The sequence below is a fragment of the Vanellus vanellus genome (genome assembly GCF_965231255.1).
Source record: "Vanellus vanellus genome assembly, chromosome: 1".
Taxonomy (NCBI): domain Eukaryota; kingdom Metazoa; phylum Chordata; class Aves; order Charadriiformes; family Charadriidae; genus Vanellus; species Vanellus vanellus.
Window position 1 is genome coordinate 191,706,321 of NC_138905.1, and position 52,706 is coordinate 191,759,026.

At 41.9% G+C, this 52,706-nt stretch overlaps 2 protein-coding genes across 2 annotated transcripts; one reads left to right on the plus strand and one right to left on the minus strand.

The window, feature by feature from the left end:
- Positions 1-6,733: 6,733 nt before the first annotated feature.
- Positions 6,734-27,424, minus strand: RCBTB1 (RCC1 and BTB domain containing protein 1). Its single transcript, XM_082491779.1, has 11 exons — positions 27,275-27,424; positions 26,563-26,713; positions 25,908-26,074; positions 23,404-23,562; positions 22,223-22,330; positions 21,149-21,291; positions 18,127-18,317; positions 12,674-12,800; positions 12,040-12,191; positions 11,225-11,355; positions 6,734-8,121 (listed from the first exon to the last, which is right to left on the minus strand). The coding sequence occupies exons 1-11, from the start codon at positions 27,416-27,418 to the stop codon at positions 7,981-7,983; spliced, it is 1,614 nt and encodes a 537-aa protein (XP_082347905.1). The 5' UTR covers positions 27,419-27,424; the 3' UTR covers positions 6,734-7,980.
- Positions 27,425-45,422: 17,998 nt separating this feature from the next.
- On the plus strand, positions 45,423-46,028 carry ARL11 (ARF like GTPase 11; the record flags this gene model as incomplete). The annotated part of the gene is made up of 1 exon (XM_082498794.1): positions 45,423-46,028. One exon carries the CDS (start codon positions 45,423-45,425, stop codon positions 46,026-46,028), a length of 606 nt encoding a protein of 201 aa, XP_082354920.1.
- Between the last annotated feature and the right edge of the window lie 6,678 nt (positions 46,029-52,706).

Here is a 52,706-nt window from a genome sequence, read left to right on the forward strand (position 1 = left end):
CAAAATTAGACCTGTAGTCAACCTGAACTTCAAAGCTAAGGTTCCAGGTTCTCCGCTCTACCCTGTATTTGGGTGGGGCTCTAACACCTTAAAAGCACACAATAAAAATAGTAGGTGTGTACATTCATGCTGTAAGGTAACAGTCACATATGGACTTCTTAGTGGAAAAAAAAAAAAAAAACCAAAACAACTATGGATCTGATTATAACCCCTGAGGTCTATATTAGTGCCTGCAAATAAAATTGCTGTTTTCTGAAATTGGGATCACGGGTATTTATCAAGCACAGTGAAATCAGTAAGATTCAGTAAATACACAGTCTGTGGGGTGGGTTTGGCTTTGGTTTTTTGGGATTTTTTTGTTTTGGTTTTGTGTTTTTTTTTTTAAATGAAGCAACTTACATGCTGTATGTTACACAAAAAGCTTATGATTTTCTTCAAAGTCCAAAGAAGTTTACTAGTGAACAGCTACAAAAAAAGTGAATTTTATTACACGTAGTTTAAATTTATACAACACTTATATGCAAACCCCCCACTTTCAGAACACTGTATCCCTTCCCCTCTGTGGCAGTGTGTGCAAATATGCAAATACAACTTTATCTTTTCAAATAGTGAGTAGCCCAAGGCCTGGTGGGCTCTCCTGCAGGGCAGCAGGCTGCATGCCAGGATCTCCTCTTGAGTAGAGACGCCTCTCAAGGCTACACTGAGGTTGAGAATCCTTATCGCATCAGATACTCGGTAAGTGAATTGGGAATAAGCACTCTGAAACTTTGAAATCTTAGCTAAGTGATATAAAGGACGGATTGCACATATATAATCACAGACTGGTCAGGGTTGGAAGGGACCTCTGGAGATCATTGAGTCCAACCCCCCTGCCTGAGCAGGGTCACCTACAGCAGGTTGCACAGGACCGGTGTCCAGGCAGGTTTTGAATGTCTCGAGAGTGGGAGACTCCACAACCTCTCTAGGCAGCCTGTGCCAGTGCTCTGCCACCCTCAAAGTAAAGAAGTTCCTCCTCATGTTAAGATGGAACTTCCTATGTGCCCGTTACCTCTTGTCCTGTCACTGGGCACCACTGAAAAAAGACTGTTCCCAGCCCCCTGGCACCCTCCCTTAAAGTATTGATAAGTATTGATAAGATCCCCCTTCAGTCATCTTTTCTCCAGACTAGAAAGACCTAAGTCCCTCACTCTTTCCTCATAAGAGAGGTGTTCCAATTCCCTGATCATCTTTGTAGCCCTCCACTGGACCCTCTCCAGCAGTTCCCTGTCTTTCTTGAACTGGGGAGCCCAGAACTGGACACAATACTCCAGATGCAGTCTCACCAGGGCAGAGTAGAGGGGGAGGATGACCTCCCTCGACCTGCTGGCCACACTCTTCTTGATGCACCCCAGGACACCATTGGCCTTCTTGACCACCAGGGCACATTGCTGGCTCATGGTCATCCTGTTGTCCACCAGGACTCCCAGGTCCCTTCCCACAGAGCTGCTCTCCAGTGAGGTCACCCCCCAACCTGTACCGATGCATGGGGTTATTCCTCCCCAGATACATTACCCTGCATTTGCCCTTGTTAAATTTCATAAGATTTCTCTCTGCCCAGTTCTCCAGCCTGTCCAGGTCATGCTGAACAGGGGCACAGCCTTCCAGCGTGTCAGCCACTCCTCCCAGTTTTGTGCCATCGGCAAACTTGCTGATAGTACACTCTATCCCTTCATCCAGGTCATTGATGAATATATCCGTTAGACAAACTATTGACCAAGTCTGGGATGAGGACTGGATCCAGATGCACCTAGACTCCTCTCTGAGAAGGAGTTTAGAAACCAAGGGAGTCCTTTCTGAACCTCATGATTTAACGGGAGGCGTTCCCTGACAGACTGTCTGACCCTGTCCTCTATGCAATAAATAACCAAGCGTACCTTGTCATCGAATCTTGTTCAACCACTTACCATGGAACTTTATTGATATAAAACAGTGAGTTAACAAAGTACATTGGTGCTTCTGTCTTATGAGTGAAGTGCATGACTCCATCCATGACAAATAGTCAGCAGGATGGCAAGTAGTATCACTGATTATTTACAGATGCATGGAGTGAAGAGTCCCAACTTCTCAGAAGCATGGGCTCATGAGAGTTGGCATAGTTGGAAAGCTCCACATGAGCTCTCTACAGCCATCCCAAAAGCCACTTGCTTACAAGCCATGCACAAATGAGGTCCCCATAATGGGCCCCATAGTGTTCCGCTATCTGCTACATTCAATTTCACCATGTTAAACCCAGAGATTAGAGGAGCCCCAGAAATTCTAAAAGCCCATCTAGTTGCAAAATGGGATGAGATCAAGAAAGACACAAGACACAACTAGGGACGAGGTGATAATGTTCAAAATGCCCAGAAGCAACTCCCTACATAGGCAGAATCAATGGACGGCACTGCTGACAACAGCCCTGAAATGGGCTGGGATATGCACCAGTTGGAAAACAAAACATGAAGCCCCAGGAAGGGGATCACAAAGTTCAGCTCCTTTGGTGTCTGTCCGCAGAAAGGGAGACAACCCCTTCCTCCCCCCGCAGGGAGGAACCGCGGGGCATGAAGCAAAAAATATAACCCAAGTAACATCCAGTTGGGGCTGCCTGTCCAGAAAGTGGAGGCTTATCAGCGCGTGATGACAGCCATACATCTTAAAGTTTTTTGGGGAGTGCAAATTTCAATACTAACACAATATGATGCCGAGAAGCTGGGCATAAGAGCTGGATGGCAGAGGGTTAAGATCACCGGTGTGACTGGCGCGAGTATTGTGTGCCAAACTGCCAAGGTCAACATATGGCTCTTAGGCAAGAAGCGCATGTTGACTACTCGCTTTGCAATTAAAGATCATCATGAAAATATTTTAGGTTTCGACGTTTTAAACAGATGAACCTGGCACCTGCCAAATGGCAGCGTGTGGTCCTTCGGCTCAAACATCGATCCCAGCCCCAGCAGAAATCGGGAGGCTGCAGTGCGGGTGCTTCACGCAGCCCCTGCACTCCTCGATTCAAAAATTACTAACATACCGCAATATCCCATTTCTACTGCAGCACAAAATGGAATTTCTGAAGTCGTAGCCAATTTGGAGGAACAACAAATTATCTCCAGAACCCACTCCCCATATAACTCACCTGTCTGGCCAGTCCAGAAACCTGATGGGAGGCGGCATTTAACAGGTGCCTGAATGCCAATGCGGCCCCGCTGACAGCTGCTGTACCAAACACTGCAAACTTCACAGCTTCTTTGCAAGCAGCTGCACACCCATGGATGGCGGCACTCAATCTAAAAGGTATGTTCTTTATGGTTTCCTTGAAGAAAGAGGATAAAGAGAAGTATGCTTTCACTTGGGAGGGAATACAATGTACCTTTATCAGACTCCCACAGGGGTATAAACGTTCACCCACAACTGTTCATGCCGCACTTGCTGAACTTTTACAGTTTCACTCCCCCAAGATGTGAAACTGTACCAATGATGTCGAAAAGAGCAAAAAATCCACACAACTGAGTCACCATGATGGCCTGCTCTGAAACCATGGCAATGGGAATAGAAAGTGCCTAAAACAAAAAGCCCATGAACATAAATAATCCAATTTTGAAGTTAGCCATTGTTCCAACTGGAACCTCAAAAGAATAGGTTAAAGAGTAACTTAGTGGTAGCTGATAGGATGAAGGTATAACCTCTAGTTATTTTAGACAATTTTAATACTAAAAGTCACACCTCTAAGAGATTTTATATGTAAATGTAAGACCACTTTGGTATAATGAGCCAGACAGAAATCAGGACATGCGCGAATGAGGTTTTGTTATATAATTACAAGTGACCAATCAGCTCTTTTAGTGATTTTTTCCCTCGTTACCTTTTTGTATAAAAGGCCCTATGTGTTTCCTAAGAGGTGTGCTGGCTGCTTTAGATGCTGAAAACCCTATGCTGCAGAATTGAAATAAAGACAAGTATTTCTCAATTGGCTCTTGCACACCAGATGAAGAACCCTTATTTTTAGGAACACCACCAATATATAGATATTCTGACTGGAGGAACTTCACCTAAGAAGGGGAAGTGGCAGCAGCAGTATGGCACGCACTAAATAAAGCGGAAAATGAGATTGCACCCGGAAAATGTCAGTGAGCAAGTAAAGAAGTAAAAGTTTTAGGTACTTGGTGGATAGCAGGCAGTGCAGTGATTGCTCCACATACCTTACAGAAAAACTGAGCTTAGCACTCCACCTACTAGGAAAAGAGAATATCCTATGACGTTACAGCCAGGACAGCCTGTGATGGTCAAAATACCATCCATGTGTACTGTGCCTATGACTTCAACTAAACCTCATGGCCCACTTGCCTAGGAAGTTACCAATAGCAGTGGTGCAAAACAGAGAATTAGTGCACAATGGATTTTTCCTTATTTTTAACGGGGTAACCTGTTTGGACTCTCCCCACCAAAACAAGTCTCTTGTTTTCTCTTAGAGCATCCTGCAGGAAGGCAAATGGAAATGCTGTGTTCATGTTACTACTCCAAACCCTAACAATACTGCTCCTCTTAACCTGTGGTCAAAGAGCCCTAGAGTGTCCATGGTCTCAAGCTTGTGTTAAGTACACTGGGAGCATGGGAATCCACTCGAGTAAGGGAGATTTAAATCTCTCCACCATGGTCATACACGGAACTGAAATAGACTTAGAAAATGAATGGAGCTGGGATAAAGACTAAGCTGATAAAAAAGTTCCCCGATTTCAAGGAACAGCAGCAAAATAAATTAAAATAGGATGCCGAATAATCAATAGGTCTACCCATGAGAAGGCATCTCAGATTTCAGTGTACAACATTACATCAAATCCAACCGCCAAAGATACAAAACTTTGTGCTTCTGACAAGTTGGACTGTTGGTACAATTTTACTTTAGTACAACCTGTTTGTGTAGTCTGCCTCTGGGCTCACCACAGTGGGGGACTATCATTTAAATTCAAAATAGACATTACTGAGCCTAGCACAACAACATCCACCCTGATTGTAAAGGATAAGAAAACTACCCCCCCAAATTTCTGAAGTTGGACTGTATGTAATATACAGACCAACAATGAGTGTTACTTCATGGTCTCTTAACCAAGTAGAACTATTGATGCAAATTAATATCTCTACCATCAAACTGACCTATTCACCATTCCAAAGTATGTCCTATGCAGAATGGTTAGCATTGTTACATGGGTGAACCCTCACCTCTCCAAGACAAACAAGGGAGATGCAACTGGTATTATAAGGACAGGATTGGGAGTCTTAAATGGTATAGATGCTGAAGTACTGGTAAATTAACTGAGCACAACAAGTAAATTAGAACACCCATTGCAGCCTTCTCTATCAGCAATGGGAACTAACCAATGGCTCTTATCTGATATATTGCTCCAATAGGAAAGAATTCATTAAAGGAACCACCGCTTGATTGTGGATGCACTTGGTGCAGTCCAAAATAATGTTTCTCTAGCTCTTAGTCGTATCCAAGCTCAGCTGTGGATGCAATCTATGGTAACAGCAATCGGAAGAGAAGCTGAAGAGGGCACCTTACTCATTGAAATCTGAAAGGCAAATTGGGATAATACTATTAAATTTGAGAAAGAATTCCAGTCCTGATGGTATTTAGTCAATTTCACTTATGACCCCATCAACAATAAGACCACAGCTTTTGTCTTAACCACATGTAATGCTTTGGTATGTACAACATTCCCAATCATTATGCTAGGATTAAATCACAATGGAACTATATCCATTAGAACATACAGTGTGGGCCCAACAAAATGGAAACAAACGGCAAACTGTTGATGTTAACATGTGTTGTATAGAAACAACAAAGATTTATTTGTGAGAGTAACACCATCAAAGCCCAAGACATTTGTCTTGGCACTGAACAAAATGTTTGTCATTTTGAAATACATCCCAATGAAACCCCTAAAACTGTACTTGTATATCTTGGAAAAGGATGTGTTTGTATGAGAACCCTTTGTGATTCTATATTCACAGATAACTTTGCTGTAGATACAAGCAATCACTCAAATATTTGTGTTTGTAACTTCACTAAAATTATGGGATGCAACTTTAAATATTCAGCTCCTGTTACATCTTATCAATTGTTACAATCAAGTTATACATTGAGTCAAGATTTATTGCCTACCCCCTTTGGAATGAATCTTACATTGGTGAAGAAACTACAACGTGATGACCTGTGTCAACTGCTGGAATGCATCCAAAACAATGGACACAAAACTAACCACCATTCATCAAGATACAGAAGAGATACATCACGTCTGGGAATGAGTGAAGAAGGATGAATACCATTGGTGAGAAACTCTTCTTGGATGGTCACCAAAAGCAATGGGAGCATTTAACCTTATGCTTCACCCAGTTGTGATTTTACTAACTCTAACTTTAGTATGTTTATTGCTTATAATCATATTGTATATAAAGGCTTGGTACATGATAAAACAAATAACCCAACTCCAACCGCCCCAAACATACAAACTAATACAGAGCAAACAGCAATACTTCACTATCTACTTGCCATGGATCTGTAAGCGCATAAATCATCAATACACATTTATGGCACAGAGGCAAGAGGTGATCATACCACCACTCTGAGAATAAGATGAATTGACTATAGTCACAGTGTGGAGTGTGATTGTGTCCTCCCCCGCCCTGCCCCCAACCTGACCTTTTCCCATAATCCTGCTCAAACAATAACCACCAGTGGCAGTTGTGATGGATGCCTCTGGTTGTGATGGATGCGTCTGGCTCAAAGTAGATTCAAGGGAGACAGTATGCAAATATGACTATGAGTCAATCATCTTACCCCATAACTAGTGAGTAACCCAAGAGCCCTTTGAGCTCTCCTGCAGGGCAGCAGGCTGCACACCAGGATCTCCCCTTGAGCAGGGACACCTCTCAAGGTTACTCCTCGAGGTTGAGAGGTTTGGTGATTAATAGCATGCTAAACTTTGAAATCTTAGCTAAAGGACTGATTGCACGTATATAATCCTTTAGACATAAACCGTTGACTAAGTGTGGGACGAGGACTGGATCCAGATGCACCTAGACTCCTCTCTGACAAGGAATTTAGAAACTAAGGGGATCCTTTCTGAACCTCATGACTCAACAGGAGGGTCTCCCTGACAGACTGTGTGACCCTGTCCGCTATGTAATAAATAACCAAGTGTACCTTGCCATCAGATTTTGTTCAACCACTTACCACGGAACTTTATTGATATAAAACAGCGTGTTAACAAACTATATTGTTGCTTCTGTCTTATGAGTGAAGTGCATGACTCCATCCATGACAACGTTACAACTTATATTAAGGTATACCCAAATACAGAGATTTACTTGGAATTAGATTTGCTAGTTACCCCTTTCTTCAAAGTCACTTGTGTAGGCTTTGAAGACATATTATTTTTGCACACTTTTCTAAGCACCAGATACACTTGGTAAATTACACACAGCAAATGGCAAATTCATTCACAATCATGCAAATGCAGTTAGAGATATCCATGCCATTTGCTTCTTCATAATCACCGGGAGTTAATGATTTAAGTGACATCATTCAGTGGCTCAGGTCAGACTATTCTCCAACCCCAAAAAGTAAATTGAAAATATTAATAGGTGGTGCTAGAACTGAAATTTCCTAGGCTAAAAAGGTAAGTCCTTAATACCAGCTGGTGTCCTTTGCACGCTGCAGTGTTTCGTCTCTCTGTCTGAAATCTTGAGCTGGTTCCACCACCCAGGTTTGCTAAATGCAAGTGAATATTTTGCTTGACGTTTTTACAACAGTTCACTCTTGAGCACAGAAAACATTTGTTTTTACTGTGGCTTTTCACATCTTCTGGTACAAGAGATCAGACAACACTTGCTTTTACCTGTACAGTTATGACATCCTGTTATAACTGCAAAAACTCCCTACAAACACCCGTAACTTACAGCCTCATTTCAGTTCTTAAAGGCTCCACATTTACTGGCTTTAGCAATGAATTCCTTTAGCAGGGGTCCATCCATTTGCCAAAATGCTGTTGTTTGTGTCACTTCTGTCAAATGATTGACACAAAACTTAAAGCAGAATTCCTCTAAGTCCTAAAAAGAAAAAAAAAAAAACTTATTATTTTTGCTTCCATCACAGAAAATTACATTCAGGCACAAATGCCTGTATATGCTTTATTTTTCCAGAGAATTAGACACACACATTAACCCAGTGGCTTTCAGTGTTTTTCCCCACAGTCACTATGCAAATGCAACAGAAAATAGTAATTCTACCCAAATAACATGGTTACAAAGGGAAAAGGAACTATAATTGTGTTCTCACTATATAGCTGCAGTCACAAAAATCAGCTGTTCTGAGGAATATATATCGTGAAAGTCTTCCCACTTGAAGAGTTCCATCTGCATTCATTGACAACTATTAAAACCAAACGCAAATAGGATGTCTTGGGGTAATGATATACAACCAAGACTGTGGATTAAGAAAATTCAGCTCTGTCGTCCCATAATATAAACTCAAATCTATATGTAAGGTTGCTTGGCTTCCTGCTTAGTTAAGGGCTTAACTAAAGCCTTGAAATTGCATGTCACCAGGTTCAATGCAAGTATACACTAAGTAGTCTTAAAGCAGTTTAGGCAGGAGGCCTTTCTGTGCATTAGAAACAGACAAAGTATCTCACAGATGTCCCAAAACTGATTCAAAAGAAGTACAGTAACACAATACGGCATAAGAATTCTCGCAGAAAGTGGGCTCTGGATATTTGAGTCTACTTGGAAGTGCCTTCCATTTAAGGGTTAGAAAAGCCTCACAACCATCATTGCACCCGCATGATGTCAGAGAGAAAGGATGTCTAAAAAAAACAAGAGACAGTCATTGTCAATATAAGGTTGACCACAGAATGCTTCCCACTCAGATTGTTTCCAACTCCTCTTTTGAGGAGGAAATCTACTCTTCATGGTGCAGATCTAAGATGCTATAAGGAGCATGCTGCAGCCCTTACAAAATAGCAACTCCCCACCCTGTACTAATTTCTTCCTTATATTATAAGTGTGTAGAACTAGTACTTTTACATGAGAACACACCCTTCCTTAGCTGCTTAGCAGACTGGGCGCTGCAGTAAGGCATAACAAGCTCTTTGAGCCATATGAGGTATGGAAGACTGATTCGTATTCATGTTTTCACTTAAGGTCAATACTGAAAGCTACGGCAACTGTGTGCCAGTGAGAGTTCTTGACACAACAATAATATAAAAATACATCCTGGCCTAAAACCAGGCATTCTGAAGCTGCAGATCTTGACTTGTGTGGCATCTGTGCAACGAAAAAAGACAAGCTTATTAGAACTGAACACTGAGGGTTTTCTTTTTTTAAATAACAGAATGAACTAGCATTTTAAACAAAATTACATCATACACATTACAATATTTTGCACTGCTTTATTAAAAAAATTCATATTTCAAGTCAATGCAACAGAAGCATACAATAAACAAATATTGTAGTATTAGTAAGTAACTTTGGAAAATTCAAAGTTCTGTATAAAAAAATGGCTGAATTTCATTTACAGATGGATGCACTCCCAGCAAACTGTACTTAATATAGACTTAAGTGAATAAAGGCACAAGGTACATCCAATGATTATTTTAAAAGCTACAATAAGAAGCCAGACCTGACCTAATTCTAACCACTTCAATTCAGTCAGTCACCAAAAGAAAGTATAGAAGAGTTTAATGTCATGGAGGTATTTTAAATTAGTGAAGCAGCTTCTTTTAACTGTTGTCTTCTAGACGCACAGTCCCTTGAAGGAACTACATCACCCAATTTCAAGACCCCCACCTAGCATTACTGCATGTAAAAATCACTTTCTACTAAAACTCAACCCCCTCAGTGTCACCCATTCTTTCCCTGATGTAGCACTTAAGCTGACTGTTCTAACTTTAAACTTCATTTAGCTAGTGAGGTACAGCCAAGGCATAGTAACTGGATTCCTTCTAACCTTTACAAGCAGAATCAATCACACTGAAGACCTATCCTGCAAACAACTTTTCAAGGCTAAAATATGCAAATCTTCCTATCTCCTGTGAACTCCCACCAAAGAAATAGTTATTCACAGTAGAGCTGAAGCTGCAATTCAGACACTAACACAGCCCTTTGGGTAAGGTATATCAAACAAGCAACACACTACAAGGTTCTGAAACAGGTTAGGGCATCTGCATGCCAATTGCTGGATATTAAGTACAAGAAAGAGCAATGAGTTGATTTACTGAGTACCAAAACTGCTTTATAAGCATAAGTAGCAAGTTAAAAACTAACCAGTCGCGAAAGTTGCAAACAAGATGTACAGATACTATGCTGAACACAAATAGTTGAAGCCAGCCCAGGAATACTTCCTGATTAGTTCACGAAGCAACATGTTAGTGACCTAGTAGTGAAATCGGACATTATGCAGCAGGGAAGTTTCGCTATCCTTCCCCCCTTTTCACATAGCGTTTCTCTGTCTTCAAATTTTATTAGGCCCATAAAGCAGTTCTTATCCTGCCATTTCATTAGCATACCACGGAGACTGAAAGACTGACTGTAGCTAAACAAAATAAACAACAAAAAAGCCAACAAAAAAAAAACCACGCTGCCAATCAAAAAAACCCAAATGCAATCAATCCCCAAACCTACCACCATATGACATCACACACACCACACAACCTTACAAATAAGTAACTTAAAGCTTACAAGACTCATTTTCATAATGTCGTATCTTTTGCTTTGTATTTAAACCCTTCCCTTGTTTCAGTTAGTGGTTTTATCCTCAGAATTTTTTTTGTTACAGTTTCCCCCCTGCCCCAAAATAGTAATTCATGAAGCATGGCACAGTGTCATAACCTTTTACGATGAAATTAAGCAATGCAAGGATTTACAGATACGGAGTCTCAGTCTGGGACTTCTGGGACTTAAGTAATCTTTAGATATCTGTGTACTAGTTCACCTTACCAGTACTGGTTTACCAAAAAAAAAAAAAAGATACATCTCTCATCATTGCAAATACAGTTTTTACAAGTCCAGAGATCTCAAATTCTGAAAATGTCAAATAGTATTATCTGATAGTAAGTCAGATAGAGTTTATATGAAAATATAACTGGCTGCTTTGCTCCATAGTTTAAATCAGAAAGCAGCCACCTATTTAAGAGATTGTAGTTTAGAAGTTTACCTCTGCATCATATCTGACAGCAGCAGAAAGCAATGAAAACGCATTTTCCACAGTAATTCCTCTCTTGATAATGTGTTGACACAGTTTTTTCAGCCTATTTTCACAGTATGAAGTAGCCAAGTCCAAAAGCCCTGCAATTAAAATGCCATCGTGTTAGTCAGTTGTAATGATCTCTGCTCTTTCAACAACAGTTTATGCTCCTGGGGTACAGTTGCATATGTAATCTGCACGCAATGTCTATAACACGCTTTTTGCAAGTAGGTCACTATTCAGAAGAATGTATTTTACTATTACACAGGAAGAAAGGCCTTTTATAACCTCAAGCCACAATCCTGTTAATCTCTGTAAATATGCAAGCTGTTGCACTGATTTGCATACCTAACTGCTTGCAAGTGGACCTGTCACAAAACAGGCACCACAACACAAGTAAAAAGGTACTGTTATAAAAATCTGTGCTTGAATTACAACTTGCTCTTTGCTCTGCTGTCCAACTTTCCCCTGTTAGATCTACTGAGATTCTTTCATATTATCCTAAACAATAATTCACTCAATTTAGTAAAATATGCAAGTATTTTAACCCAGAGAAACAGTTTCTCTCCCAACCTTGAAAAAACTACTCATAATTTATTTCTAAATATGCAACACTTTTGCTGTTGTAAATTTGCTACAACAGTATTTTAAAAACAGCTTAATTAATCACCAGTAAAATGCATTGTAGGCTAGACTAGAAGCCTATGTTAATACATTTATTCTGCATCCCCTATCTCAGTTTTTCTGGATGCTCATTTCTAACATAATTGGACAATAAGCAATACCTATTGCATCTTCAGGCGGAAGGTCAACACTGTCTGTATACAAGTACTCAAGAAAGGCACGATACACAGGATAAGAAAACTGGTCTATTTCTATCACTTCCTTCATATCCTCATTCCAGTATGACTGGAACATGGTTCTGAAGTGTTCACACCTAAGAGACAAAGACATCATCTGGAACACTATTATATGTACACATGAATGTTACATTACAGTCCCCCTGAAATATGTATTTGGTATGCTCTGCAATGTTCACAAATATTTTGCCATACCCCATCACAGCATGTGGTCCATATTTTCGTTCCTAATGTTATATTTGTGCATCAAGATAAAACTCATATTTGATCTATGCTACAGACCGTCTGTGTGTACATTGCAATCAGACTAACTTAACAGAATTAATTTTCCTGGAAACAACAAATAGGCTTAGTGAAAACCGAATATGGACCATTTTAAGACAGAGTTTTGATTGAATTCCTTTTACAATGACTTCCTTTAAAGTGATTGTGGATACATAGGTGCTATATATTACAGGTCTAGGGGTCTGTCCTTACCCCTTACTCCCCGCCCCCAGTATCAGATGCAATAACAAGAAGTTATTCTACATAAACAAGAGCTGTGAAATGTGACCACTACCTGATTTTCAGAACAGCTTTGTGGACATGGATGTATTTTCCATCCACACGGAACTTTAGGTCTGAGGTTTCTAGGCTGTCAAACTCTTTCTTCAGAGATTCTGCTACTGTTAAAAAGTCTTCATGCTCTACAGAAACAATTTTAAAACAAAAACAAACATGTTAAGCATCTTAAACAGAACATACACACCACTAACTAAAACTAGTAGCTCAACTAAGAGTATGTCAAGTAAAGTAGGTCAGTATCAGGGCTCCATTGGCTTAAGCTGTGAAATGGGAAGAATGAATTAATCCAATACCATTTCCTGTTGGCAAGGACTGCTCCACAGTCCAGCTACTGGCAGCAGCAGTCAGCAGTTCGCATTCCAGCTCATTACACAGAGGTAGCACCGCACCAAGCAAAGTACCTGGAGAACTTCCTCTCTCATTCTCCGCCTGGGCGCCACCCGTGAAATTGCCAGCCTCTTGGCAGCTCAGTGCTAGTGCTGGGTCAGCTCAGTTCTGCAACCTGCAAACTGCTGGTAGTGGGATTCTACAGCATCACCTGCAACTCACTTGAGACACGGTGTACAGTATTTCAGCAGCACTGACACAGTGTAATCTGAGCCTAAATAGTAAGAAAACATGTCACCAGTTGGCCACTTTTTTGTGCTGGCAGATTGGATATAGCCTGCAGGTTGTCTGTTAAGGTCTTTGCCGGGGTCCACTAACACAAACTATCACTGACACCATTATACTCAGTTTATTAGTCAGTTATGACAACAGAAAAATCCAAAAGCAGAGCTGTTGAAGAAAAGACACGGTAGATACTGTGTTCTTGGTACAACAAAGGACACAGGACTTCAGCAATTTGGAAGTGGATTAAAGCTCTTTGACAGTTCTTTATATTAAGGCCAATGGCACTGGTCCCACAGAGGTCCCGTTCTCTGCCTCTAGAAGTCATACAAAAGTCGCAGCGCAAGCTGGCTTAGGCATGTGGTAAAGAAAGAACTCTTAGTTTTAGAAAACCTAATTTAACCCATGATTTGAAGTTTCTGTTGATGCATCTTAAAAGTGTGTTTCAAAACACATGGTTTATAAGAAACAAAGTATGGAAAAGAAAAAATAAGTGGATTTCCACTATAATGGGATGTGGTCTGTCTCCTGCATCCCACAGGACTGACTACTGTTTATCCATATATGTGGGAAAATAATGGAAGACTGGTGAGGAGGATTGTAAACATGCTCAAGTGACTTGCAGCTGGGGTGTCGAAAACCACATATCTCATACTAATTGTTGTTTAGCCTTGTGAGTTGAACAAGTAGAACATCTGTGTTCAGCTAACATAGGCCTGTGATAGACTTAGAGGCACCCTACTGAACATGCTTGAGATTCCTGCCCTGCTGTAGGAAAGATCAAAGCACAGTGGTAAACAACGTCTGCACAAATCCTTGATAAACAGGCAAAACCAGCAGGTTCGGTGATCCTCTATCATGGATTGAGCTCTGTGGTGCCTGCATCTCTGCTTGTGTGAGTCTGCCTGGGTGCTGCCTCAGGGATCCCTGTGTTGGCAAGGCAATGAAAATAAATTTATTCTTTGCATTTCATCCATGGTTTTGTGGCTGTTCCTGCGTCCTGCCTGTGCCAGCTCACACAATGTACAATCCACGAATTACTCTTCACCATCAGGGACAGCTAAATTAGTTGGTATTTAAAAAGAAATACTGCTATAACAAACTGCTGTAAGTCATGTTTATGCCACAAGAGAGCATACACTTCTCCAGTTTACATGGATCATTCACAGAACCTGCATCTCATCAGGGTTAACTAAACCATGCTCCAATCCCTCTCCATTTGCTCATGTGATTCTTTTCTAGGTCATCAGCTTAGCTTAAGCTATGCAGTAGATCAATTTTCACTCCAAATACCTTAAGTTCATTCCTCAATAAAGGCTGCAGGTTTGTGCTTCACCACAGCCAATCCTGAGTGACTGAATCATTTTTCTGGCAGAGCCATCATAACTGGAAGTAAAACAATAACCTTTATGCAGAGCTAGCTCCCACTAAAGAAAAAAAAAGAAAACCACAGCACCATAAAAAGAAAAAAAAGGCATTTTTTTAAACCTATATTAATAAAAAGAAAAGTGGGGAAGGAAGAAAATGCATATGGAAAATTGAGATTAAACGTGCCCCCCAGATTAATGCTTTTGATTTAAATATTCAGTAAGTGGATTATCAGAATAAAGGAGGAAGAACCCCCAAAGGCTAAGAGAAATTAAAATACAGGAACAAAATTCAAATACCTTGTTATACTCAGTCTGGGAATACTTCATAAAAATCAGTAACTTGAAAGGTACTGAAACTGGGGAGATAGTCATCACTATTAGCAAAAGGCAACAGACCTGGACAACCATCAGACCTCTACAGAGGGCAAGACTAACACATATCACAGAGGATTAGAGAATGGAGAAAGTGAGAAGTGGGATAAAACAAGAGTTGGATTTACCCAGAAGCAGATAACTCCAAGCTAATCTTCTCTCTCTTTACTAAAACTATTCTGTTTTCCTCTATAGACGAGACGCTGTTTTCTGGACCTTCATAAATGTGATAACATGCTAAATGAGAAATTGTGATGGAAAAGTTGGGTTAGGACAAGCCACATGCAAAGATAAAGTCTGAGTCTGGAGAAAGGTTATGTAGGATGTGATCCCTCCACAAACCCAATTTTGTACAGCAACTAACAAAATTAGGATCTGTTGTCAATATGAAAACACATTAGATCTAAACAATCTTGAGAACCAAAGTGGCAGACTTAAGATGAAAACATCTTCATGTTTTGAACAAGAAAACACCATTTTTTCAAGGAAGTGCAAGCTAACAGCAAGCTAAGCACTTCATAGCACATTCAGGGTCAAATAAAAATTAGCAGCAGGTGAATCAAAGATAATCAAGAAGGCAGCTTGGGCTTATTTGTTGGTCACAGAGACCACATCCCAAAGCATAATCCAAGGCAGCATAAGAAGAGAGTTCCAACAGAGAAAACAATCATATTAGAGTCTTGTTATACTGGGACTATTATTTACAAGTCCGCCTGTCTTTGGGGAAAGTCAAAATAAATTGAGCAGAGAGATATGGATGAGGAGAAGGCTGAGGTACTCAACAACTTTTTTGCCTTAGTCTTCACTGTCAATCTCTCTCCCTATGCCTCTTGAGTGGATGCACCACAAGACAGGGACTGAAGAGCAAAGTCCCTCCCACTGTAAGAGAAGATCAGGTTTGTGACCACCCAAGGAACCTGAACATCCATAAATCTATGGGACCTGACAAGATGCATCCCAGAGTCCTGAGGGAATTGGCTGATGTTATTGCCAAGACACTCTCCGTGATATTTGAAAAGTCATGGCAGTCAGGTGAAGTCCCCGGTGACCAGAAAAAGGGAAACACCGCACCCATTTTTAAAAAGGGTAGAAAGGAGAACCCTGGCAATGACTGACCTGTCAGCCTCACCTCTGCGCCTCGTAAGATCATGGAACAGATCCTCCTAGAAGCTATGGTAAGGTACATGGAGGACAGGGAGGTGATTTGAGACAGCCAGCATGGCTTCACCAAGGGCAAGTCCTGCCTGACCAACCTAGTGGCCTTCTATGATGCAGTGGCTACATCAGTGGACAAGGGAAGAGCTACAGATGTCCTCTTATCTGGACTTTTGTAAGGCCTTTGACACAGTCCCCCACAACATCCTGCTCTCTAAATGGAAGAGATATGGAATTGATGAGTCGACTATTCAGTTGATGAGGAATTGGTTGGATGGTCACATCCAGAGGGTAGTGGTCAACAGCTCGATGTCCAGACAGGTATCAGTGACAAGTGGTGTCCCTCAGGGGTCCGTATTGTGACCAGTACTGTTCAATATCTTCATCAATGACATAGACAGTGGGATTTGAGTGCACCCTCAGCAAATGCGTGGACGACACCAACCTGAGTGGTGCAGTTGACATGCCTGAAGGACAGGATGCCATCCAGAGGGACCTGGACAGGCTCCAGAAGTGGGCCCACGTGAACCTCATGAGGTTCAACAAGGCCAAGCGCAGAGTCCTGCGTCTAGGTTGGGGCAACTCCCAGTATCAATACAGGCTAGGGATGAAGGAAGGGGTTGAGAGCAGCCCTGCTGGGAATGACTGTGGGTACTGGTGGATGAAGAGCTGGACATGAGCTGACGCGTGCTTGCAGACCGGAAGGTTAACCGTATCCTGGGCTGCATCAGAAGAAGTGTGGCCAGCAGGTTGATAGAGGCAATTCTGCCCCTCTACTCTGCTCTTGTGAGACCCCACCTGGAGTACTGTGTCCATCTCTGGAGCCCTCAGCACAGGAAAGACATGGACCTGTTGAATTGGGTCCAGAGGAGGGCCACAAAAATGGTCAAAGGGCTGGAGCACCTCTGCTATGAGGACAGGCTAAGAGAGTTGGGGTTGTTCAGCCTGGATTAGAGAAGGCTCTGGGGAGACCTTACTATGGCCTTTCAGTACTTAAAGGGGACCTACAGGAAAGATGGGGACAAAGTTTTTAGCAGAGCCTGTTGTGATAGGACAAGGGGTAATGGTTTTAAACTAAAAGAGGGAAGTTTCAGACTAGATATAAGGAAGAATTTTTTTTTTTTTTTTTTTTTTTTTTTTTTTACAATAAGAGTAGTGAAACACTGGAACAGGTTGCCCAGAGAGGTAGATGGTAGATGCCCTATCCCTGGAAACATTCAAGGTCAGGTTGGATGGGGCTCTGATCAACCTGATCTAGTTGAAAATGTCCCTGCTTACTGCAGGGGGGTTAGACTAGATGACCTTCAAAGGTCCCTTCCAACACAAACTATTCTATGATATCATCTCACAAAATGAAAATTCTGTTACTTTACTTTCTTCACACAAAACATGAGAGAGAGATTCACTCATTCATATTCATATCAGAAGGGTAAATACTAAGGAGGGAAAGCTAGAGACGACACTTATAGTTCAAAGTTGTTAGATACCAAAGTAACAAGCGTCAGAAGCAGCCTTCCAAGCAGGAGTAGTTTTAAGAGAAAAAAAGTTGTTGAACAATCCAGGAGTCCTTCTGAGTCCTGAGTTGGAGCTTAAACACTACAAATATAGGAAATACACAATATTCACAGTGAAATGGTAAAACAGGGTTCTCTCCAGATGTATGCTGGCAAAGAAACAATCTTGTTAACCCTATTCTGAATGCTTACCTGCTGAAGTAGACTGCCTTCTTCAGGAAAAAACAAACAAACAAACAACCCACCCCCAAAAAACTAGCTAAAAGAGCTACTTTTAATTGCTGGTTCTCCTTAAAGCAGGAACCAGCCTGTCACGGAAGTGTTATCCTGTACTATGGAAGTGGTATCCTGTACTAATCGCTACAAATATACACAGAGATTATTGCACTGTACACAGCACTGGCTGACATATCAGAGCTTGTTCTCACCTACTGATAGAAGACGCCACATAACGGCAGGGGTAGCAAAGCAAGCAAACACATCGTCAGTGCAGGCAAAGTGAGTGAGGTGAGGAAAGATCACTGACTGCCCACGGCATTGGCCCCACATGTACACCTGGCCACTCTGGGTCTTGGCAGCCGACGTGTGAGCAGAGTGGCAGGCTGCAATCTCCACAACCCTGCAAACAGAAGAAACCTTGTAAGATACTTACAGGTATGGAATCTTTCCGAAGTACAGGACTTTCCAAATGCCCCAGCAAAATGGCAACCAACCAAACTATGCATCCATACTCCTACTCCATACTCCATACTGTTTGAACAGATCAATATTTAAAAACTGCAATGACATTTTCAGATTGCTTGTAGATTTTATTGTAATCGGGTATTGCTTTAATTATGTCATTTTCATCAGTTGACATTCCTCCTTTTCTCCCACCACCATGGGAAAGGGATGAAGCAAAACAAAGTTTTGTTTTTCCCCTTTAAAACCAATGGACATCAGACACTTATTCTCAAGAAGAAATGCTTATGGAGCTTACTAAACTTCCAGTTAGGGAACAGGCAGGAAAGTTACATTACTAAGATTTTTGCAGAGCATTTTTCAGAACTTCTTTCAAATAGGTGTTGTAAAAATTCTCTCATTTGAGATAAGATCTTATGTATTCTTCAATAAATCCTATTTTAAGAAACCTTCTAATCCACCTTTAATCTGTTTTTTTGTATGTAGAAAGAGATCTGACCTACTGCCTACATTTCTGACTTCTTATTTTGCTGATAGTTTCCTTTCCTCAACACTGAGATTCAGCATGGAACACGGACAGTAATTCATTTGAGAAGAGGTGAATACACACTCTGAAATCCACATTCTTGATGAGCTATGGTTGTTTTATAAATAAAGTTTACAGAGTATTTTCACCCACCTTACATACTTCCTTAAAATATTAGAGCTGCTGATGCACACATCTATTCTCTTCTCCCACTGCTCATTCAATCCCTATCTTGCTACCTGAAACATTACAAGACCTGAGAAGAATTGCTCTTCGATTAAAAGAACTGCAAGAATGTTTCCAGTGTCTCTGTTTGCACAATAATCAAAAACCAGAGGAAATTCCAGCATTAGTTCAAAAGAAAAGCTACGCTTTCCTGTTTTTTCTCCATGCTAAAAATTCATCAGAGGATTTCATGGTTTTGTGCCAGGAACAGATCAACTGGGACAAATAAATGTCTTTCCAAGCAGTCTAAGAATATGCATATCAAAATATTTATTTCTTTACAGAACAATATCCATGAAGAGCTAGCTTTTCAGGCAAAAAGCTTTTTTAGCACAAAGGCCACATTTTAAGTGCAAAAGTTATTTCAAGATAAAACACACGAAGAATCTAAAATCACTTTTGGCATTTATATCAATAATTTCTAGCAGATAAAAGACTAATGGGTTCTTTTACACCATTATCAACTTATGAACTTCAATGCAACATTGAGATCTTTCAGCACATCTGTGTGAGGCATCATAAAGTAGTTATTTTAGGGGCAACTTCTTGTCCATCATAGCTATTCACCTAAACCGCTTCGTTCCTCAAACTTTCTTTTCTTAGCAGAACAAATTATTATTTTCAGAGTAACTATACACCAGCATTACATACAAATGACAAGAGTTATATAAAAGACTATAGAAAATACCAGGACAAGTAGTAGTAATATGCTTCGTGGGAAATGACAGCTCACCCACTTAAAGCATTGTTTCCAAGGGAGTCAAGTCAAGCAAGATGAGTAAGTTCAAGTGACTTATGTCTCCCTTAGATTCCAAGCAGAAGTTCTATGATGTTTTCTCCCTCCTTTAGTCATTAAGCAAACAGTTTTATAATAAAACCCATGCTTGAGTTCACACGGTTCTAAATGCAACAGTTCCCCTTAGTTCACGCAATAAGTAAATCGCTATGAAAACTAAAAAAGCAAGTTGATTTGTTTGTGTACATACACATTTATCTTCCAGTGCTTTTTTAAAGAATATTTAATTTTGCTTCGCTAGTGTCAGTTCCTTCACAGACAAGCCAGCCTCACCTCAGTGATTTCTATTGTGATGGTTTCTTTTTTCTTTTCCCCCACCCATTTCTTAAGCTCTTAAATAATCTCAGTACTGTGGAGCTTTTAATTTAATGTTAAAAGTGAGAAACAGGGAAAAAATAGGAATGACTTCCCAGAAAGACATTTCAGAAATGGAGAAAAAAATGATCACAAGCGTTTCCTAGTTAAGAGGAGATTACAGGTTAAGAGATTTACAGGTCAAGGGATTTATAGACTAAGAGGTTTCCAAACTGAGGTACATTAATCTATAGGTATACACATGGGCCCAGAGAATAGGACTGATGTCCAAGTTCGTAGGTGAACAGCAGAATAGCCATCCCAAATATGAGGATGACAAGGGTACTGAAAGAGGGTGAACAAGTTAGAGTTATTCTTTTATGAGTCTAGGAAGCTAAGAAACGACAAACTACTAACTGGTACCACTGATAAAAGTGGCATTGTCTGCCCTTAGCTCTAGCAACCTTGCAAATTGAGTTCTGTTTTAGTTCTGGTTTTGTGGTTGGCTATTGTCAGCCTTTCAGAAAATTGTTTTTTCCTCACATGTTACTTCTACAAAGGTGGTGCTTCCTTCCCGCCTTTTTTTTTTTTTTTTTTTGAATGTAGGCCTCAATACAGCTTAAAACCTTGGCTTATCACCTTCATAGCTCCAAATTTTTAATCAAAGGACCCATATTTACAGTAGCCTAACACTTAGTCATCCATTATCTTTCAACATCAGGTAAATACAAAGTATGTTTACTTTCAATAATCATTACAGATAGCAAAAAGCACTCAGTAAAGAGTAAGTTACCATCTTTTCCTATGCTTTTAGGATAAGTGATAGAAAAACAATCCACCAAGCCCTACACACGCATGCTTCCAGTGCTAGAGACTGCATAACACGTGCTCAGACTTATCAATCCAAAAACAGCTTCAGCAAGATTACCTTTCTTTTTCCATCATGATCTGCACAGGGCTTAGCTGGTTACTTTTATTGCCAGTTCCCAGCTGCCCATAAGTGTTAGCTCCCCAGGCATAGAGCAAACCCTCATCTGTTAGTGCTAGTGTGTGCGCATAGCCACAGGCAATCTGTAAGTAAATGTATAAGCATTACTACTAAACAAAACAGAGATGAGAAACAAAATTATTGCACACATTACCTTAGTCTAGCTGATGTTAAATATCTCAGGCATTCTTCATTTAGAACTACGATGTGTTATTTCTCAGTACTTAAAGCTAACACAAAATACATTAACTGTAAGTACCGGAAAAGTCCCAACTTCATTAATTTAGTGTTCATTGGTTACTCCTAAATAATCCACTGCACTCCTGCAAAGTCTCCCTAGCGTTTACTTGGTTTCGGTTGCAGACTCTTGACAGAAAGAACAGTGAAATTCATCATCACATCTTGCAATTCTGAAATACTTTCAGAATTTGCTATTTTGAATACTATACAAACTATAAGAGCTGCAGTTCAACAGCCAACAACCATTCAACCCAAGTTATCACATGAAAGTCCATAGAACTTTACTAAAAACCCAGGAAATACCAATTTTATGTTTTGGGTTTTTTTCCCAGCCAAAAATTAAAACTAAAACCAAACAAAACCCAACCACCAAACAATCAAACCCACACCCATGATTCATTTTCCCTCTCACCTCACTTCTGAAGGGCTAATTATAATATTAACGTGGAATCTGATTTGAACATCTTGTTCCCCTTCATTTCTTGTCTTTGGTTAATGCATTTCATTCATTCAGCTTTGTAACAGATGCAATTTGTATCCACAGCACAATTTATTTCTAGTTATACTAACTAACTTTAAATCATTCACAACATTTACAACAGCAAGTATTTTACAGCCCACCTGCACTTTTTAGAAGCCTAATATAACGTATAGGAGCTAAAAAAATATCAGTATTTGAACTGTGAAATCTAGAAGCAGACATAAGATTCCAAAGATGCATTCATTTTTCTAGCATTTGCTAAAACTGCATTTTCATTTCCATATTAGACATACCTGGAGTATACACACACCATGTAACGCTGCCACTCTGCATGGTGTTAACTGATTGCCGTTGTTTCCAAGACCTAGCTGACCATTGCCATTGTAACCCCAGCCATAAACCTAATTGCAAAAGGAAAACAAAATTAACCCACTGCTCTGTAGAAGCATAGAACATTTAAGACTTAGTATCAAGCACAAATCAAAGAAGTACATCTGCTTAAAAAGCTGTACACTATTTCAAGAGCAATATAGAGTAGGCTGAAAGATAGCAAGTATACTGCAATGACTGACTGTATTCAACTTTTCAATCCTGCATTTATTTTTTAAAGAAGCATTCCGAAATAGATTTGTCTTTGAAGAACTAGGAATTTTGCAATAAACTTCCAATACACCAAAATCTCTCACACAGCGTCAACATTTTCATTGACTTTTACACCCTCCTTTCTCCTTACTACTTTTTCTTTTTTTAAGGAAAACAAGAAATTAGTTATTCTGATTATCTGATGAGCTATTGGATTAATTTAAACTGAAGTCCCAGTTTAGCTCTAATATCCTTTAGTTTCGTTATGTTATAATCAAGACAAAACTATATACAATGAAAGCTCATCTCAACCTCACGGATTTTTACAATCCAAAGATACAATACAAAGAAATGCTATGCTCTGAGTTTGGTGAAATGCAGTAAAATTGAAGTTACAGTTCATACCTAGAAGCAAGATAAGTTTATGATGCCATGTGGAACAGAACAGGAGCACAGTATTAGGGCAATGTTCAAAAGCTTCATTTGGTTTTGTTGCTGGCGATTAAGCAATGTGTTTAAGAACCAGGATCAGTCAGTATATTCTTGCAGACAGATTAACCATTTAATTGTGTACACTTTCAAAAAAATCTAATGAAGAAATATGTTAAACAATCTATTGAAATAAGACAGACATGCTTAATACAACTGTTCCAATTCCTGCAGTTGCAAACTCATTAAGAATTATGTTCCAATAGTCTTTGCCATAAGAAGGACTGTTTAATGTAAAGACAGCATCTCCAGTTAATTGCAGTTTTCCTTAAACTGGTCTCACAGAAGTTATCAATACAACTCTATAACTTGAGCACTCCATGTCAGCATTTCTCCACATTCAGACATTAATCTCATAAGTTCGGGTAACAGAGAGAGAATGTGAAAATGCAGCAATGCTTACCTCACCATTGTTTACTACAGCCATGGAGGAGGTCTGACCACAAGCAATGCCAACTACCATTTTACACTGTAAACAGTTCGAAACTCTACGAGGAGTTGGCTGGTTTGCTGTAGATCCAGATCCAACTTGACCACAGTTATTATAGCCCCAAGCGTACAGCTGTCCATAAAAACAAACAAAAACCTGCAGTTTAAGCCTTAATAATAATAATGATAGTAATAAATTATAATCTTACTGTAGTCAGCATCAGATTGGGTGAACTATCTGATTTAATGAGCTAAAATGTTTTAAATTAATTTTCAACAGCTAAAAATTATAAACAGCAATAGGACTCATCTAGCAAATATGAACATAGCACTTTTTTCAGCTTCTTGCTACAGAACCAGAGCATCTGACTATAAGAGGAATAAGGAACATATTTCCATATTAAATATAAGTCAGCCTAAGACAAGGGGCATAGCGAGTGGACTGTCTTTATGCTTTCATGATGTTGGAAAAAGGAATGTAAGCCAGAATACAATTTGTTTCACAGACAAGCTGAACTCCCCATTTTACAGCTATTTAGTTTTCTTCATATAACTCCAAACCAGGTTATTGCTGGACACCCTTAATACCTCTTTTATATCTTTCAAGAGGTGTGAAAGGAGATAGTTTTGTCAGCCAATGTTTCACAGTACCAAAACTCTCTTACTCAATGACATTACCAAAAAAGCACCATCTCTAACAGTTCAAAGTTTGCCAGTGGCAAACTAATAATAATACAACCAAAGATATTGGTTCCTTTCATCTAGAAGTCCAGAAGACAGGGAAATAGTTTACTATAGAAAAAAAATAATATATTTATAGCTTTGTATTTTCAGTTCCTTCAATTTTTATTATGTGCATATACACCCATAGCTTGGCATAAAACTATTTCTGATAGTTCATTCTCTGGTGCCTTACCCAGCTAAAAAGCTTGTCCTCTTGGAAATACCCAGCCACAAACATGCTAGCCAGTAAAAGCACACAGACAGATACCTTAATGTGAAGTCTGCACATCCTTTGGTGCCAGAAGCCACCTCTTTACTGCGACACCAAATCAAAAGTCAGTCACTAGAAACAAACACCTCCCCTGCCACCAAAAAAACCAAATCAATTATGCCAAGTATTTCCATGAATACTTCCAACTTTAATGCCTCTCTGAAACTCCAGCTATATCAAGTCACAAGGGTTTTGCAGCCAAATCTTTCTGTAAATAAAACTCCACTTATCACATTTTGCTGCTTTCAGTATAATCAACTCTGGTACAGATAAAACCACAGAGCACAAATAGACTAAGCTACTGTAAGTTATGCTAGGGATGGATTTATAGTACATTAACTAGTCACAATGGCAATCAAGCTGCAAATATCAACTCCGTGGTAAGTACAAAGAAACTCCCCCGCTTCTATTGAAATTTCAAGCATGTCACATTTATCACAAGAGACAGCATGGCCACCACCGGCAACTACCACACAGCAGCTGGCACCACTAGTTTAACTAAAACATGAACACCCTTGCCTCCCCACATGCAAACCAAAGTTTATAGTTTAGCCAAGACAAACATGACAACATGAAGATCTTTCCAAAGCATAGGCTCTCCTTTCAGATACAACACCATCCACTTAAATTAACCCAATGTCTCTTTCCTACCCTCAAAATACTGATTTACTGCTTTGTATTACTGTTGCACTATGATGCCATACTAAACCTTAACAGAGGCATGTTCAGATTACTAGGATGGAAAGAATTATAGTTTTAATTTTCATTGTTAGAAAGGTTTTGAAATCAGAACTCTTCTTTTGTTAAAGCAGAGCTGAAACCAGGCTTTCCTCCATGCAGTAACATGCAACTCAAATCAGATACACACACACTGGTCAAGTCTGACTAACTGGAAACTAATTGCACATGTTTCCCATGACACATAGCCTTAAGCCATGTAAACAAGTAGCATAAAGCAGACTTGGATATAAACCAAGTGCTCTTTCATTAGCTACACACAAAAGTGTTCAGAGGTGTGCAGAGACACGTTCTTTTACAGTACCAGCATGGAAATCATGAAGACTACAAGAAACAGACTAAAGGCTAATCAGTGAATACAAACAACTCAATATACCCCTTAAATAACAGAATTGCAAGCAAATAACAATGTTACATTTTGCACCTTATAAAACATCATTTTACCTGTAAGTGGCACAGCTTTCTGGTCTCATCCCTGTGAGACATACAATAAATGAAAGATGTAACAGTTTACTAAGCTTTTATTCCCTTGTTTTTGTGGTTGGGTTGGTGTTTTTTTTGTTGGGATTTGCGGGTGGAGGGGTTTTTGAGTTGTTTTCAAGTCTGCTCTGAAGAAAAGGACATGGTAGTTTGAGGAAGCAGGAGAAAAGGTTAGGTTGTACAGAAAGAGAACTTCAGGCTGCAAGGTCACCTGTACTATTCACTTCAAGGAGGAGATTAGGAGATTTGAACAGGTTTCAACTTACATCCCCATCAAACGATAGTGCCATGGAATGATGAGAGCCACAAGCTACTTCCACCACTTTCTTCACTAATAGATTTGTGCAAACTTGAAGAGGAGTAATGCCCTGATTGGTTGTGCCGTTCCCAAGTTGGCTGTACCCATTATGTCCCCAAGCATACACTTCACCATCTGCAAAAGGACTTAAGTTTATGAATAAAAGCCACCAAAAATTCCAAGGAAGTTAAGATAGACAGAATTGTAAGCAATTAAAAAAATGCCAACATGACAGTGAAAGGACATTAACAAATAGTGAAACTATTACAAGAATCATTTGTATACTAAAATATCATATACTTTGTATACAACTATTCTATATACATATATCACAGTATAACCTCTAGATTTATTGTGGAAACACATGAAAGTGCACAGGTAGGACGGAGTATGTCATAAATTATAGAGTAAAACTCTACAGTTGTAACATACTGGAAATGTAACAGAAACTTACTTTACCTATTACAGACTACATTTCATTCCAGTTAAGACTAATTGGAACCCCTTAGTGTACATTACCCAATTACAAGTTAATACAAATACACCTCGATCCATTCTTGTTACATGCAAGTGGAATTTAAGATCTGTAACTTATGTTTCTATACTAAATGTTAATTTTTTACCTTCAGTGCACAGTACAACATGGGGTCCACTTCCATAACTGAGACTGGAAATCTTCTTTCCACATAAGGCTTCCAATTTCTTTGGTACTATTGTGCTCTGATTATCTCCAGTTCCCAAACAATTACTGCAATTCAGTCCAAAAACAAATACCTGAAAAAACAGGAATACTCATTACAAGTGATTTGTACTCAGGCATGCACAGATGTGGTAATACCCAGGTCTTCATAAAGCCAGGACAGAGTTTGGCCATGGACTCTTGAGAGCCTGAGACTTCCCTCACGAAAGTTAATAAGCTCAGGAGTCAGCATGGGGACACTTTGGAATTTAACTGATGAGTCTGAATTCTTCAGATCTGTGCAGGTCTGGAAGCTCGGCTTCTTATTTGCAGGAGCTGTACTACAAAAAGTATTAAACTGTGAAAGCTAAAGACACCATCTTCTTTTAAAAGTGGTTTGCAAAAAGCAAGCCATAATCTCATTTTATATCTTCATACCTGGAGTGCTTGCACTTAATTTCAAGCTACCAGAACTTCTTTTCTAAATACTCCATTGTCCCCATACAAACTAAAAAAAATTACAAGTTGCATCCAACATGCTTTGAAATATACAAATTTCACACAATGCTTTTGAGAAGCTATTCATTTACAAGTGTTCAGCGGATTCTGAAAACAATTAATTGTAGAGTATATGTTGCACTTCATTACAGCCTTACCTCATCATTGTGCGTTATATATATAGCTTCATTGGCTGATGTACCAAATACACATGCTTTCCGAATAGATGCTATTTCTTGAGGTGACAGTAAGGTAAATATTGGCCACTTTCCTACGTCCACCATGATGCTGCTGTGTGTCATGACGTTTCTACAAGTAAGATGACATTTCTGTAATAAAAACAAAAGCTTATTAAAAGGTGTATTTTGCACTTTCATCATCAGGCAACAAGATAATTTCCTTTAAATGAAAGACACATGCTGTGTCTCTGAAAGCATAACATTCTATTCTATATGAAACATGTAACTATATTTCCATGTATTAAGGTGAAGAAATAGCAAGTCACTGGTAGGACACTGGAAGAGCAGATCTTTTCTTAACAGGGTATTTAAGTAAGCTGTATTCAGTACAGCTGAACATCTGCTGTTCTACAAGCAAATTTGTTAAAAGCTTGTGAGCTAGTAAACACCCACTGGTGGCAGAGTGGATTTCTGAGGGCATTTTCAGAGAGAATGTCGCTGGGGCTGTTGAGTATATGACCCAAATCTGCCACATCTTGCATAATCAAAAGCTGTTATTATGGTCAAAAACTATTTGTGAGAGCACAAAAGCATGAGATAAACACACAAGTTTGTAAAATTAAGCAGTGAAACACATCAGAGAAAAGTGATTAAGTGATAATTGTCATAATCTGTTATTTAGAAACAAGCTGGACCACATCAAAAGCTGGAAACTTGTCTGGGTATAGACATATAAACATAGACGTATACAATCCATCCTTCCACAATGCTCCTTCTTCCCAGTTTCCTCAAGGCAATTGCACCTGCTCAAGAACAAAGCTGACAGTCAACACAAACCTGCAGAGCTTATTTAGGCCTTCAATTCTGCACATAAAAATTGTAACATCACTCCTACCCTGAAGAGATTCTGCCACTGACAATCCATGAACCATGCTCGAGGGCATTAGCAAGTTTTGTGAAATCTGAAAAGCACTAGATGGAGAATTCCACAGAACGTCAGTGACATGCTACAAATCACAATAAACCACTAAAAAAAAAAAAAAAAAAAAAAAAGGCAGAATAGAGAAATGCAGTCTCTATCCAGATGCCATCCTTCATCAACATTTAGTTCTTTCCCTTTTGTTTGTTTGCTCCAGTCCTATCCCTCCCCCCCCCTTCTTTGCTTTGTTGCTTTCAGGTCAGACTTCTTGATGATGCCTGGGTATCAGATATGGACAACAGTGAGAACACAAGACAGCCTCTTTCCTTTGCTCCTGATGCTTGGTTCTCAAAACTGCCAACCAAGACATGGCTTCAGAAAGTTATTCAAGACTAGCATCAGTCAATACTAAAATACAGGTTGTTCAATGCAACTGAACCCCCTTGGAAGGAGGGGGTTTATTATTATTATGTTTAAAAAGTTTGAGAAACATTAACATCACAGTGGAACTATGTGTACAAAACAACACAATGCAAACAAAACCCAGACTTGTCTCCCTATCAAACTTCATAACCTCGCTCCAACAAACCCAGCTCTGCTCTATATGCACGTCTAAGAGCCTGACTTCACTCTACATTTCACATTTGAAGCAGGTCTTGAAAACACCTGAAATCTCCAGATGGCACATTCATAACAGATGTATTTGTAGAATAGCTTTTGAAAGTCTACCTGATGCCAAGACCACGGCAAGTTCTATGCAGCTAAACAGATTTAAATGCATTTAAGCCTTCTTAATTTCTAGTCCCGTTACAAATGAGCTAGTTAGCTGCTAAGGTTTGTTACCTCACTGGCAAAGCTTTTAACATATGACACTATCAGTCAATTAAAAGGAGACAGCAATGCCTTGCTCTTTTGAGCAGACCAAGTAACTGTCCCATCTGACTTTATCTATTTAATTTGTTCCATATAATATACAATTAGCAAGGCACAAACATGTTTTTTTTTTTAATATCCAGTTTATGACATTTTCTTCACTGAAGTTCTTTTCAATACAACCTGTCAGTTTAAGACACAAAGACAAAATGTTATTGTGATGGAGAATGTCCTAGTAGATTAACGTTAACAAGTTTTACAGCACCCCAAGAACCTATTGTACTCTAAAGGTAAGCAGTTTAAAATGCGTTGCTTTATCTCTCCCTTTCTGATCTTTGCACTAGGTCTTTAATTTGCTTGGCTTATTTTCCACTACTGTATGACCTGGTTAACCACTCCTCTTTGACAAAACCTATGCGAGTTACACTGCATTTCCCATACCTCAAAACTCAACTGGATATTTTGTCAGACAAACTAATACCAGTAGATAAAAGAAAAGCTTTTAAGCACACAAGACTTTTCAGATTGAAGACATGAGCAATGAACTCCATCCACAGATGAAGAACCTTACAATTTTTGCCAGGTGTAACACCGCTTTATCTAAAACAATGCTGTATATTTCCAATTTCAACTGTTACTACATCCTATTTTACGGGTTTTCCCTAACAGGTTTTTAATGACAACTCATCTGCAACTGGCAGGATAATTTCTTTAAACCTGGAGAGACTTCAGTATTTATTAGCAACCAATAAAGGTTAAGAAAAATACTTTAAACCAAAACCAAACAGAAAACATCTCTTGGTTTTTATATAATATGTACTGTTTTTCCCCAAACACACAGCCTTTTCCCCTCCTCTACAAATATTAACTATTGTCCTTAGATGCTGCCATTTGCTGGAGTATCTATCATCATTCAGCTGCAACATTTTTACTGTAGCAACAGCAGCTAAATTGTTTATGCTTGTATCTAAATGAGTGAAATAACATACAAGCCTGAAAGTGCTGGAGTTTATACATGGACTACTGTTTCTTAGCTTTAACTTTGCATGGAAAGCTGTTTTAATTACTTATTCTCTATTTTCACCTAAATTAAATGCCTAACCTAGGCATAAGTGCCACCTGTTTCCCCTCTAAAGATGTGTTGCTTAACAGCCTTAGCCAATTTCCTAGTTTTCTAATAAAAGTTCTAGTTGCCACAGGAGGGAGGAAAAAAAAAAAAAAAAAAAAAAAAAAGGTCTACAGTGGGCAAAAAGTATTTGGGGAATATAGATTTATATATAGTACTGTAAATGTACATGTCAGTAAAGTAACTCAGTGTTATCAAAACAGAAACCAAGTTAATTTTAGCATCTGCTAAGACATAATGCACACTTTCCAAAAGGGGAAACACTCTGCAATATCGTGACTGACCTCTCACACCAATCACACTCAAACTTCATCCTTGTGCAATGTTTGTCTGAACATTGGGGGAAGGTGTGTGCAGAGTTTCTTCCAGGCAAATCCTTGCTAGAAAAGGCTGATCTAGGAAACTTCAGTCATGTCATTGCAAGCAGTGGCACAGAGAAACAGTGTCGTCTGCTCACCCTTCCTGTAATGCATCAATAATAGAGCTAAGATTATTGTTTACTTCTCCTGATAATCATGTAGAGGCCTGGACCCTGCTACATTGCAAGTTACTATTCAACAACTGCACCTTCCCTGAAAGTTTGTAAGCGCAATGTTATAGCAAATGTACTAGATGGAGTACAAAGTAATGAAGTTGTTATTCTGTATGCAAATAGCTGTCTCAATACATTAGCTCTCAAGCTATTGTTTAGGTTCTGCATGCAACATGGCAGCAGCAGTTCTAAGAAGTGTCTGTCACTTAACTATCAACATCTAGATTTTAAGTTAATTGCAATTAAAAGCCTTATAAGTATAAAAGTCATAAGCTTAAACTTGGCGCTCTGGTAGATAGTTACTTTTAGAAACACTCTATGTCATGGCTTTTAACTATCTTTTAATTTCTGCTGCATGATTCAGTGATAAACTATGCACCGTATAGCTTTATTTCTACTGCAGAACTAACCAGCAGAGGGAGCATATATCAACAATACCTCTAACTGCCTTGACGTCTTTGAAATTATCCAACAATATCAGTATATAACAGGAACAGAAACAAAGATGATTGTTTGAATTTCAGTGAGGCTAAAAATAAGCAAGAAAGGATGACTTGTAGAGAAGGAATCGTAACTGGCCCCATACTGTGATAAAAAGAATTTGAACTCGGAGCATTCACCAGCACTGGGGGGAGGGGGGAAATCTAGATCTGCTCACAATTTTAAAAAGCCACATGCTTTCAGAGACAGAAGCCCTTCACAAATTCTGTGCTAATCTGCTGCCTGTGCATTCAACTTCTCACTAGTTTGCTTTCTAAAGAAACAGTGTGCAGGCTGATTCTCAGTGATATGTGTAGGCAAACATGAATCCCTGCCTTAACAAAACAAAACAAAAAAAAGACAGTGTTTACAAAATGTTTTGTTAAATGATTTTAGATAAAGTTTTACAGAGTTTATAGTTCAGCTACACAAATCCATGCTGTAGAGAACAATAGTCTAACACAACATCCTACAGGGAAAACAGTACCAATTGTCATTGCAACAAAAAACTATAGTTAACTCTTCAAAGGTTATCCCCTTATTTGTAAAGGCTATTTGAACACAATTGCATGTTTGTTTCACTCTTTCCTCAGGCTCCAATGTTGCAGCTTATTCTAGCTGGGCAGACTTATTCCTGCACAGAAAGAAACTGCAGGCTCAGGCCTTCATTTCCCCTAATTGTCTATGGGAATTATAAACACCAGTGAAGACACAAAAGCTGGGATATCTGGCTTTAGAACAACAAGAAGTGATTGGCACACCTGATCCTTTTTTAATTTTAAGTATACCTCAACCAAGAAAGTGTCAAATCCTAGACATAGCACTAATCTTCCCCATGTTTTCTCCATCTTACCTTTGTTTTTTTAATCTCATATTTCAGTATTGAGAAAGAACAGAGAAACAATACATACTATTGATGTTAATCAGATGCATGAGCCAAGTGATATTATTGCAGCCTTCACCCTGCCAACAAAAAGATATTGCACTCCCTGAAATCACATGCCTTAACTTACTTTCCTTAGACCTTACATAAGGCAAGATTTCTATGACAAAATTTGTGTGTTCAAACCTCTGCATGATTTATTTTTGGATGCCTTTTATGAGTAATACAGGGAAAGAAAAACCTGCTGATCTAAGAACTGACAGCCAGACCTCCTATTTGCTTTGAGTAATCAGCTGAGATACAAGCAAGCAAAAAACACCATGCATATGAATACTATTGAACATGAGACTGTTCTAGCTATCAGAAAAAAACCTTTAGTAGGATGACAGTCATCCACTCACCATAACAAAACTGTAATTACAATCACAGTATGCCTTTTTTTTTTTTTTTTAAAGATGAACCATTACTGCAACTTACTGAAGCCATTCACTCAGGACAGGACATCTTCCAAAACAACACCTGTTTTTCAATCTGATGCACAGACATAAGCATTCAAAGAAAAAAATTCATATTAAGGCTCTAAAGAATTATCGCATCTTCCAAACATTGTTTTTCCTAAAAAAAAAAAAATCGTGCTCCAAACACATTTCCATTTGCAACGTTCATAATCTTTTTCTCATAACCCCACCCTTAGTTTAAACAATTAAAGTCCATTTTATTTTTCGTCTGCAGACAACGACATGCTTTGTGAAAGAGGTCACTTAAACTGCCTAAATTAGAACTCTGAAAGTTCCTTTAAAAAAGTAAATATTCCTTTCATATTTAATTTAGAACTGTATTAAAAACTGAAAAAACACCATAATTATTTATAAAAAGCCCAGCGAGGGAAAAAACACTGTGGAGAGCCCCGCTTTTTCAGTAAGCTAAATCTCAGCCTTCAGGAAGCAGACAACAAAGGGAAGGATGAAGCGAAACACCATGAATCAGGAAAAAAAGAAAACCCTGTACGAACATACTGTGAGCTACGCCAAGCAGGAAGAGAGACTTCCAGAGAGCTGTGTGGAAGATATACACAGGCGGACTGAGGGAAAGCTTCGTCAAGTCACTCCGATGCGGACCCCCCAGCCAAGCCCCGTTTCCGGGAGAAGGACTCTCTCCCCCTCCGGACGAGCATCACCAGCCTTACAGGCCCTCACCGGGGTCTCCTCCACGGTGACCTCTGTCCACCCGCTTCCCACCGCCCACAGCTCCCGCCCGCGTCCAGCGCCCCTCACCGGGCCCCTGTCGCATCCCCCGGCGGGCTCCCTGCGGCCCCTCCGCCCGGTGGGCTGGGCGCTCCCGCTGCCCTCCGAAGGTACCCTCACCACAGCCGCTGCCCGTTAGGACCGTTGCAACCATTCAGCGCCTACCCCGTGCTACGCCGCGCGCGCGCGCGCGCGCCGCACATCAAGGGGCCGAAGGGGTGCGCCGCGCGCGCCGGCACCGCCCGCGTGACAGCAGCGGGCCAAGGCGGGGGGGGGGGGGGGGGGAGGCGGGGCGCGGTGGGCAGAGAACTGCGTCACGTGACGCCAAGCCTCGGGGCGGGGGGGTGTCTGTCCCGCTTGACCGTTTGGGCGCCGTCACGTGGCCGCCGATAGGCAGCTCTACGCCCCTGCCCCCTCGGTTCGCTGCCGCCTATTGGACACTGTAAGGGTCGCCACGTGACACACACCCCGCCTGCCCGGCGCGCGGCGGCGGCGGCGTGAGGCGTTTCTCCTCAAGCAGGGAGTCGCCACCGGGGCGGCCTCGGGCTCAACCGTGAGGGGGGAGCTGGTGGCGCCCGGGCCTGCCTCGAGAGCCCACAGGCCCCTCCCGAGCCCTCCGCTGCGGCTTCTGTTCCGGCTGGTGTCCTCGCCAGGCGTCGCCCTCAGGGCGCTCAAGCGGGCCCCAGGGCTTGTGCCGTCGCCCCACCGGCTCGTGTGAGGCCTCGGGGCTGGGCTCCGCGGCCGACCGGGCCCAGCGAACAGCTCCGCGGGTTGCGGTCGCTCGGTGGGGTCGCGGCAGGGGCAAGCGGGCAGGCGTGGCCGGCGCTCCCCGCGGCGGCAGTGCTGGATGGCACCTTTCAGCCCCCGTATCCTCACTGGCGTGAAGCCCAGGGGAAACTGAGATAGGGTTGCAACCAGTCCGGGCTTCCTGTCCTGGCCCCAACCAAGCAGAATGTCGCAGGGCTGTGGCAGGATCCGTGATGGTTGTATTTCAGGCTAGTGCCTGTGATGTCTAAAACCAGATGGTTCCTAGAGAGTGTGTTAACGGTCTTCTGACACAGCCACATAAAGACCTCCCCATTCGAAGGTTTTTAGCCAGTATGTAAGTACCTGCTGGAACTTAGCATTGACATAATCTTGTCTTATTACAGTTCTGTCTGTGTCTGTACCAGCAGATCAAGTAGGAGAGCGAGCTGTGAGGGAGGAGCCAGGAAAGGGAAGATTGGAGACCAGCCCTCCCAAGAGAGCTCTTTTGTTACACAAAGTTGTTACCAGGAAATGGCTTCCGCTTTTCTTAAAATTCACATACTTTCCTGACTGTGCACAGGGTCAGAAGGCAGCTGGGGGGTTGCAGTTAGCAGGGAGCTAATCGATCTGAAACAAAGCAGTAGCGTAGAGCCCACTGGAAGTATCAGTCCATCTTTCAGGGGTAGTCAGTTTAGAAGAAAGCTGTTTAAAGAAGAAATAATTTTTAAAAAGAGGGGGAAAGAAAAATCAATTTCAGTACCCAGGAATCAAGTGCCCATGGGTTGCTCTGAGAGAGAATCAGTGATGCTGAAGAAATTCTGCTCTGGAATATGAGGCGAGGAAAGCGCAGCAGTAGGTCCAAAGTAAAAAGAGATTTTCCCTGCCAAGTTCCTGCTTACTGTGCTGTTGAGTGACTTTAGCTGGCATCAGGAAAGCAGTGCTGAATAAGTTGAGCAAATTCTGGAGAAGATACATGAAAAAGTGACATCAGAGCCTCCATGGGAAGCCCTAAAAGAGCCGGAAAGAGAACATACGCAACACTTATTTTCAGCTCGTGTTTGTGGCTCCACAGAGGAATCATCTGTCAAGAGCAACTGCCTTTCCTGACGCTGCTGGGAAATGGTGTGAAGGTGGAGCTGTGTAAACAGAGCTTTGATCCTATTTGAACAGACCTGCTTAGTTACAACATATAGAAACCCGGTTGTTTTAACAAGTACTGGAACACAAGCCCTCAGTCAGGTTTTTTATTCACGTGGGTTTGTTTCTTGTTATTAGTCATCACTAATTAGTTTTTATCACGTGCAATAAGTCCTTAAACAGTAGTTGCAGGCAGTTTATACTGTGTCTGAGCTTTACAATTGGCTGAAACAGCTAAAAAAGTACTCTGTGTGGAGCAGAAGTAATTTTATCATCTTGTGAATATCTAGTTTCAGTTCTTTTTCTTTCAGTTTGGCTTTTTGTAAAAGCCAGCAATAACAAAAAGCAACCTTCCCCCATCATTTTTTTTTCATAGAAGGAAAAAGGATAAGAAACCTTATATCCATCTTGGAAAAGTTATGACAGACTGGAAATGTTATGAAAGTATTAAATAGGCCAACTAGGCAAAGCAATGGTATTCAGAGACAAGTTTTGTTGAATGAAAGGAATGAGACAGTATACAGATAATGTGTGTAACTTGTTGCTGACTGGTGGGTTAGCTCAGATGCTGGTCCCTCTCTCTCTTACACTGACAGTCTCAGCTTACATCTCTTTTGATAACAGTAGCAGGTGACTGAGGTGCTTTTCTCAAGTGACCAAACGGAATACATTTGAGATTTGAAATGGACAATAGCATGGCATGGAATTACACCCCAAACTCTCATGCAACCTGTATCAGCATTTTCATTCCTAAGTATAACTTGTTGAAACTGGAGATCACAAAGGTGTGCATAGTCACAGACAAATCCAAGTTTAGGATAATTTATAATATTGTCAGTTGTAGATTAAGAAGTTTGTTGTGTATCTGCAGTTCTGTAAATGACCACAAAGAGTGAAGAGTTATGATGGTGACTGTCAGTGACCTGTTAAGGATACCGAAAGAAGAAAAGTCTTCAAAGCATTTCTCTCCTCCTCATTCAGCATTATTTTTTCCATCAGTCAGTTAACTGTTTTCATTCAAACTGCAGAGTCCTAGGATATGATGCCAGCTAAATCTGATATGAAAACAATCTGGAGGTAAATGTCACCGGGACGGAACTGGCATCTTAGTCCAATTCTGTTCTGCAGTCCTCACCATCAGCTTTCTATGGATGTGAGAGAACAGGTACACAAAATATACGTTCAGCCGCTTTTCAGCAAAACCTGTTTCAAAGTCACCCTGATGCAAAAGGGTGCCAAAGGCCTGAGGGCTCTAAGTCCTCCCCTAATCAAAGCAGGACCTCTGACATCTGCTGTTTGGCAGGAGCGGATTCTGCTGGAGGGGGCTCTCCATTGAGAAATGTGTGGGATAACAGTGACACTCTGTGGCCAGCCAGGTAAAATGCAATTTCTGAGCTTTCACAGGTTTTCTTCACTTTCATCCGTTTTACCTGACAGAAAGGTAGTAAAGATTAGTTTGTGGCTTTCATTCTTGTTGATAAATTCCAGTACCTTTTTAATACATTTCCTTTATTGTTATAAATGTCCTAAACAAGTAAGCTAAGAGGAAAACTAAAAACCAAATGATCAAACAAAACCTTGCATCCAAAACCCCTGAATCTGAGGAGCGCTGAGAGTGAGACTCCACTGTTGCTGTGGAACTTGGCAAGTTGTACAAAGTGCATTTCCAGGTCCATGCTTACATTGTCATTTTAATCACATTTCTTCCTGTGGAACTGGAAGGAGGGAAGGCCTGTTAAGGGGAACTGGGCTTGCATATTGCAAAGCAGAATGTCCTCCAGACTAATCTGGAAAGCTGAGCTTCATCAGTGTACCTCCAAGGTGTAATTTTTACTTCCCATAGAAGTAACAGATAAAATATTACCTATATTATATCTAGTGCAGGTAAGCAGTATGGCTAAGCATCATTAGATAGCCTCTGTAGGGCTTCCTCTTGAAAGCAACTGAAGGAATAATAAAAAACCCAGTCCTTGCTTCATAGCTTTTATATTCAACAGATGGAGGAGCAAATACTAGGGTACATAAGAGAATGGAGTAAAAGCCTTTTTTTTGGCACACATAACTGATATTTTTGTATGTGTACCCATTTTTTGCTCTTTTTTTTTTCTTTTCAACTAGAAACATTATGAATAATGGAAGAATTGAAATTAAGGCATTACAAGATAGTCAAAGCTGTATTTTAGCTAGTTTCTAAGGTGAAAACGGCATGTAGGCAGTATGTAGCATAGATTAATGTATGCCCTAAACTGGGACAGAGACCAATCGTAAGAGAAAGAGCTAATGAATAGTCTCAGAAAAGGGAGTGATGGTGTTAGGATAAGTAAGGAAGCCAAATAAGCTCAGTTTTGAATTGCCATGAGGAGACAAAGCTGAGATGTTAGGAGTCAAGGAGGAAGAGATCTGTGAATTTAAGACATAAGGAGAAGGACCTGGAATCAGAGTTCCAGTGGTGTAGACAAAAGCGTACTGAGAATTGCCAATTTATGTGGCAAAAACTAAAACAATTTGGGTAGCACTTGAATAAATGAGTCTACAGAGAGGACCTGCATCATAGTAAAATTGTAAACAGCTTTGGAAATTATAAATTCAGAGATTGGAGTAGCAATATTTATCAAAAATATTCTACAGTGGTATACTAAAGGTGTAGTAGTTCAAACAGAAATCAAAGCAAAGTTCTTTCCCTTTCCTCATAACTGTTGCAACACCTGCCAGCTAAGGGTAGAGAACATGAGGGAAAAGTCTTTGCTCTGTGACATATTTCTCCACATCTACTTTGCTGTCAGGGTGCAATGAGGGCTCCCAAGGGGGCATCAGGGCAGGGTCTGGCATCCAGGACCCATCTCACTGTCCCCAGCCAGGGAGCAGGCAGGCTGGGGGGCATGTAGGGACAGCCCCAGCCCTTGGCATCAGGCACCTCCCTGAAAAAGGGGATGGGCTGAGGCCCTCAGGGCCCTGATATCTTCTCAACAACTTTCTACTCCAGATGTTTGAGGCATACAGAAATTGAACAACAGGGAAATGTTCACTAAACAATACCAAAAAAAGCATCAAACCTTTCCCAGATACCCTGGAGCATATACCATGCCTTTTCAGGAGGGCTGAGGACAAAAAAATCAATGCCATGTCATCGCTGACACTTTCAGGCAGTGCTGATTGGTCACGGTGAGGAGGACATCACTCATAGAAGTTCAAATGGAGACTCTGTTTGGATCTGTCCTGGGCACTCTTGACATTTCAGGCACAAGGACCAGCTTATTGTGTCCAATCAACCTGCTGTGAGCACTAAGCCCAACCACAGAAGGAGCCGAGCTTCTGTTGTGCCACTGAACTCTTCACAAGCAGGAGGCTGCTGGAGGCCACAGCCGCATGTAGGGAAGGTCTTGGACTGACATTTCCCATCCTGTAGTTTTCAGATCCAAACCTGTGACACGGGGGGAAACTTGTGTGGTTTGTTCTGCAAGGCAGAGCTCAGAAGTAAGCTCTTCTCAGAGCTTAGCCATGGGCAGTTCAGTGCTCCTGGCCAAACACCTTTGGGCCACTGGTAGGCACCACAAGCTGTATTTTCTCTTTTGCAGTTTGCCTGTCTCACTGACAGCAGGGTGCTCTGAAATGGAAAGCAAACAAACATCTAGCCCCTTTCACGGTGTCCAATTATGTTGATCAGGGAGCATGACCTCACACCGGTGGGCGTGTTTGTGTCCTAGTGGCTGCCATCCTTCAACACAGGGGTCACGGCAGGCTGGACAGGTGGGGACTAAGAAGAGACAAGGACAAAGCTTCCTCATTTGAAAACTGTGACATGGCATCAGTGCAGGCATAGCAGGTGACATTTTGTGCTCTCCAGCTAGAGTCATAAACTTGTGGGCAGAGTTAACTGTGACAAGGCACGTGCAAAGCTGATAGCATATTCAGTGCCAGTTATGCTACCAAAAAGCATTTTCCTTCATCAAATGTTTGTCCCAAGAAGCAGGGGCAAAACAGAGACCATGGGATGAGCTGGGCTGGCAGAACCTTGTCCTGTTTCCATTCCCACTAAGAATGCTCTGGAGGTACCAGTCCCTCTCTCAGAGTGCTTATCATCTGCTGTCGGTTTTGTTGTGTGAATCTTGTCACTCTGAACTTTTGGGAGTCAGTCAACAACCTTGAGCAATCATAGAATAGTTTAGGTTGGAAGGGACCTTTAAAGGTCATCTAGTCCAACCTCCCCTGCAATAAGCATTTCCAACTAGATCGGGTTGCTCAAATCCCCGTCCAACCTGACCTTGAATGTTTCCAGGGATGGGGCATCTACCACCTCTCTGGGCAACCTCTTCCAGTGTTTAACCACCCTCGTTGTAAAAAATGTATTCTTCTATCTAGTCTGAAACTTCCCTCTTTTAGTTTAAAACCATTACCCCTTGTCCTATTGCAACAGGCTCTGCTGAAAAGTTTGTCCCCATCTTTCCTGTAGGCCCCCTTTAAGTACTGAAAGGCTGCAATAAGGTCTCCCCAGAGTCTTCTCTTCTCCAGGCTGAACAACGTCAACAATCATATGTTGTCAAGAGACATCACTGCAGGCAGGCTTTTCAAAGGAACATCAAAGCCTGTGGCTGTATTGTTTAGCTTCACACTAAGCCAACTTCCAAGCCTGCGGGACTCCATCTCAGGAGGAAGCAGCTTACCTTCAGCTGCCGGCTCTTACAACTACCTGTTGACCCTGATGGGACAGGCAGCTTCCCGGCCATGTGCCAAGCAAACCAGCATTAGTCAGTTAGCAGGAGAGCGCTGGGGAAGAGCATGAGGTGAGTTTCCCACGAGCATGCCAGAAACCAGGGACCGAACAAGAGGAATGGACCAGGATACAGAAAAGAAAAAGGCCAAACTTCCCTAAGCCTGAACCATCGCATTTGGCTTTGTTGTGGCTTTAGCTTGGGGTCCCAGCCAGGTCAAACCCAGTGGTCCCCTGCAGCTCTGCAAGGAACTTTCACAGCCCAAACTTGGAAGTACCCTTCAAGGTGACTGCCAGTAGGTATCCAGGTGGGGTCTCCAGGTCAACTCATCCATCTGTGTCCAGGGCCTCCTTCAGCTCCCAGCAGGCTTTCTCAACAGTTGCTAGGCTGAACATCTCCTCCATTGGTCATCCTTCCACGTATGATATAGTGAGGAGACCTAGCAGGAAACACTGGTAGGGCCGAGTGAATGGCAGCTTTGGTGGCTTTCCTCAGAGACACAAGCAAGTCTGAATGGGGAGATACACTCTGTCTTCAAGCAGATGCCATTAGGACAAACATTCATAGTAAGGACTAGATGTACTCCTCTTATTCCTGGCTCTGCTGAGGGTTGTGTCCCTCAGAGCTGCCTCCCAAAGTGGTGACATGGACTGGACAAAACCCCCACTCCAACTACTTCTACCGCTAGGCAGGGGCATGCCCTCCAGGTGGTGCCTGTTGGAAGGGGGTAGTGGGGGTTAAAGCATCTGTCTCCTGAGCTCCACAGCATCACTGCTGGGGACACTGCCTTGGGACACTGCAGGAACATCCCCAGGGAGGCTGGTTAGGGCCAGTGAGGTGCCTTGGTGCCCTTGGTGCCTTGACACTCATGTCAATATTGTGAATATTTTTTGGGTGAGATTTGTGAGGTGATTTAGAAATGACCCACGTTGTACCCTTATTATCTACAAAGAAATTCAGTTTTGGATGAAAAACTAGTTATGATGAAAAACTATTTATAGTTTTAGTGAAGATAATCTTTTGGTTTTGGTGGCAATGGGGAATAAGCTTTCACATGCCTTTAATTACCTCTTTGATGCAAAGGTCTAATGGAAGAGACAGCAGCAGTGGCTGCACATTGCCTGTGAGGTCGTTAATGGGAAGTGTTTTGCACTAATAAAATAATAAAAGGGAAGGATCAACATGCAGTTTACTTGGAAGTTTTTGCCTTGCTTTTTGGGATACTTCTGGTAGTTTGGTAATGTGTAATATGGGGCACTGCCTTCTCAAGAAGCATTTCCGATGGACTCAGCTGTACCTTTGCTACACGATTGTCCTGCTTTGAGGTAAAACAGAACCAATTTTCTGTTCAGTAATTTTACTTTGCAGCTAAGCCTCTTCTGACTAACTGAACTCTCTGAAATTAAAAGCATATGGTCCAGACACTGATCAGTCCTGGCGAGCTAAGACCTGATTGTTTCTCATTTATGCCAAGGCATGGTATGCAGAGAGGCTCTTGCTTATACTGATTGCTATAACACCCAAGGTCAGCTGACTTTGTTATTTGCCCTGTTGGAGGGTCAGAAGCGGAAAAGCGTAGAGGGGTCACACCTGTGGGGAGGAGCGGACAGGACAGGTGACCCAAAACTGACAACTGGGGTATTCCATCCCATCTGCATCATGCTCAGTATAAAAGCTATGGGATCGAAGGGGTCAGGCTCTTTCTTCAATGGCCGATGTCTGAGGAGGACTCTATCTGTCTGCCTTTGATCCCAATCCATGCGTTCCGGAATCCAGCTGCTATCCATCACTGAGTCCAGTCTGGGACTGTCCTAGTGCCTGACAATGATGTGATCATTGTCTTGGGAGCTTGATATGGTTTTGTATATATTGTATATCTTTAATTATTTTATTATTTTTTTATTTTATTAAAATTTTCATTAAAGTGGTTTAGGTTTTTTTAAACTCTTAAGTCTCTTTCTCTCTCTCCCTCCTCTCCTTGCAGAGAGAGGTGTGGGAGAGCATCTGTCATTCATTTCAGTGGCCAGTACAGCTCAAACCACAGCAATGATTAACACTGATTTCCAGTGAATTAGTTAAACTTGCCCGCTTCAGAGCTTACCCTGTTTTGGTGTATGGCATCACAGCCATGAAAACTATCTTGACAGCCATGCTAAAAGCATTGTGGTCCAGCCCTGAGATGCTGTGATCTCCCTAAGGAGCCATCAACTATCGGCTTGTTCTCCAAAGCCTGTGTCTAATGTTCTACAGCAGGTTACAGAATCATAGAATCGTAGAATGGTTTGGGTTGGAAGAGACCTTTAAAGGTCATCTAGTCCACCCCCCTGCCATGGACAGGTACACATCTTTCACTAGATCAGGTTGCTCAAGTGGATACCCCAAGGATACCCCATCCAACCTGACCTTGAACACTTCCAGGGATGGGGTATCCACAACCTCTCTGGGCAACCTGCTCCAGTGTCTCACCACCCCTATTGTAAAAAATTTCCTCTTTAGGTTGAATTTAAATCTACCCTCTTTCAGTTAAAAGTCTCTTTCTTCCTCCCGTGTGCACCCCATGGAGCCAGGGCAAAGTGCTTTGACAGTGAATATAGTGATCGGGACAAAATTCCAATTGCTGGAATATTTAGGGCATGGGTAGGAGGGGGTATTCTCTCTTGTAGTACTAGTCCTGATTTATTGCTCTTTGTGATGAATGTCTAGGAAGCAGGGAAATGCATGCCTAACAAACAGCAAACAAATAAATTGACTGAAATTCTACGAAATTATAAATGGAATTAGCAACCACTGCCTTTGCTCCTGTGAATTGGGAAACATGAAACATGAGGCAAGAACATTTTGTTCTGCCCATGTAAGACATAGCTGGGGTGGGGGCTGTCCTCGTCTCTGAACACTATTTCTGAATTATTTAGCATATGGCCTTTCTGCTCCAGCAATAGACTCACTCAGAGCTCATCTCATCTGCTTTTACTTTCTTTTCTTTCATTCTTCCTTAAACAGACTTGCAATTGCTCCTATACATTATTTATTGGAAATACTATGCTTTTATAAAATAGCTGTGGGTGGAACAGACTCTGTAGGCACAGTTTGCACCCCATATTTGGAATAATTGGCAGGAAGAAAGAAAATAGGCTGCAGTTCAATACATAGGGTATGTAAAAAAAGAATATAGTGTTGCCTCTATTTTCCCATGAATTGCTCTATTCTGTGCCATAGAAAACCTGAAAGCAATCTTCAATAAAACTGTACCTTAGTTGCACTCTTTATTCTGGCTTTATTTCTTCTTTTTATTTCCTTTTTTTTTTTTCTTTTTACAGAAGCAGCCTATTTCTGTAGCATGTTAGACAGTGATGCAATAAAGACTCCATCACATCATATTTCAAATATTCAGTTATTCATCGGATGGTAGAATTTCCACCCTTGCTTCCTGTGTCTATATTTTAGTTTACTTAAAAGAAATTTCAGTGCTATAAATGTCTGGTCAGATGAAACAGATGTGTACCACAGCCTCTTGTCAAGCCTCAGAGAAGACAAGTGGTAGCAGAGGTGGGAGAAACATGAAAAGGTCAAGAGACAATTCACTAGACCCACTGGTACATCAAAAAATACCAGCTACATTGATCTTACAGTACAATGCAATATGGGGAGGAAGGTTTTCCCAAAATGGAGAACAAGCAGATTGAGGAGCCAGAGAACAATTTAACTTATTTTTAAAAATGAAGAACTCAGACAAATGGGTAACCCTTGGGCAGCAGCATGCACTGCGGAGTGTGCAAACAGTTCCCTGAAGGATTAGGATCCACTGCATATCATAGTTCCTTTTTTTTTTTATTCCCTTCTAGAAAGCTTCCTGCCCTTTTTCCATTTATAGACTGGTTTCAGAAAAGAGCATGCATGAACATATACTGCATGATTTATCACATGCGTGGTGGCGCATTTATGCTGCTAGATTAACTCTGCAACAACTGCTGTAAATAAGCATTAGCTTTTGGATTAACCTAAAGCCTGAGCATAGCAACATATCTCACATATCCACAAGCTGCACAAAACTTGTGGAGGCTCTTGGTGCCAACCAGCTCTGTGGGCTAACTATGGGAGAGACATGTACCACAGAAATATCTTGTAAAACATGGTTTGTAGGACCCCTTACAATCCCATCCAGCCTATCTGGGCTGGACCCCTTGCTTTATTTTGTTTCTCATTCATTGTCCTTTCTTTGAAAGATGGAAAATTGGCACATCTTGCCCCCAAAACAAGAAATATGCCTCTGTTTGGCCACCAGTGACCTGGTCACTGACCAGACAGTCCCTTCCATGTGTTGAACTTCATCCCCAGCAATGGTGGCTTGCGACATGGAGGCATCATGTGGAGATCATCGCCAGGCAAACATCTCCCACAGACATGTGGAAGTCCCCCATGGTCCCATGGAAGCACAGATGAATCACATTTCCTTCTTCATCCTCAAATAAAGGTGGCTGGAGAGCAGCTCTGCATTAACACCACGATGTGAGATTTACAGCTGCTTTCGGTTCTGCGTGCCTCTGAGCAGCCTTTTAGGAGCAAGACCCAACCAAGCGACCCTGGGAGCTGTTTCAGCAGCACATTTTTGTCTCTGGTGTGTAAAGTTCAGGTGGTGCTGTCTTGTTAAACATTTTTCCCTTCTTTTAAGGGATTTTTTTACCCCCTCAGCCACAGAGGACTGACTTTGCTTCACTTACAAAAGTTAAAATGTACTAAATACCTTGATGGAAAGAATTTTATAGATTTTCACTCCAGGGAAGGCGTTTTGACTGGTCATATTTCAATGAGACGTTAAAAAACCATGCTTGTGTGCATTTTTTTTTAAATTGCTGTCGCTACTGTCTGCGCAACAAGTAGTGAAAGCTGATGCTACAGAGATTGGGTTTGTACTTTCTACCATAAGACTGGCAGAACAATTGTCAGTTGTCTTGTTGCTCATGTTTAAATCCACACCCTTGAGCTGTGATTCAGCAAATTCCCAGAGTAACTCCGGTCTGAAAACCGGGTTCCTCCTTGTCCTGTCCTGCTGGGGGTGGATTTCCCCTAGAGAAGCCAATGAAAAAAAGCTGATTTATTTCTGTATGCGAGGAGGAGGAAGCTTGCTCCACCGTCTCCCCACCTCTTCCTGCAAAATTTTAGCTCTCTTTTGCCCTGATCACTTCAGGTCACGAATGAAAATGGAAGTTAGCGGCAGCGGAGCTGGGATATAGAAATTATTGTTTCCAGCGGCACTTCCTGGCTCTGCTCCGCACCTCGTAAATAATAGCTCTTACTTCATTTCAGCTACGAAGAGAAGCAAAAGCAAGCTGCCTGTATCTTTCTTCAGCAAACCTAAGGAGCCCTCTCTGGAGCGGCAGAACTGAGCACTCTGTTATTAACTGACTCTATTGAGGAAATAACCTTGCTTTCTTTTTTTGGCTGCAATTGTTTTTTTTCACGGTTGTGACAGCATCTTGATGGGGAAGCTGATCTCCAAAGGCCGGCGCAAAAGGGATGCTCGAGTTGTCATGCTGGGGCTTGACTTCGCTGGCAAATCCACCCTTCTCTACAAACTGAAGAGCGGCCGGGCTGTGGAGACCTGCCCAACGGTGGGCTTCAACGTGGAGTCTCTGCAAACGCCCTGTCGCATATCCTTCACCCTCTGGGATGTTGGCGGACAAGGCAGCCTGCGGGCAAGCTGGCCTGACTACCTGGAGGACACCAAGACCCTCGTCTTTGTGCTCGACAGCACAGACACAGCCCGGCTGCCTGAAGCAGCGGCGGCGCTGGAGGAAGCGCTGAGCCACCCCAGCATGGCTGGCATCCCCGTCCTCCTCCTGGCCAACAAGCAGGAGGTGCCGGGAGCACTGGCTCCCACAGAGCTGGGGGAGAGACTTGCGCTGGGGCAGCTGGTGGGGCGCCGCTGGGTGCTCCAGGGGTGCAGTGCCCACACCGGAGAGGGCCTGCAGGAAGCCCTGGCCATCCTGGGAGAGCTGCTGCGGGGTCTGGAGCAGAGCTCTCTGCCCCAAGAGCCGCCCCTCGCAGGGCTGGCGGGGAGGAGGGAAACCCCGGGGCAAACCTGAACCTTGAGCGGATCCTTCCCACCCGTTGCTGCCTGCAGATTTGCCACAGAGGATCCCAGCCTCCAGGTGCCCCCTAAAATGAGCAGACCTGCAGTTGGCATATGCCACGCTGAAAAACACCCAGCCGCTTGCCACCGAAACCCACCAGGAAGACCTCTGAGCAAGACTCCCACCGTGGAGCATTTTTGGCTCCATCTCTTGGACTCTCATTATGGCCGCAGCTTGTCCCGCAGTCGCCAGGCTCTGCTCATCCATTGTGTGTGCGTCCAGTGCTTCACTGGGGATGCTTTTTCCCAGAGCAATATAAATTATTACCAGAGATGCACACAAGGGACAGAGGGGGTTATTTTCATTCCATGGCTTGCAGCCCCATCACCCCTGGTGGGGTGATCCCCAGAAGGGGGGTGTTTGGACATGCCCCATGCTGCTTCTCACTCAACTCAAATCACACGTTCATCAGCTGGAAAAGGAGCAACTGCTTAAAGGGAATGGCTGAATTGGAGCAGCATAAGCGCAGGACTTCGAACAACCGACAGCTAATTTTAACGCGGTTTTAATGTGGCATCTACAGGTATAATCTTCGAGCCATGGATGTGAGTCAGGATTGGATGGCGTAATGCGGTTCAAGGATGTTTATATATTTATTTCTGCATTTCTTGGTTTGGGTCTTTCTTTTCCATTTGTTATTTTTATCAAATACTGATTTCATGAAAATGGTACGTCATTTTCCTTGGATTATATTTAAATATAAAGAAATCAAATCTGACTTCTAGATGCTTGGAAACATGTCTGCATGGCCAGTCAACCTCTAAATATCCTCATAGTTGCCTGAACAGCTAAGATGAAGCCCCGGCTCTCAGACTTTTTGAAAATGGATGAGACCACTCTATGGGCAATGATTGGTAACCGTGGGCAGCTATGGGCACAGGCAGGTTGATAACCAAAGGGCTCTCCATGCTCAGCTGTGTCCGGGGCAGTCAAAATGCCCATGGCACCTCACGACAGGGATGGGTCCCTTGTTGTAGTGATGGTCTTCATCCAATCCTGCTGAACTTACCATTAGAAAGACCTGTAAAATGTATGTCTGAGGGCTCCCTGTACTCAAAATTCTGTTATTCAGGGTTAAAATTAAGAAATGTCATAGCAGTCCCTACTTTATTATGAAACAAATGAAAGTGGTGGGCGAAGGGGAGAGAAAGGACACAAAATTTTCAGGCAGCAGAGATCAACTGCATTCAAGGAAGAACTTATTCAATGTAGAAACGTCATAGAGGAATACGTGGTGAAATCCTCTTCTATTCTTACCAGAACATTTTACAGTTGTTAAAGAATTAATCATCCAGCTGTTACCAGTGCTGTTATTAGCCTCATTTCATAGAAGGCAGCAGCTGGAAAACAAGGCTTAAACAGTCATGAAGAAACAGAATATGGCATTTATAGGAAGGTCTCAATAAAAGAAATCCTTCCCAGTGGAAAAGGTCACATTTCTTAGCTGCATTGATACGTAAGAACTATTATGCTATAAAATAGTACTCCAGTGTTGATCTGGCCTAAGTGATCATGGATATGAGTACACATAGACAGCACTGTATCATATAATGAATTATATGACAAAGCCATGTGCACGGTAAGGAGGGCAAAATCACATCTTTAAATCTTTGCAGTTAACATAAACAGGTTGATCTGCCTTTGATTTGTTGTAGGTGGTCATCATTTGGTTCCCACGCACAAGTCTCCAATGCACGTGTTGGGTGTTTGACTGTGAGAGGCGGACCAAGCAGTTCTTGTGAGACAGCACATGTGCTAGTATCTAGACAGAGATGAACAAACTCAGGTCATCTATGCAACCTGGTCTCCAGTACATGAAAAAGCCACATCTTCCCAGGGGCCCATCCAGCTGTTTTGAACACCAGTCCTAGAGGCACGACGCAAAAGGCTCTGACATATCGTAGAATCATAGAATGGATTAGGTTGGAAGGGACCTTGAAGATCATATATTTCCAACCCCCCTGACATAGGCAGGGACACCTCCCACTAGACCAGGTTGCTCAAAGCCCCATCCAACCTGGCCTTAAACACCTCCAAGGATGGGGCTTCCACAACTTCTCTGGGCAACCTGTTCGAGTGCCTCACCACCCTCATTGTGAAAAATTTCTTCCTAATATTTAATCTAAATCTACCTTCTTCCTGCTTGAAGCCATTCCCCCTCATCCTATCACTACATGCCCTAGTAAAAAGTCCTTCCCCAGCTCTCCTGTAGGCCTCCTTTAGGTCCTGGAAGACCGTAATAAGGTCTCTCCAGAGCCTTCTCTTCTCCAGGCTGAAAAACCCCAACTCTCTCAGCCTGTCGTCATAGGAGAGATGCTCCATCCCTCTGATCATCTTCATATCACCATGCCAAAAAAATCTCTTTCTTGAGTTTGCTGGTGTTTCAGTCTTGCAACTCACTTGGAACAAAGCTGAGTATTGTACATTAGGGTTGGGGATCAACAATAGTTTAAACTCAACACAGACTGAAGTGTTGTCCTTATGATGTTTTACTTTCATTTGGCTCTTGATGTGTGTATTTGACTCTACAGGATTGTCTGCTGGTAGTTAAAAAGAGCACCAAAACCTTCCCATTTCCCCATGAGTGTTCCCTTTAAGGAGAAAAAATAGTCTTCTCTGGCAGCAAATAGAGGTAATGACCAGCCTTTGGTAGATATCACCAACTAAAAGTTAAAATAGCAAGGTAGGACATGGGAAAAAAGGGTTCTTGGCAGCAGGAACCCTGAATGCCTGAAACTGATGAAGCAATATCCCGGTTACTGCAAGTATTCTCACTTCCCTTGAAGCAGTAACTTGGCAAAATACCCGATCTCATGGGGCATCATGTGATTTAGCATCCTTGTTTTCTGCAATAAGGCTTTTCTAGATGCTTGGTCACATTACTCAGCTCATTTATGCCATTGTTAGAGACTATCAAAACGATGCTGGAGCACAATGTTTGAAACGGCAACACAGAGTTTACTTCTAATTATTTTCTCTTTCCTCTAGCATTGGAAAACATGTTAAAACAAGTCAGTCTAATGAACCTTGCACTGCTCTAACCAAATGCTTGCAGGACGCTCACCCAACAACACTTAAATGCTTCAGTGTCAAAACTCCCGCCCGGTTCAAAGGGAGCAGCGTGGAGGTTTGCAGGAAGAAGCCATCTCTAGGGAGGGAAGTTTGTTGCCTCTTTTTCTTGGTAATTCTGCGGGAGAGCTGCTGCCATGTGAAACGGTATTAATCCCTTAAACATCTGCGCTTACAAAGTCCAGCTGGGAGAGCACCCTTGAACTTAGAGTTTCCATCTTCCTGGGTGTGTGATAGCTGTCTCAGCCTCTGCGCTGATTTCTAAAATAACACAGCTTCTCTCTTAATAGCAGGTAAAAGAAAAATCCTTAGGACTCTTTCTTGGTTTGGGTTCCTCACAAATTTGAAATATCCTTTGCGTTACTGGCCCCAGAGCCCACTCTGGTTGCTCAAGATTCCTTTTTAACAGCTTTTCTGCTTGCTAAGTCCATCCACTTGCCACCCCTGATGTTGGTTGTCTCAAAGCCAAAAGGAGATGTTTGGAACAGCAGGCAGTTTCCTTTTTATTTCCTTTTGGGGGTTGGTTGGTTGTTTTTTTGGTTTTTTTTTAGCAACAAGTATTTATTTGGGTCTCTTTATAAAGGACACGTATTGCTTGGGAATAGTTTCACTGCTGTTTTTTGACCCTACCACCCATGTTATAACTTGCATCTTGCCTCCAGACTCTGCTAGTAGCTTCCTACAGTTTCATGAGCTCTCTTTCACTAACCTGCTCAGTATTTAGTTGTTAATGCAGTCTACTTTTCCATGATCTTGAATCAGGTGGTTATGAAGTACATGTATTGGCAAAAGTGGCCAACTCATAGGATAGCAAGGTTGGGAAGGGACTCTGGTCCAATACCCTGCTTAAATCAGGTTGCTCAAGGCCTGGTGCAGCAGTTTTGAATGTCTCCAAGGATGGAGGTTCAACAACCCAACACCTTTAGAGACACTCTGGTATGTATTAACCTTTACGGGAATGTAATCAGAATCCATAATTGTGCAGTAATCTTCCCCGTTGCCACTCCACTGAGAAGAGCCATACTGGTAAGTATCTGGCCTTGCTTGGGCTGTCAGAGCAGCCTCTTTGCCCAGGACCATCAGCTCCTCCAGCCCTGGGACTTCCCATCCCTTCTCTGCTTTGTGGGGATCACTGCAGCAGGAGCTACCTCCAGGTCCTGTTGCCTCATTCAAGGACACTTAGGCACTTCGGTCATCTTTTACACTATTTATGAAAGGACACAGCTAATTACTCACTGATTTACTAACCTTTCTGTAGGATTGTTTTTCAAACCAGCTTCAACAAATCCTTTTCATGACTATGAACCCAGCGCAGATTTATTTTTTATTTTCTAACAAGGAGTTTTCCATCCGTCCCCAGGGAGAAGGAAAGCAGTGAGCTGGAAAAAAAACCCAATCAATGTTAAAAACCAGTACAGGAAAGACAAGTCACCTTTTCCTCTTCACCAGTACAGGAAGCATGAGTCACCTTTTCCCCAGTCTCTTCACAGCTTCCATATTTCAGGCAATCCATGACACAGAAACAGTTTCTATTTGCATGTTAGCTGATTTCTGCTCTTGGTGCTGTTTCTTTGCTTTCCAATGGACCTACGTGGCATTTGCCCCACAGTTACTGCTGGGGATTCTCTGATGGGTTTCATCATGGTCTTCCTGAAGGGCCTGAGATCAGAGGGGAACCAGGAAATCTGAGGGACTGCAGGGCGAGGGCATGAACGGTTGTCAATGAACTATTTAAAGAGGGAAGAGGCAGCCACAGGACGCATGAGAGGGAGCTGTGACCGACCGTAACACTGGGAGAAGAGTGTTAGGGCAGCAGCCAGTAACCTGGGAAAGGCCTGGGGGGAAAAAAGGTCAAGAAGAATTTAAAAAAAAAACTAAGAAAATCTTTCTTTTCAAATACAACATAAAAAAATACTGCAGAAAAACCCTTTTGTTAGGACACAGGCTGTATAATGCAGTGGAATGTCTTAAATATTGCTTTAATACACCTAATGGCTGTTAGTTAATTTTCTCCTCTTAAAGAAACCCTGAAATACCACCTATAAAGATTCACCACATGTAACTTACCAAGAAAAAACAAGGAGTAAAAACCACGTGTGACACCACCTCTTAAAAAATATTAGTATCTTTGCCAAATGGTATTAAAAACCAGTCATGCAATTATGACTAAGATAAATGACAAACTACAGTTCAAGGCATCACAGCCTTCAAATGATTAATTAACTGGCCTTCATCTAAACTTCCTGATACTTGATTTTTTCATGATGCATTTTCTTGAGTCACAGCCCTGAGCTTGCCATTCGGATAGCATTAAAAATACCAGGTGAAGGCTGGCGTTTGGTTTAGGACCTTAGCGCTGCATCCATGGCTGGGAGCACATCTTCCCCCCACCTCGTACTTCACATAATGCAATTTGTATAAAATTCCCGCAAAAAAGGAAAAAAAAAATATGATAAATTATCCAATTGCTCTGAAAGGCGATGCTGACCTGGACCCAGCAAACGTGTTGCCATCTGCCTCTGTGCCTGCCTGACTCTCTGTGGTCAGACCAGAAGCGTAAACCTGTTCTCTGACCCAATCCAACACCTGTCACCTCCAAAGCTCTCATGGTTTAAATCAGTCCAGCACCATCAATGTCTTGTCTACTAATTGCTGTGAGAAACAATCTCCCTGGAGCTCCCAGAGATGATGAACTATTCTTAAATTCTCCCTTAGGCCTTAGATCTTTATTAATTAATTTTTTTTTTTTTGCCTGTGCTGGCTAACCACATTTGGACGTGGCAACGAGGATTTTTTCAATAGGCCACAACCACTTGCACAAACAAAACCCTCCTGGTGATCGGCGGCTGTGCAGTAACGCTCTGCTTGGCCTTGGCCGTAGGCGCAATATTTGCTTTTTAACCAAACCATGGCAGGGTTACAAAGCCACGGGTTTTTGCAGTGAGAGGACAAGCTCACACGGGCCCATGTGAGGTTTGATAATGGAGGGAAAGCACTTTGAAAAGACCAAACTGGAGGTTTCCTTGGGAAGAAAAATACCAGCTGAGAGCAGAGCTGGGGCCCTCATTTCCTGGGGGCGTATGGCCAGGTGAGGGCCTGTTCTGTTCATAAAGACAAGCACTTTGCACCTCATTATTTTCTGGCTTTTGACAGCACTGAACAGTAGTCCTTTGATAACAGCGCAAATGAAGACCAATGCTAAAAGTCCATCCCCCAAGACAGGCGGTATTTCCAGAGACATGATATTTGGGTCAGTACAGGGCTGGAGCAGGAGTCCAGCACAGGACAGAGTTGTAAGGTATCTGCACAGCACGCCTCAGGGTTGAGCTTTCACAAGGATGGAGAAGTAGCTTCCCCCTGTTCCTGGGGGAAGGTCAATATAGAGGCAAAATAGGACAGACCATTCCTGAGGGTGCCCCATTTCTGCAAGATGGGATGGGCCTGTCACCAGCAAAGCAGAGGAAGCTCCGCAAGGAAGAGCAGGTTTTGGGCTGTAACCACAGGAAAGCGGTTGCGAGCCTCCAGAGCTGCTGCAGGAGGATGGGGACAACATCCATCATG

What these genes read in the sequence shown, in the direction of transcription:
- RCBTB1 (XM_082491779.1), bottom strand. Translation starts at nt 27,418, where the DNA reads ATGACACACAGCAGCATCATGGTGGACGTAGGAAAGTGGCCAATATTT. An exon ending in CACTATCGTTTGATGGGGAT is followed by an intron (nt 23,563 to 25,907) that starts GTAAGTTGAAAC and finishes TTTTATGGACAG; the next exon opens with CTGTACGCTTGGGGCTATAA. An exon ending in TCCGCCTGAAGATGCAATAG is followed by an intron (nt 11,356 to 12,039) that starts GTATTGCTTATT and finishes TTTTAATTGCAG; the next exon opens with GGCTTTTGGACTTGGCTACT.